The sequence below is a fragment of the Rousettus aegyptiacus genome, unplaced genomic scaffold (genome assembly GCF_014176215.1).
Source record: "Rousettus aegyptiacus isolate mRouAeg1 unplaced genomic scaffold, mRouAeg1.p scaffold_m13_p_14, whole genome shotgun sequence".
In the NCBI taxonomy this organism is placed as follows: domain Eukaryota; kingdom Metazoa; phylum Chordata; class Mammalia; order Chiroptera; family Pteropodidae; genus Rousettus; species Rousettus aegyptiacus.
The window spans coordinates 33773712-33844879 of NW_023416289.1; the positions used below are offsets into that span (position 1 = coordinate 33773712).

At 42.1% G+C, this 71168-nt stretch overlaps 4 protein-coding genes across 9 annotated transcripts; all 4 read left to right on the forward strand.

Moving 5' to 3' along the window:
- The first annotated feature begins 917 nt into the window (after window positions 1-917).
- LOC107497617 (zinc finger protein 211) lies at window positions 918-8835 on the forward strand. Of its 3 annotated transcripts, none has more exons than XM_016119632.2 (4): window positions 918-1205; window positions 1771-1809; window positions 2553-2679; window positions 6798-8835. In XM_016119632.2, the coding sequence occupies exons 1-4, from the start codon at window positions 1167-1169 to the stop codon at window positions 8273-8275; spliced, it is 1683 nt and encodes a 560-aa protein (XP_015975118.2). In that variant the 5' UTR covers window positions 918-1166; the 3' UTR covers window positions 8276-8835. The 3 variants fall into 3 exon arrangements, with proteins under 3 accessions (XP_015975118.2, XP_015975119.2, XP_015975120.2); XM_016119633.2 differs by having other exon boundaries at window positions 918-1199; XM_016119634.2 differs by having other exon boundaries at window positions 955-1006.
- An 11556-nt stretch (window positions 8836-20391) lies between these two features.
- Window positions 20392-22305, forward strand: ZSCAN4 (zinc finger and SCAN domain containing 4). The gene is made up of 3 exons (XM_016129351.2): window positions 20392-20787; window positions 21300-21465; window positions 21557-22305. The coding sequence occupies exons 1-3, from the start codon at window positions 20392-20394 to the stop codon at window positions 22303-22305; spliced, it is 1311 nt and encodes a 436-aa protein (XP_015984837.2).
- A 3416-nt stretch (window positions 22306-25721) lies between these two features.
- ZNF551 (zinc finger protein 551) lies at window positions 25722-34340 on the forward strand. Of its 4 annotated transcripts, none has more exons than XM_016129353.2 (4): window positions 25722-25944; window positions 29182-29305; window positions 30276-30369; window positions 30563-30706. In XM_016129353.2, the coding sequence occupies exons 1-4, from the start codon at window positions 25912-25914 to the stop codon at window positions 30573-30575; spliced, it is 264 nt and encodes an 87-aa protein (XP_015984839.1). In that variant the 5' UTR covers window positions 25722-25911; the 3' UTR covers window positions 30576-30706. The 4 variants fall into 4 exon arrangements, with proteins under 4 accessions (XP_015984839.1, XP_036088027.1, XP_015984838.2 ...); XM_036232134.1 differs by having other exon boundaries at window positions 30279-30369; XM_016129352.2 differs by lacking the exon at window positions 30276-30369 and having other exon boundaries at window positions 25735-25944; window positions 30563-34340.
- Window positions 34341-39248: 4908 nt separating this feature from the next.
- LOC107502297 (zinc finger protein 154-like) lies at window positions 39249-45780 on the forward strand. The gene is made up of 3 exons (XM_036232179.1): window positions 39249-41599; window positions 42040-42166; window positions 43541-45780. Exons 1-3 carry the CDS (start codon window positions 41534-41536, stop codon window positions 44929-44931), a joined length of 1584 nt encoding a protein of 527 aa, XP_036088072.1. The 5' UTR covers window positions 39249-41533; the 3' UTR covers window positions 44932-45780.
- The last annotated feature ends 25388 nt before the right edge of the window (window positions 45781-71168 follow it).

Consider the following 71168-nt stretch of genomic DNA (forward strand, 5'->3'; position numbering starts at 1 on the left):
TGAGGCCTCGACTTGGCTTCAAAGACTAAATCCCAAATTTTTGCCCAAATTAGAGATTCGCATTGGCATTGACTTGGTGCCTACAACCATCAGTTGACAAAAGATACCATCCTGCCAATATTGTTTTCTCCAGGAGATAGAATTATTAGACTTTCCACACTCTAGTTTATAAACGTACATAGAGTATACTCCTTAATAAACAATAATTAATTTGATGTTTTACGCCTTAAAAACATTCTATTTAACATTAGGTAAAAATTTGTGAATGTATAAAATAGTTTTATGTTTTATGGATGACACTGTGATTCTCACTGCACTGGGCACAATCACAGAACATACAGGTGGGAGAGACATTTTCTGTGGTGACTAGAGGTCCAGATCTCGCCTTGTCCGTCTGCTTCAGGGCTGCCTAATACTCCTCCTCTGTCATCTCCATCATGGCCCTGAATGGTGCCTTTTGCGGAGTGGGGTGGGGGGTGGCTCAGACGGAACCTACCGAAGCTTCCAAAAACAACGTTAACGATTCACACAGTAAGTATTTGAAAAGCAATAAGATAAGGTTCATTTCCTTCCAACTACCAGTGAGTGTAAACTTGAGACAGCTTCACAGAGTCTGAAATGTCAAGAACGCTGCAGTGGTCAGCAGAATTTATGATTCCTCAGATATCAGCCTGCTGACCCTTTATAAAAAAGTGAAGCCCCTCTTACACCCTACAAGTATAGTGAGGTCATTTCCCAGCGGCCTCTAGGCCTACTTGACTGTTTCTCCGGGAAAAGTCTGGTATTGTAAGGTCCAGTTCTGTGGGAACTACATTACCCAGAAAGCTCTGCGTTGAGCGGCAGCGGTATTAAACCAGTGAAAGTCCAGGAATGGATATTTCTCTGAGGGCGAACCGCATTGGGGGGGGGGACTTCCGGCCTGTTCCTGGCTCTCCATCTGTTCTACCGGTTCTCGGGCTCCGGTTTCCACTCGTCAGGTGGAGGCAGAAGTGACGAACGGACAAGGGTTAGAGAAGGCTTTGTTCCACTGCACAGAGAGGCGGGTTTAGAGCCGGGGACATCGCCGCCTAGGAGGCCGGCCTCGGGACGTCGGTGCCGGGTGCGAATGCCCCGGTGCCCTCCCCCATTATTCGGCTGTCACCACTCCATTCGGCCCAGAGGCTTCGATGGCTACAGCCGTGCTCAGGGGCCCGCCTCAAGTGAGTGTGCGTACCCCGGGCCTCACTGCCCTCAGCCCCCAGAACCCAAAAGCCCCGTGTGCGCGCGCTGCTGCCATCTTCAGCCCAGGCCCTGGCGTCCGGAACAGACGCGCGTGGGTGACATCTGGGTGACGGGATGTGGGAGAGGGTCACAGGAGGAGGGACCGGTTGTGTGACGACGTGGGAGAAGGATTCGGGAACCTGGGGTCCTCTTTCTGCAGGAAACAGTTTTGGTTGATCGCGCTGCAGTGGCAGAATGAGTACCTTCCTTCTCAGGGCCCTGGGAGCCATTGAGAATTTTGAGGAAAAGAGACATCATCTAACACAATAGGGTTTGAAAAATCCCCCAAACTCTGTTCAATAGGAGAAAAGACTATAGGGGTGATGAGGACACTGGGGCGCTGGGAATTTAGTCCTTTTAAGAGGACACACAACTGGTGAGATACAGCACAGAGATTAGACAGTTTGCCAAGGCTACCTGGTTCTGGTGCTTCACAGGGGTACAGAGAAGGCCTGAGTCCCTGGAACTCTACCACGGTGACATCTCTCTAAGATCTGACTTTTTCCACAGGTCTCTGTGGCTGCAGAAGTGCTTTTGGAACCTGAGCAGGTAAGTCAAAGTGTCCCAGTCCCTCAGCGGTCCCAGTCATTCTGGATCTTTGGTGACATAAGACTTCACCTGCCATTCTCCCAGCCCTTGGGTTTGGAGACCCTGGAGTCAAGCTCAAAGGCTTGAGTCTAGGCCAGGTGTTATATGGAGGGGTTCCCGTTTCCAGCCATCAGTGGAAAGAGATGTGGAAGCTACTCACAGGGACAGGTCACAGTATCTGAACTTGGAGGTGAGGCTAAACTGGTTCAGGGAATTGCAGGTTTCTTTCTTTCCTTTCTTTCTTCCGTTTCTTCCCTTCCTTTCCCTCCCCTCCCCTCCCCTCCCCTCTCCTCCCCTCCCCTCCCCTCCCCTCCTCTTCCCTCCCCTCCCCTTTTCCCTTCCCTTTTTCCTTTTCTTTCCTTTCCTTTTTCCTGGTGAGACAAAAGAGAGAATGGGCAAGAGTCAGACTTGTCTGTTAAGTTAGGTCTCTATTTTGGAACCAATGGGAGGGTCTGGCTTAGAGGAGGAAGGTCATCTTTCTTAGGGCTTAATAAGCTCCATTAGGTTACAGGGTAGAAAAAGGTAAGCACACAATGATTAATGGGAGTATGAGAGAGAAGATAGGAATGGCACCAGGATCTGGTAGATCCTCTGATTTGGAGATCTTGGAAGGAGGGCGGACATGGGATAGGTGTGTGAGGAGATGGATTGTGGGTCTTCAGGGGTAAGGCTGTTCATGGTTTCATCTGTCTCTCTCCTGGCAGGGATGTGTGACCTTTGAGGACGTGGCTCTGTTTTTCTCCTGGGAGGAATGGGATCTTCTTGATGAGGCTCAGAGATGCCTGTACCATGATGTGATGCTGGAGAACTTGGCACTTACATCCTCCCTAGGTAAGCCCTCACATCCACCCCTGTGCCTCGGATGAGGCTCAGCCTTTCTTTTCCCCGGAGGCAGCTTTGTCTCTGTCTCTCTCTGTCTCTCTGTCTCTCTGTCTCTCTGTCTCTCTCTCTCTCTCTCTCATATTTGAACTATGGATACTGCTTTCTTCCCCAGTTTCCTGGGTGTGTACCATGGTTATTAGGGCTAGGCCAAGCACATGCCTACTTCTCTTCCCTTACCACCTCAACACCTGCTTCTCCAAAGCCTCTCAGGGAAGGATTCAGGGATCAGTTGTCTTAAAGTCGGCTTAATGGATCTCAACTGTCTCGCCCTCTCCCTTGCTGAGTGACTGTCTAGATATCATATATCTCTTCCTTCTTGTACCTGATATTGATTCATGCCTGACTTTGCTAGAAATTGTAGTCACTTACCTGGTTACTACTTTCACAGACTGTTCTTACAAGATCCTCCTTCAAGTTTCTTTAGTTTTCATTCGTTGTAAAGTGTACATAACAAAAAATACCATTTCTAAGTGTTATTCAGTACATTCTCATTTTTTTGCAACCATCACAATCATGCATCCACAAAACATTTTTTATGTTGCAAACTGAAATTCTACCCATTAAATAGTACCCCCCACCATCCACTGGCAACCACCATTCTAATTTCCGTATCTGTGAATTTGCTCAAAGTAGCTTATATGTGTCAGATCACATAATAATTGTCCTTTTACATCTGGCTTATTTTACTTAGCTTATTTACTTAGATAAAGGTTCATCTATATTGTAGCATGTATCAGAATTTCCTTCCTTTTTAAGACTGAATAATATTCTATTGTATGTATGTACCGTATTTGGTTTACTCATTCATCCATTGTTGGACACTCGTCTCTTATGAATAATGCTGCTATGAACATGGATGCACAAATATCTTTAGTGTCCTTACTTCAGTTCTTTTGGCTATGTACTCAGAACTGGAATCATTGTGTGATAATTCTATTTTTAATTCTTCGGAATTCTTTGGAAATATCCATATTTCCATACACCATTTTATATTCCCACCAGCAGTGCACAAAGTTTTCAATTTCTCCATCCTTGCCAACACTTGTGTTCTGTTTTATTTGATGATAACCATTCTAGTGGGTAAGTTGTACCTCCTGGTTTTGATTTACATTTCCCTAACAATGAGTCATGTTGAGCACTTTTTCATGTGCTTATTGACCATTTGTATATCTTTAAAGAAATGTCTCTTTAAGTCTTTTGGCCATTTTTAAATCAAGTTGTTTGCTACTATTTTTGTTGAGTTTTAGAAATTTTCGATATTGTTCTGGATATTAATCCATTATCACATAGGCGATTTGCAAATATTTACTCCCATCCTGTGGGTTGTATTTTTACTATTTTCATAATGTCCTTTGTTGTACAAAAGTTTTTCATTTTGGTAAAGTCTTAAAAGAAAACAGTGGAAAAAATAGACAAACTAGACTTTACCAAAATGAATAACTTTTGCCAAATGCAATGTCCTGAAGCTTTTCCACTGTTTTCTTTTAAGAATTTTATGGTTGTAACTCTTAAGTTTAAATCTTTGATCCATTTTGAGTTAATTTTTGTATATTATTCTTACATATGTCCATATTCAGTTTTCCCAGCATCATGTGTTTGAAAGTCTGTCCTTTCTCCATCAATGGGCCTGTCCTCTTTGTTGAAAATCATTTGACCATATATGCAAGAATTTATTTTGGGGCTCTTTCTTCTTTTCCCCACTCTCTTTAGTTCATATGTTTAAATTAATTTTTGAACTAACTCAGCAAAGGAATGAGTAGATACCAACTGTTTCTTGCAATCCAGCTACTTGAAATCATAAGAACAACATTTTGGAACCAGAGAATTGAAATGCAGAATTTTCAAAAAATACCAATTCTAGGTGGCATTTAGTATCCTCAGTATTGTGCAACCATAACAGTCATGTATCCACAGACACAAATTTGGCAAGTTTTCAGATCTGATTTCTGCCTTTTTTCTCTTTTCATCTGGACTCCCACATTGCATATGCTGGTCCACCTGATGGTATCCCATAGGTCCTTATGCTCTGTTCACTTCTACTCAGTATTTTTTCTTTCTGTTCTCAGATTTGATATCTTCAAGTTCGTTGATTCTGCCTGCTCAAATCTGCTTTTGAATCCCTCTAGTGATTTTTTCATTTAGTCATTGTACATTTCAGCTCCAAAATTTCTTTTCTGATTCTTTTTTATGTTTATTTCTTCATCGATATTTCCATTTTGCTCATGCAACATTTTCTGGACTTTATCCACATTTTCTTTTAGTTCTTTGCCCATCTTTCAGTTATTTGTTTCGAAGTCTTTATCTAGTAAATGCACCATCTGGTCTTAAAGTATTTCTCATGAGTTTTTTTTTTTTTTTTCTGTAGACTGGGCCATAGTTTCCTGTTGCTTTGTATTTCTTTGTTGTTGTTGTTGTCATTGTTGTTGTTGTTGTTGTTGAAACCTGGACATTTATGTCTTATGTTGTGGTAACTCAGGATACTTGATCTCCCCTTTCCACAGGGTTTGCTATGGAGGGAGAGGTTGTTGTTGTTTGCTTAATGGTTATAGGGTATCTCTGTGCTAGAGATAAGTCTGAGGTGTAAACTTAAAAGGTCTTCTGAGGTTTTTTCTGGGCCTATGCCTTTCCCTTGGCATGCGTGATGATTCTAAATTCCCTCACATGTGTGATTGATTTTGAATGTCCTAGTCCTTAAATTTCTGCCTCCCAAATGGGGAATACAAGAAAAATGAAGGGTGAGGGATGGAAGGAATAGATGCCTGCTGTTTTAATCCTCTGCAAAGTCACTTCCACCAGTGAGGTGGGGGCTTTACAACAGTGTTGGTATGGTTTGCAGCAATAGCTGCCCACATCTTTGTTGTACCTCCACCATCAGAAAGATAAGGCAGAGCACAGATTCCTGATACTTAGAGAATAGGGTCCCACCCTGACCTCTGCAAGATTCTCCAGGTACATGTGCATGACTACCTGCTCCTGGGTTCAGGGTAGGAAAGGTGGGGAATGGGGAAGTAGGAAAGGTGGGAAATGGGTAACCAATACCATGCAAAGAGCTGAAATTGAACAAAATTAAGTTAATTTAGAATGTTGTAAGCCTTCAGTAGGCTCTAGAATTGCAAAATAGTTAAGTTAGGTTGATTCTGCCAGTGTAATCATTGTCTAAGTTTGGAGACAGATTCCTTATGCTTCCTACTCCACCATCTTCTCTCTAGCTGTTCCCAAAGGCACTCTTTGTAATATTTAAATACCTTTCCTGTGATTTCTTGTGTGCTGAGTTGTTCTGGGCCAGTATTGGCCACTGACCTGTCTTTCCCTTACAATTTGGGTTATCTAGGTCATGTATAGTTGTTCATCTGGATCTAGGGGATCCAGAATGGACCTATCTCCAGGCTCAACAAGAGTGCCTCAGAAAGAGTCTGACCCAGGTGAACGGCATTTGGAGGATGTGACGTCAGCACCTTGTTCACATCATACCAAGATCCTATCTTCTTAGATTTATGTTTAGGTGCTGTTACCAGTGGCCACACACACCTTACTCTACCTTCCTTTTTCCATTCTTGATACTGCCAAATTGTCATTAACCCAGAGATAATCTCTGTCCTCTGGGCTGCTTATCTCGCTCATCCCTCACATTATTTTCTCCACAGTGCTTTCCAGTACTGGTGTGTCCTAAAGTGTGCACATATCTTTTAATAATTTTTTAACACCAGTTACTTTGCTCTAATCAGTTTTTCATGGGCCTGGATATAGAATTCTATACAGTATCACATATTACTCGCAGGTATAATCCTGCTCATAGCCATGGACAGAAGAATGAGTTGTAGAATGTGCCTTTCACCCTTGAGCCACACCCTTTTTCTATGTCTTGTGCCTGATGAGGCCTGCCCAATTCTGTGACCTTAGGGACCCAGTAGTACACAGCATCTGCTTCCTTAATCTGACTCCAACTCCCTTTTCCTGGAAACAGTCCTGTGGATTGGTTCTTTAATGTGTCAGATGTATATTTGTGATGGTTTTGCCCCCTCTCAAAAAAGTCAACATGTATCTCACTGTCAGTTCTTTGTTTTCAGGTTGTTGGAGTAGAGTAGAAGATGAGGAGGCAGCTTCTGAAAAGAGCAGTTCTGTAGAAGGAGAGTCACAGATCAGGATTCTTAAGGAAGGTTCATCTCCCCAGAAGGCCCAGCTTTTTGAGATGTGTGGTCCAGTATTGAAAGACATTTCACATTTGGCTGAGCACAAAGGAGCACATTTTGGGCAGAAGACAGACACATGTGAGAAACAATTCTGTTTCTCAGCCAACCTTCAGCAGTACCAGGGGCAGCACATTGGAGAGATTTCCTTTGGAAGTTCCATGGACAGAGCTTCATGTACAAAGAGCTGCACAGTCCATGTATCAGGGAAGCCTTTTGCCTGTGGGGAGGTTGGGAAGGACTTTTTAGCCAGCCTGGGATTTCTCCATCAACAGATCTCTCATGCTGGAGAGAATCCAAACAGGAGTAATGAGTGTGAGGCCATATTTCACAGTGGAAAAAGTTATCACAACTGGGGAGAATGCAAGAAAGCCTTCAACTGCATGGACACACTGGCTCAGGACCAGAGTGTCCTCACTCGAGAAGGGCTTTATGAGTGCAACAAATGTGGAAAAGCCTGCACTCGAAGATGTAACCTCATTCAGCACCAGAAAGTTCACACTCCAGAAAGGCCTTTTGAATGCAGCGAATGTGGAAGACTTTTTACCTACTACTCCAGCTTTGTTATACACCAGAGAGTTCACACTGGAGAAAGGCCTTATGAGTGCAACGAATGTGGGAAATCCTTTAGCCAAAGCTACAGCCTCAATAGCCATAGGAAAGTTCACACTGGAGAAAAGCCTTATGAGTGTAAGGAATGTGGAAAATCTTTTAGCCAAAGGTCCAACCTCATTCAACATCAAAGAGTTCACACTGGAGAAAGGCCTTATGAGTGCAGTGAATGTGGGAAATCCTTTAGCCAAAACTTCAGCCTCATTTACCACCAGAGAGTTCACACTGGAGAAAGGCCTCATCAGTGCACTGAATGTGGAAAATCCTTTAGCCGAAGCTCCAGCCTCATTCACCACAAAAGACTACACACTGGAGAAAGGCCTTATGAGTGCAGTAAATGTGGGAAATCTTTTAAGCAGAGTTCTAGCTTCAGTTCACATCGGAAAGTCCACACAGGAGAAAGGCCTTATGAATGTGGAGAATGTGGAAAATCCTTTAGCCATAGTTCCAACCTCAAGAACCACTGGAGAGTTCACACTGGAGAAAGGCCTATTGAGTGCAGTGAATGTGGGAAGTGTTTCAGCTGCAAATCTAACCTCATCAAACACCTGAGAGTTCACACTGGAGAGCGGCCTTATGAGTGTGGGGAATGTGGGAAGTCCTTTAGCCAAAGCTCTAGCCTCATTCAACACCAGAGAGTTCACACTGGAAAAAGGCCTTATGAGTGCAGCGAATGTGGGAAGTCATTTAGTTGCAAATCTGACCGCATTCAACACCAGAGACTTCACACTGGAGAAAGACCTTAGATGTGCAGGGGATGTGCAGCTCCCTTTCATTATAATTACACCGAGAAGAGAACTTGTCAGGGAGCCAGTAACCTGAATTAAAACCCATACATCTGCAAATTCACTGTGGGGAGATTCTCTTAAGTTTCAGGAATGTGGGATTCTTTAAAGAGCTGCATGACATTTGTTACCTGCCCAGGGCCCTTACCAGTTTCCATGACATATTCATTTCATCTCTGCCACCTGGCAGGTTCACATAGTGTGCATCAATCACTACAGAGAAGGTGACCTCTGTTCCCTACCCATTTCCTGGAGGAAATCTTGAGTAGTCTTATCCCTTCTGGGGTCCTCATTCCTTTCATTTTTACAAGTTAGGGCGTGAACCTAACTCGGTTTTGACCCAGTAGATCCCATCTGAGTTCTGCTGATGACTTGACAAGATGGCTACATTTTAAGGACATGTTAGTTTTCATGTGACACTTCTTTCGGATTTTCCCGCCTCCAAGCCACCAACCTGAAAACCCTGCCACATATTGCTTTGGATTTTGCAAAAATAAAGGCAGCATTGTTTATTCCACTTTTGATCTTGTATTCACTGTGTGAGATGATTTCAAAATAGTTTGGCTATGCCAGAATTAAGGAATAAACAGCTTTTTTTGGCATTCAATGCTCTTTGTGCCTCAGAGATGACATGGCAGTATAATGGAAGAATATACCCTTCTTTCTAGTATTGGCATAATATACATTGTTGTCCAGGATCTTCTAGGAAAGACTGCAGGGCTTTGTGGTCCTCATTTGTAGACCAAGTGTCAGGATTTTTTTAATCAGCTCAAGGAATACCCTGAGGAATTAGAAAATTGTGACAAACTTGAGTGCTGCTGGGAACATGAATTGTTTTTCTTGTTCACAGTTGATATCAATGATGCTCAGTAGTGTTGAGGGGAAACCCTACCCAAGGTTTACAAAGGAGCCCTGTGTCCTGATACCCAGAATTCACTAGGTTAGTGTCACTAAGAATATAGGGCCTTGGGGAACCATAATTGGTATTTAACACTGGAGTGGAGACCAGTAAAGTAGATAGAGTGTGCCCCTGCTAAAACTACATCAAAAAGTCTCCAGTCACTGTGACTCTGAAGGATCAGTGTGCACAGAGATTCTCAAGACCTCCAGGCATGTTTATCTTTTGTAGCCAGGGTCATTTTCAAAGAAAATAAGCTATCGGTTTCATGGAATCCCATAGCCTTTCTGTGTTATTCACTGAAAGGCTATTGCTACACAGGCAGGAATTTAAGCATAGATTGAAATGAGATCCCTTAACCCAGTGTTGTGGCTCTGTGACCTAGCAGGGATTCCTGTTGACTCAGGTAGTGACAGACTTCATTGCTCATCAACGTTTGCTACCACTGAGGCAAGGCTGCTCCAGTGAGGTCATCAGGAAAGAGTCAATATAGGATTGGCAAACCTGATTTTCTGAAAAGTGGGAGATCCAGATTTTTATTTTGAAATATTTTGTACAGCTTTATTTAGGCATAATTGACATGGAAAATACTGCACTTATTTGAAGTGTACCTTTTGTTAAGTTTTGACATAAGTATCAATCTATGAAATCTCATTGCAATTATAATAGTATCCATCACCCCTTGTCTACCTCATGCCCTTTTATAATCTGTCCTTCCTCTCCCCGGGCTTCCAGGCAACCACTGATTTACATTTATAATAGATTAGTGTGTATTTTCTAGAATTTTATATGATTTGATTAATAATATGCTTATTTCTGATTTCATTCATGGTTCTTTATTTTGAGATTCTTTAATGATGCTTACATGAGTAGTTCATTTTTATTGCCGAGTACTTAATCTTTTCTATGGATAGCCCTTTGTTTATCCACTGATCTTTTTACGGGCACTTGGGTTACTTCCAGTTTTGGCTATTGCAAATAAAGGCTGCTGGAACATTTATGTGTAATACTTAGATGTACATATTTATGTTTCACTTTTCTTGTGTTAGTAACTCAAAGTATAATGCCTGAGTCATAAGATAGGTGAATGTTGAAATTGTTGTTTACTTTTGCATACCTACTAGTAATGTATGAGAGTTCCAATTCTTTCATATCCTTGCCAATAGTTGGTATGGTCAGTTGTTTGACTTTATCCTTTTAGTAATATGTCTATTTTGCTAAATTATTCCCACAGCTTCCCAGTGCAGTTAGAGTAAAATCCATTTCTCATGATAACCTACAAAACCATAGGCATCAGCCCCTACACCCTCACATCCCTCCAACTACCCCTCCAGCCCTACTAGCCTTGATTCCATTAACCAGCCAAGCTCTCACTAGCCTTGGGGTCTTGGTTTCCTCATCTTTGCACCAGGATAGGGTCTTCAGTGGACTGCATAATATCACCTCTTACTTATTGTCTGTTTCCCTTTCTGTGCTATATAGTTTAATATCCATGTTCCCACTTAACCAGACATGAATCCCAGGTATGGGAAGAAGACATGACCAAGGTAAGCCAGTTGGTAATGGGCACAGCTCAGATGAATTAGAACCCCAAGGTGTCCCCAGAGTTAAAGTTTTTAGCCCATACTGCTCCCCTTCACAGGTGACCTGAGTGGAGATGAGACAGGGCCAAGAGACCCTGTTCTAAGCTTCATCTTTTGTTTTATAATGAAGAAAATTGAGGTTATGTTTACTTTAAAAAATATATAAAATAAAACATTTGAAAATGCAGAAGACCTATAATAGTTCAAACATTTTCTTTAGAACAATTTTGGACTTTAAAAATCTGATTTCAAATTTTACTATAAAGATATAGTTATGAGAGAATGTGGCATTGGTGAAAGAATAGATAATAGAGGCCAGATATAGACCCAAATGCTTACCATGAACTTATTTTCAACAAAGTTGCCTAAGTAATTCAAAGGTGAAAAGATATTTTCAACAAATTATTCTGCAAAACATATTTTCATGCATAATAGTAACCTTAATACTTAAAACATTCACAAATTAACTCAAAATGGATCATAGACTTTAATATAAAAAATAAAAATATATACCATTTTAAATATAGTGTATACTCTTTGTCCTTGTTTTAAGCCAAGATTTCTTACATAGGAAAAAAAATGAAAGAAAAATATTAATGAGTTTAATAAAATTTAAAATTCTGTAGTTCAAAGATAGTGTTAAGAAAATGAAAACTAGTTATAGCCTACAAAAAAAATTTTGCAAAACCTGTATCTGATAAATGGTGGGTATCCAGAGTATATAATAAGATAAATAACATTATTAAAAATGGGTGAAATATTTGAACACATTTCACAAAAGAGGTATGAGTGGTAAATAAGCACATGAAAATAAGTCCAGCATTATTGATATTTAAGGACATATAAATGCAAACCACAGTGAAATACCACTACAAACTCATTTCAATGGGAAACATTTAAAGAGGGACAATACCTCACTGTCGAAGATGTGAAACAACTCATACATTGCTGGTGGGGATAAGAGAGAGTAAAAATAAATTTGGAAAATACCGGCAGGTAATAATCTATCTGCTCATCAATTGACAAGATCTTATTCCTAAGCATAACCACAAGAGAAAAGGGAACCTGTGTCTACAGGAATACTTATATTTGTACAGTCCCAGCAACTATAGTCTTCAAAGCCAAATAGTGGATAACAAAAATGAATATCCATCCATGAATGGGTAAGAAATTATATTTATAAATATAATACTCATCAATATAAAGTAATGAATTACTAATACAAGAAAAAACATAATCAGCATGAGTGTATATTTCATCTAGAAAACAACAACAGCCTTAGAGAAACCAAAGCCTCCTACTGAGTTTGGACGTTAACATCTAACAAGAAGACAATATAAAGCCTTGGTATGGCCCTCCGTGCCATACCCCAGGTTCTGATAGGCCAGCCAACATGAAGGAAACAGATTTGCTCCTCTCCTCTGAGCTGTATTAAATGACTAAAGACCGAGGGCGCTTGGGAGATAGGAGAGAGCTCTACAGTTCACACCGGGGTCTCCACCAAAGTATCAACCTTCCTTTTTTGCCTCTCCTGTCCCAGACCCTTCCCCATTCACTCACTTTAAAACCAGCTGCACCATTTCCTGTTTAGGACCCCTGCCTTCTTACCTTCTGGCCATTCTTTGTTATTCCTACCAGCCTCGATACGTCCAACCTCCAGTAAAATCTCATAGTGCCCCCAATAATAATCACCTGTCCCCTTAGCCACCCACACAGATCTTTCCACCTTGTTCCTGAACTGCTTCTGCCACCTCCTCTCACATGCTTTAGAGTCAAGAAATCCGAGAGTCTAGTACCCATACCTTTGTCTTCTGCTGAGTCATTTCATATTTGTCCTTTCTTTGGGGGATGCTCGTATCCAGATGGAAGTACCCTACTTCTATTTTCTTTATGTATTCCACAACTATTATTTAACAGCAATACATGTTAGCCACTGTTTTGAAGGAATAAAGCAGAAAAATATCCCTTCCTGTAGCTGGATCACAACATTTGTTCTTTCATAGTTTCTATTTTGTTCATTTATCCCTTGCCTTTTAGACGTCGTCTTCAATATGATTCTATGACTCACTGATTAATTCTTTGAATATCTAAAGATCCATCTTCCTATTCTATTCAGTTCTTTCTTTATAAACATTTTCCATGACCAGTACTTCCCCAATTTTTTTTTTAGCATATCTTCCTTTCCTATGGCTTTTTTATTTCCTTGTCTCCCTGATTTTATCTAGTTATCTTAATTTTTTCTTATTTCTCTTCCAACACTTTTTTCCAGATGGCGTATTTTGTTGTCTGTGAATTTTGTGAGGTTGCCGTACTTCTTCCATATCTAATTACTTTTCCTCAGGTGTATGAGATGCTCTGTCTTGTGTGTGTCAGGATGGGAGGGGTGGTGTGACAGCTGATCAACCTGAGGATTCTCCAATCCTCTTGCCCTATTACTGTTTGTTTCAGCACCACAGACTGAAGATGGTAAAGGAAAGTGATGGCTGTCCCAAGGCCATGTAGGTGCTAATTTAACCACTTGTTTTTAACTCTTCCCACTGTGGCTTTGGGCTCTCATCCGAAAAGTCTGAGATGGCCTGAACCTCCCCTGTGGCTTGGAACAAGACTCTGTTAGTTACTGTCACCTAATTCCTCTACGGTGACTTTGGGGTATGATCAACAACCCTTGCAAGACCACCATCTCTCCTGGGCCCTGCAGCTCTCTTGAGCTTTCTACTCCCTGAATTGCTCCCTGCAGCTGCCATACCCTCTTTTACCTGGAATATTTCTTTCACATTGACATAGACTGAATGGGACCTGTCAAGTGCTAAGCTCTGCACAAACTTCTGAGGAAACAATACAGAGCAAAAGAGGAAAAAGTCTGTTAGTGAGTTGGTTAAATTCCATGGTTTGTGTCAGACAGTCAACACAACAAATTAGGAAAATATATTTCTTCCGATGGAGACCAAAGTTATGGAGATAAGTAAAGCAGAGAGGTGAATAAAGACTGATTGGGGCAGGGGGTAAAGGGGTGCTGAAATTTTAGACAATGTGCCCAGGGCAGCTCTCACAGAGAACAAAGGCCTGAAGAGAATTTGTGGAGAGCTGAGCATTTCTCTCCAAGAGGCACAGGAAAGGAGGATGAAGGCCCAAGGTTAGGCGAAGCCACCAGTTCTGAGAACTGCTGGGTCCAGTGAATCTGGAGCAGGGTGACCAGAGGAGCTGAGGTGGGACAGAGTCTCCAGGCCACTGTCAGGAAGCCGGTTTCTACACTGTGTCTGTGATGTTCAGAGTGTGACCAAGGACACTGCCATTCACCAGGCCCTCTTCTGTCTATGGCAGGGTAAACAGAGAAACAAGGAGTAAGGAATAAACTCTTAGGGCAAGTTGACAGACGTGTCCATTGACTCTATTTTCTTGTTATTTTCACATTTCTGGAAATTAATTTTTATTGCATTTTGTGAAGCTGTGAGTCTATGACAGATTGGAGAGCAGGGAGGTCCTTCACCAGAGGCATTTTGAACTCTGGCTGAGTGACACTAGTTTTCAGGAGCCTCTAGCAGAGGAGGGACAAGGACAGGCTTGGTTCTAACAGATACCTTGGACCGCTGCTTTGGGAATAAACTAAAGACTGGTGGGAGAGGGGGAGGCCAGCTGACCTCAATAATCCAGGGGGGAAAGGGTGTGGACTGGGCTGGGGAGAGGGGAAACGAGTTTTATTCTGGATATAACTTGAAAGTAGAAGAAAGACTGACAATATTTGAACTGCTGCCCAAGTCCCTTCCTCAGAAAAACCAACTCCATCTGCTTTCTCAACTCTCCCTTATCTTCTTCCGGGTGGTCACACCCTCCACAGCAAGTTAGGAAACACAGTGATGAGTTTGCCCCTAGCGTGTACAGTTCCCCCCCCACCACCCCACCCCCCAGCCATAATTGCAAACCAGGAACATCACACCATTGAAACCCCTTCCTTTCCCTCAGTCCTTATATGAAGTCTATCAAACATCAAGTACTTTCTCAATGTAAAATAAGCACCAATCTTTCCGTTCCCACTATAATGATCCTAGTCTCAGTCACTGTGATTTCTTTGCTGAACAGAGAGCCCCTCTCTGAGGTCCTGAGGCCCTCTGACTCACCAGCCTGGGATTAGTACAGGAGAAGAGACACGACCCTCATTCTCTCCTATACTTGTAGTCCACAAATCTCAGAGAATTAGAATGTGTTAGAAATTTGTATGAGACTCGGTGATGACACAACTTGACCAGAATTTATGTGAAGCTAATGCTAGTATTTGCATTTGTTACATTTCACTGCAGAAATGTGAGTGTGTTTGATGATGGCCTCTTGCCCCAGGCCCGGGGTGGTGGGGGTGGGGGCATATAATAGGTATTAGAGAGCTGGAGCTGGAGCAGGATGAAGATGACATCAGAGATTACATCAACAAGCAGATTTTATCCAATCACGTCTTTAATTACATCACTGACCCCAGGCCCTATAAAAGGGAAGACACTTCAGATGAACCCAGTGCAGAGAGCCAGTCACACAGCAGCTGAGCCTGTGGTCTGGGGTTACCCAGTTTGAAGTTCAGTCTCCTCGAGGAGGTGAGTTTCCAGAATGAAAGGAAAATTTCCAATTGTGTGTATGTAAGTGTGCATGCATGTATGTAGGCTTAGCTATGGAGATAAAGTCCCTAGGTACAAAGATATGTGAGGGGGAGTAGATTGCAAGAAGGGGGGATGGTCTAGTATGACAACTGCTCCAGCTGTGCTAAATCTAGCCTGTCTCCAGGAGACATTGCTTGGGAAAGTCTGTCTTCATGGCTTTGTTGTCTGGTTGATTGCATGTTTCTAGTAACTCATTTTTACGGCATCCTGTGAAAGTGTTGGTCCATGGCTGATTGGGGCGAGGGTGGGAGTTGAAATTTAAAGCATGACTGTTCAGTTGCTTACCATGTGCCAGCAAATGCTCCACATGCTTCATTCACATATATTAACTCTTAGCTGCCACGGCAATTCTGAGAGCTGGTGTCATTGGAGATCAGACCCACCCCCCGCCCCCATCATACAGATGAGGACCTGATGGATAGTCTATCTGGGGTCACATAGTTTGTAAATGCCAGACTCCAGATTAAGGACTCTGACAGTCTGAGTTTTTTTTTAATTGAGATACAATTGACATATAACACTGTATTTCAGGTGTATAATATGACTCAATATTTGTATGTATTGCAAAATATCACCGCATTAAGTCTAGTTAACATCTGTTACCACACATAGTCACAATTTTTTTTTCTTGTGATGAGAACTTTTAATATAGCAGTCTGACTTTGAATTCCAAGGTCTTAGCCATTATAATTCTCCACAGCTGTTGGCATGTCTGCAAATGAGAGCAAGTGGTTTCTATGTGCCTAGAGTGATCTAGAAAGAAAACTTGTGGGGAAACCAGAAGAAGAAACCATGGACCTTACAGGAAAGAAAGTTAGAGAGAGGGAGACAGGGAGACAGGGAGACAGAGAGACAGGGAGACAGGGAGACAGGGAGACAGGGAGACAGAGAGACAGACAGACAGACAGACAGACAGACAGGGAGACAGACAGAGAGACAGAGACAGAGACCAACAAATGTACCTGGACATAGAGTACCAGCCACAACACTTAAGATGGGGTTGGAGGGAGGAGAGGTGGCTCAGGCAGGCCTTGTGGGACCAGGAAGGACTTAGTACTTTTCTCTGAGGACAAAAGGGAGCCTTTACCAAAGACTAGAGTGGAGTATGACCTGAGCAGATTAGCATTTGATGAAGATTGACTGGAAGCTTTGTGATAAATGGATTAAGGAAAGACAAAAATATGTTTAATTTTCTCCTATTGTTTTTTTTCCCAAGTCATCTTTGCCTCATTAACTGATGAGATCAGGGTAGCTAATCTGATCAGCCAGCCTGATGAGGTTGACACAAAACATGAAATGACATCAACTAACAAACTAATTAGGTCTTTGTGTGCCCACGTATTAATCTCACCCAATACCCACCCACATTTTCCTATTTTGTGGCATGAAGCTTGCTTTATAAAAAAGTACGAATATTTGAAATCTTAACTATTTATACAATGAGAAAAGGACACAAAAATAGAGCAGCGATATAGAAGATTATATCTTTTTTCCATTCAACACCCCAAATGCTGTGCCTACTGTTGTCCACATGACATGATTTGCTGTCAGAAGTCAGTATGGACCAACACAAACTCAATTTCATCTCTGCTGGATCCTACATGCCAGTGGAAAAGAACAGAGATTAGAAACAGCAACATAAAACCATAACTTTGATAAAAACAGTGAAGTAAGAACAAATGTTTTCCAGAAGGAAGGACAATTGTTGATGGCATTAAAGAAAAACAGTGAAGAGAGTTTCCCATGGAATGTGTTACTGGACTGCCACAGTGAAGTTAGCTGGGATAGTCGTGCAAGTATTTATATGTGTTGTAGGCATATCCAACACAGGACAAGATCATTTGTGTGGATTTCAGCCTGTCTTTTCTATTTCGTTCACTTTATTCTTCAACTTTTTCTAATACTTTGTTTTCCTATAATAACTGACAGCATATTTGTAGCAGATCATTGCCTTCATTCAAATACATCATGTCCAATTGCAACTTAAGACCCATTTACTTCTTAAAATTAAACTTTTTAAACAAACAAATGTGACAGAAACAAACTCATAGACACAGAGAACAAATTAATGGTTGCCAGGTGGGAGGGGGTTGGGGTACTGGGTGAAAAAGATTAATGGACTAAGAAGTACAAATTGTTAGTTATAAAAACAGTTATGGGGATGTAAAGCACAGCATAAGGAATATAGTCAATTACATTATAATAACTAGGTATGGTATCAGATGGGTACTAAACTTGTTGGGGAGATCACTTTGTAAGTTATATAAATGTCTAATCACTGTTGTACACCTGAAACTAATGTCAACTGCAATTGAAAAAAAAATTTAATAAAATTGAAATTTTTATTGAAGAGTAATGAACATAAAGAAAAATGAAAAAGTGAAAATATATAACTTGAAGAATTTTATGGAGAAATACTTCTGTGTAACTACCTCCAAGATAAGAGATAAAATATTGCTAGCTAAAACAGGAAGTGCACAACTCTAAGAAAATAGGGACAGAGTCCACCTAGAGCCCTCCATATATGTACCTATCCCAGCATCTACTATTGTCTCAAAAAGTAACCAACATTTTAAATAACATTGGCAATATCTGTATGCTTTTGACTTAACATAAATGTAACTAAGCAAAATGTATGGTTTGGTGTCTGGATTATTTCATTCAATGTTTTGATATGTGGTTAATCCATGATGTTGTATAAAGCAGTTCATTTTTATTGCTGTCAAATATGCTTCTATATGAATTAATTAATAGTCTATTCCACTTAATGTTAGGCATTTAGATGGTTTACAGTGTGGAAATATTGTGAGTTATGATGATATAAATAAGCATTCTTATTTATGTCTTTGATGCACATGAGTACATTTTCCTGCTAAGTATATGCCAAAGAACAAATACAGATTGAGTAGATACCAGTCAAAATATTTCCAAAGTGAGTGCCAACCAGCAGTGACTGAGACATTCAGGTGATCCAAACCGTGCTTACACTCAGTCTATATGGTTTTAGTCACTCTGGAATATATTTTGTAGCATGATATTGTAGTTTTATTTTGCATTTCTGGAATCATTAATGAGGTTGAAAACCTCTTTCTCTTTATTTATCAATCCACTTTTGACAGTTCTATTAAGCAGTCTTCTATTCAATCGATTTGAAGGAGTTCTTTATAAACACATTCCGTGTTTCGTGTATGTATTGAAAATCTCTTCTATATTGTGCTTCATCTTTTAAATGAATGAATGACTCTATTTGATGAACAGAAGTTCTCATTTTTACATAGTCCAATATTTCAATCTTCTCCTTTATGCTGTTATTTTTATGTTGTATTAAAAATATCTCTTCCTATTATAAGTTTTTAAACATTCTATTTTATGTGGTCTTCCAGAAGCTTTATTGTTTTATATTTTAGAGATTTAAAAAATTACTCATAGTTAATTTTTGTAAGTGGTGTAAGGTAGGGGTCAAGATTAATTTTCCCCTTATGAACAGTCAGTTGACCTAGCTTCACTTATTGAAAAAACTTTATCCTTTGCACTTTAGTGTCATGTTTTTCAGAAAGCAGGTCGCTATATAGATGTCGATTTGTATCAGGACAATGTTCCGTTCTGTTGCTTTTTCTGTCTTTCCTTTTGTCATGATCACAGTCTTAATAAATCTAATCTCCTAATCCATTTTGCTTTCTGATTATGTACATCCAGAAAAATTATTATTCTTCAGATTTGTCTTGGGTATTTTTAGCCCTTTGTGTCTATATAATTTTAGAATCGTCTTGTCATTTTTCATGTGCACGCAAACATACACACATCCACTTGCTAGATTTTCATTGAAATAGCATTGCATTTATAAAGCATCTTGGAGAGAATTAAGATTTTCTATATTTCTGAGTCTTCTAACTCATGAACATGACTATCCTGTATATATATAGTATCTATGAATGTGTATTTGGGCAGAAGGCTTATGCATTTTTATTGGATTCTTTTCTTAGATATTTGATGTTTAACAGAAATATAAGTGATAAAATATTTTTTGTTTTTAACTGTAAGCTGCTTGTATTATTGTACAATACAATTGATTTTGGCATTTGGCATTGCATCATGCATCTTGTGAAAATTCACCTCATAAAGTATTTGTAGAGTATTTGGGATTTCTCTGCAGACAATATCAGGACATATATAAATAATGATATTTGATGCGTCTTCACTATTGTTGTTATTTACTGGTTAGGGAGCAGTCCAATGCTGTATAGAGTTGACAGTGGGCATTGATCTCAGTCTCAAGGTGAAAATTTTAAAAGATAATTTATGCTGCATCTTGTATACTCTATCATATCAATGAAGTTCTCTTTATTCTTAGTATACTGAGTATCATTTTTAATAACAAGCACTGATTTTTATTGAACATTTTAAGCATATCTAAGGAGATGATTATAGTGTTTTTTCTATATTCTATTAATGTGGTAGGTTACATTGGTTTTTAAATTTTAAACCAACTTTTCATTTAGAAAGTAAACTGCACTTGTTTGTGATATTATTATTTTCCTTAAATGTGACTGGATTTGATTTGCAAATAATTTGCTTTTAATTTATATACCTATTTTCATGAGAGATATTGGCCTGTAGTGTTCCTTCCTTTAATGTATTTGTAAAGTTTTATTATCAGAGAGCTGCTGAACTCATTAACTAAAAGAGGAGAGTTCCCACTATTTTATGCTCTAGGAAAGTTACTGTAAAATTAGCTCTCTTTCTTAAATGTCTAGTAGAATTCATCCGTGACTTCAGTAGGTGCTGAACCTTTCTGTTTGCTTTTAAATATGTCAGTGCTTTAATTAATTATATTTCTCCTATATCTAGCTTGCAGTCTTTAAGCAGCTACCAGTTGTCAAAACAGATCCCCAGAGAAACAACTCAAAAGAGATTAAATTCCTGAATTTAGTCTCTCTGAGAATTCTGTTAAGAATGGCTTTAGATCTCAGAATCTCATGTCAAGGTGAACAATCCAGGAATGATCCTGGGTCAGAAAATCTAGAGCTTAATACCAGCCAAGGACCTGCTACCCAGGAGGAAGAGGGGATCTCTGGGTTCCCAAGCACTGAGCTCAGCTTATTGTCAAACAGCAATAACTTTTGTGCAAGGCAGGAACTGCAAAGACTCTATAAGTCATTTCACTCATGGCTGCAACCAGAAAAACACAGCAAGGATGAAATTATTTCTTGTTTGGTCCTGGAACAATTTATGATCAATAGGCACTACAGTGACAGGTCTACATTGAAGAATAAATGGAATTCAAGTGGCAGAAACCTGGAGAAATTCATGGAAGACCTGAGCGATGATTGCATAAAGCCACCTGGCTTAGTAAGTAAAGGGGAAGAGAGGTGTAAGAAATAAGTAATGTCTGTTGGAGTCACCTGGAAGTAGAGAAATAAGAGTTCCTGTAGACTCAGTTATTAGTCCTTGCCAAGGAGAATTTTCACCATTCTAAGTAGCAAGGAAAAAATGTTTTATGTACATGTATTCAGTGGAACAAATGGGAGCCAACATATTGATATAACTTGATTTAAGCTGTGGTGGTAGGAGGGCCCACTAAGAAATTTCACAGTTGAGCAGAAACCTTAAGAATGAAGAGAAATTCCTTAACAGGAGTTTGTTTTTTCCTCAGAAAGAACATCTTTTTTTTTTTTCATTAGGGAAGCCACGCTAACTATAAGTTACCATGAAATTTAAAGTCAGCAGAGATAAAGGGCAGGACAGTAGGTGTGGGAGCACTTAGTAGAAAGATCTTGGGAAAGCCCGATGAGGATAGCTTTTTCACAAAGGCTTGTCACTCAACAGATCCAGATATGACAATGATAACGGTTTGTTTACAGGTCCATGTCCACATGCAGGGACAGGAAGCCCTCTTTTCTGAGAATATGCCCTTAAGAGAAGTCATCATTCACTTCACAAAACAGTTGTCAGCAGGAACCTCAATAGCAGCAAACATGAAGACACCCTCCTGGACTCCCCAAGATACTTCCCTGGAAACAGGACAAGGTGAGTGAGGGGAGCCCAGGTAACAGAGGGATGTTCTGTGTGGAACCCTTTTGGGGTACAATTTCACTGAGTCACTCCTTTATATTCACAGGAGATGAAGATAAAGAAAATGATGGCAGTATTTCTCTGGAAACGTGTCAAGAAAATGACAGTACTACTACTAGTCAAGGCCATCAAATACCTTCCCTACTTGTCATCCAGGAAGAGAGCTGTCCCAGGCCTAAAGAGGGACATGTTTTTGTGGAGAATCTGCTCAGCTCTAGAAGAGCAGGTCTAGGCACCTCCAGGTCCCAGAAGGGGTTCCTGAAAGGACCCCCTTCTCAAGAAGTCCTGTTGGAGGCAGGACCAGTGTTTCTCTCCGGGCCAGATCAGGTCACTCCTGAGCTTATTCCTACCCACCACAGCAATGTGGGAAACTCCACATGTGGGGAACACCAAGAAAGATTCCAGAGAGCACAAAAGTCATACCAATGTGACAAGTGTCCCAAGATCTTTAGGTATTTCTCTCGGCTGAAAATCCACCAGAGAAGACACGATAACGAGAGGACATTTATTTGTGCTGAATGTAACAAAGGCTTCTTCCAGGCCTCAGATCTACGCGTTCATCAGAAGATTCACACAGGAGAAAGGCCTTTCAGGTGTGGCACATGTGAAATGTCATTCAGCCACAGAACAAACCTTGTGGCTCATGAGAGAATTCACACTGGAGAGAAGCCCTATGTGTGTTCCTTGTGCCAGAGAAGCTACCGCCAATCATCCACCTACCACCGCCACCTAAGGACACACCAGAGACTTGCTTTCAGATGTGTTTCCCCCACACCAGAAGCTTCCTCGATGTAATGTATAAAAATGTATCTGTGAGTATGTGTTATTTCCATGGTACTTCTCTTTATGATTTATACTTCTCTTTATGATTTATAATACCCTGACTATATTGTCCATTTATTGTCTCCTTCGCTGAAATGGAAGTTCAAGGAAGACAGGAGATTTCTCAGTTTTGTTCACCAAAGTATCTGAGGTGCCTAGAAAGGGGCTGCCACATTTCAAATGACCAATAAAATCTGTTGAATAAATAAGAAAAAGTGTAATGTCAGTGTTTATCTCTTAAAATCTAGGAATATGCCCCACACAAGAAGGCAATGACACCCAACCCCAAAACACAAACACCCACTCATGGTGGTCCAGTGAGGCTTTCTCTGCCAGCTATCCTGTCCTCTGTCCACGCCCTTTATTTCAGTGCAGCCACAGACAGCTAAATATGTGGGGAAGGGATGAAGAAACCTGGAAAATAGGACTTAACCCATGAAAAGGAACTGTTATAGTTAAATGATATAATCACTTTTTTAATTCACTGGACATATTACAAGTTAAACTGGATGTGAATATCACTGGCGATGGGAAGTTGCAGAAAGTTATTATAACAGATACCAGAAAAGTCAAATATTTTTCATTCATTTCTTCCAGAGATGACAGGTATAGGGAGGAAGGGGAGCTTACTAGCAGAAACAGTTTGAAAAAAGCAGTTTGGAGAAAAAGAGGATTCTGGGCAATGCTGAGGCAAAGGCATGTATGCTGCTAATTTGGAATCCATTTGTGAGCTGGTTTCCACTAGGAAATTGGGGCTCAATCCCACTGAAACTAGATTACATGTAGAGATGGCCTGAACCATGGAAGGGGCACTCTACAGGGTAATTGTGACATTTCTGTGATTCCCTCGCTGCATCCATAGAAGGGAGAACTATTGGGCTGCAGAGAAGGTTCCACTGTGTGGAGAAGCATGTTTACCGGTCTTCTTTCCTGTCTCTAGGGATTTTGCTATAGTGAATATTCTGGCAAATGCTTCTTGGTACAAGGGAAAAATCTCTTTCAAAAGACCTCTGTGAGACAATTTACAAAATAATAGATGTAAGTTATGCATATTTTCCACAGTTTCTGGCACAGATCTCCAAAAACCCTTGTAATTTTCTGAGTGATGAGAGCACTCAGTTGGTCTTTGACCCTGGTTTCTGACATGGAGTTCCTAAATCCTTTAGAATTTCCCATATGGGTGTCTTTTGTTTCAAAAGTGACACAACCCTTGGTGGGCTCCTGGATGGCTACAGGATGGGTGGTGGTCCTCAGAAAGACCAAGCAATGATTAGAAGTTTAACTTTCAGCCCCACATCCATCTTCTGGGAAGAGGAGAGGGTCTAGAAATTGAATTAACAGTTGATTATGTCTTCGTAACCACAAAGTTCAAAGAGCTTGGTGAACACATTTGTGTATCAGGAGAGTGGTACAGCCCAACTCCACAGGGTAATGTACTCAACTCGCACTGTAATTCAGAAAGCCATTTAATGTTTTGATTTTCAGCAACATGAGCCCTGCAGCTACAGAAATCAGAGCTTTTAAGGCTATCATGGAAACCTTCTGTTTCTTATATTGGGACTTGAGCTGAGAGATAGTGACCTTCAACTTACCATTTTCTCTCTGTAAGCAGTAATGTGAAGTCAAAAGAATCCTTCCCTGAATACAGTCCTTTTAGTCACACTCACTGTCTTAATACTCACTGTAGCACTTGGTCTCAAGGCATGTACTGCAGTTGCTACTTCATCATAATCAGTTCCAGGTAACAGATCAATTATGATGCCAATGCATACCATGGGTCATTAGCACCCCATTTCCCATTGGCTAGGTGTTTAGTATTTCATTCAAGCCCAAGGGCATGGTTGAACCAATATTCAAATCTCATCCTTATGGGTTTATCTATTAGGAGTACTACTGCCAGAACCAGTTCATTATCAGTTAGGGTCCAATCAGGAGACAGAAATTTCATAGTAGTGTGAATAGAGAAAGTTTAATAAAAGTTATTAACTAAAACATTGGAGTAGTAAGGAATTGCTAGTTATAAGTAAAGACAACTCTTAAACCACTGCAATGACACTATATATATATGTATATATGTGTGTATATATGTATATATGTATATGTATATATGTGTATATATGTATATATACACAAACATACACTCACATATATATACATATAATCTCAAAAATTATTTTAAATGGCAATACAAAATAGTAGAAAATTTGTGAATATTTGACTGAAGGACTTGCACATAAATCATAGAAATCAATAAGAAAAGGACAAAAAATAAAATAGGCAACATATTTGAACAGATGCTTCATTAAGGAATGTGTATTAATGGTGAGTAGAAAAGTTGTTTGACATTAGTCATTACAAGATTCTAAGTTAAAACTACAATGAGAAACCACTACAAATCCACTAGGATGAAACCGATTAAAAAGAATCACAATACCAAGATTGGGCTCAGCCTAACTCAGACTTCAATGACTCCCGATGAAAATTATCTGAGGTCTTAAGTCTTTTCACCCTCCACTGATGTTTCCTCACAGCTATTGCTACCATTATCTTTGAATAATTACATAATAATTATTAATGATTTTTTGTAATTTGCATTTCAGTACCTTTTTTTCTGAGATAGCATCAATTCCTCATGAACGACAACAGTCCCAGCAATCACTGAAGGAGATGAGATGATGGGGTTCGATGTTCCCTGTGAACATGTGCTCTGCCTGAGAACACTGGTCACTATCACATACCAAAACACTAATTAATAAGTTGCACTCCGTTTGAGATAGATGTCAGATTCCTAAAGGAATTGACTATATCTTAGGATATTGAGTAGAGAATACTGAATGGATGAACAATGTTGTTCTATAGAGTAGATAGCATAACTGAATATACAAGCAGGAGAGCGTTCTCTGTGGGAACCAGAGGTAGAGATAACTCCTTGTCCTCTTACTTCATGGCGGCCTTCCTTATCCTCCAAGTTATGTATATTTCTGCTAACACAGATGCATTTTGTATCTGAGTGAGAATAGGTCCATTTGTCTTAGGGAATAATTGAAACAATATTTTTAGCCTCAAGTAGCATTCTGAGCTTCATGGAGTCTGAAATAATGTCTCCAAATAAGTGATCAGTTGCAGACAACACTCCCCAGAAACCTACCAACTGCCCCTAAAAGATAAATTCGCCATTTTCCAGCGCCGCTCGTGGTCCCTCGACATCTTTATTGATGAGGTCAATGAACGGGACACTTACGTCACCGGTACAGCAGCAGAAACTTCATTACCTAGAGGGCAATGCGCCCAAAGGTGGTGGGGTTGAACCTATGAAAGCCCAAGGCAGAGGTATTTCCGTGAGGGTCAGGGAGGGACTTCCGGCATCGTCCTCGTGGCGGTCGTTTTGGCCAATCCCGTCAGTTCACTGAGTTAGAGGCTTCCCCGCGCGAGGCTGCGGTCTAGAAAGTACCAAAGGAGTCGTCTCCGCTGCACAGAGGCGGGTCCGAGTCTTGGAGGGGGTTTACCGCTGGGTGTCCCGCCACAGGCTGGGATCGGGGCTTGCGTGCTACGCAGACTCCGCTTCGTCCACACAGTCCGATGGCGGCGGTCGCGCCGAGGATCCTGGCTGAGGTGAGTTCGTGTTCTCCGTTCCTCACCGCCCTCAGCCCCCGAACTCTTAAAAGCCCCGTGTGCGGGCGCTGCTGCCGTCCTGCAGCCTGGGCCCCGGTGCTCGTGGCCGACATCCGATCTGACGAGATGTGGAAGAGGGTAACAGGCTGAAGAGCCGGCCGTGTGAAGACGTGGGGGGCGACTCACTGGGAGCATTGGGGAGACCCCAGGCCCTGTTTAGTGTCCACAAGGAACGGAGACTGTGAGGGTAAATTTGCCCGAGGAGTTTCACTTCCGTTCTCAGCACGCTGGGAGCCATGGAGGGTTGTGAACAAAAAAGGAGCTTGAGATGTCCAGAAGTTTTCAAAAGCTGCTCAGAGGAAGACAAGACTCGAAGAGGGACGATAATAGGGAGAGGAAGGTGATGTCCTGTAAAAGGTTACGTAACTAGCAAGAGCCTGCAATGAGGATTGAGGCCCAGAGATAATGCAGTTATCTCAGGGTCACCAGGCTTCTGGGCTGGGCAAGGGGATTTAGTGGCCTGAGCCCATTGATCCTGGCGGTGCATATAGATTCCTGTAACTGCAGAATCGCTTAGGGGTCTTAGTTTGTGGTGCTTATTTCAGGGCCTCACTGATCCTTACCCTACCCTCACAGTCTCTGCGATAGTGGTGTCCTGGGACTGTTCAACCACTCCTCCAGCCCTTGGACCTGGGGGACTTAGACACCAAGCTCAGGGTCTTAAGTCGAGGTCTAGGGTTGTATGGAGTGGTTCCTGTTTTTGGCCATCAGTAGGATGAGATGTGGAAGATCCTCTTAGGCATGGGTACCAGAATGTGCAGAAGCTTGGAGGGGAGGCTGAACTGGTTCTGGGACCTGCAGGAATCCTTTCTTCTGAGTGGGAACTAGGAGCAGTGGGACAGGAGGCAGATCTAGAACTGCTGTGTGAGAAGTGGATGTCGATTGAGGTGATGGGTGCAGTGGGAGATTTGGAGCAATGGAGACAAGTGACCCGACCCGGGTCTCATTAGAAACCTTGTGGCTGCAGCATGGGACAGTATGAGTGTGGAGGTGGTAGAAGGACCAAGGAGGAGGCTACTGAGATATTCTGAGTGAGTATGATGGTAACTGGACCTGGATTGTGGCCGAGGAGGTGGAACAAGCAGTTAAATTCTGGAACAGTGTGTTAGGTATGGCTGCCTGGATTTTCTAATTTTGAGATTGAGAGAAGTAGGCGTAAAGGATGACAAAGGTTTGCTTTAAGCAGCTGGAAGATAGACAAAGTTCATAGTAAGAGTAATTTTCATTTGGGATATCAGGAGTTTTATTTTTGGCATCTTAAACTATGAGATGTTTCAGAGAGCAGTTCATGGGTGTCTAGAACTCTGAGGATAAGTACAGAATGGAGACTTTCCAGAAGGTAGTGAAGAGTGTGTGACCAGGGAAGAGCTGTCATCATTTTAATTTAGGGAATGCTGGTCAGAATGATAATGGTAATAGTAGACTAGGAAGAAGAGGGCGGGCCCCAGAACTGAGTCTCCCGTTTGGGCCCCTTGTTGGAAAGGGGTGTCACAACATAGATTAGAGAGAAGTAGTCATGTAGAGGGTAGGGGAGAGAATATGGTTTGACAAATGGCCAAGGCCTTCAAGGATGAGTGGACATGAGCTGGATGTGGAGGTATAGGAATAATTCGCACAAGATGAAACTGGAGCTTGTTCTTACAGGATTTTGTTGTGACCCTTGGTGTGGCCTGGATTGTTCCACCAGGCTGGTGGATTAGCTTAGGGGCATAAGTGGTCATCTTGAAGACTCACTGAGCATGGGGTTGAGGGGCACTGGAGCTGGGCCTTGAACGAGGGTTAGGTGGAGAGAGTAAGGCTGTGACTGGTAAAGGGGCATCAAATGCAGTACAGTGAAGGGCTGTGGGTATCTAAAATCTGATGTTGGTCTCAGTAGGTGAGGTTGAAGCAAGGAACAGTCAGGGAGGGAGGCTTTCATAGCAGGACTCAAGGCCACCACTGTCAGTGGGGAGTATCAGAGTCTAGGGTAGTACTTGATCCTGTTTAAATTTGCCAGGCATCTTCTGGATCGCATATGCTGAGTAATGAATGGATAGACCAAAGAGATGACTATGGTGTAGGGCAGGAGCAGACTAGAGCTGTGGGACTACATTGTGAGAGGGAGAGGTTTGGGATAGTGGGTGATGTTTGGGAGACAGAGTGTAAATTCATGCCCCCGTGCTCTAAGAGTGAAGGGTGAGCCCATGTTTGGTGGTGTCTGGAAAAAATGATACCGGGAACTCCAGGGGAATTGCCTGAAAAGGGGGTGTTGTGGTCCTGCATGCCAGGTCCAGAGCTTAGATGTCATTTATCTGCCCACCTGCCTGTAATGGAGAGCTGACTTAGTGATCAATAGAACCATGATGAGACAGTGGACATCAGTGCCACCCAGGCTTAGAAATCTCCACTGGCATGGGGAAGGGAGGATGAGCAAGGGATAGATTAAAGAGGTGATGGAATTAGACTCTTAGGAAAGAGGCTGATCATGGAATGAACTGTCTCCATCATGGCAGGGCTGTGTTACCTTTGAAATTGTGCTTCTGGGAATGTAACTGTGTGAGAGAAGTGTGGTTCAAAGAATTATGCACACGTGAAGAAGGTAATGTAAACCGATGGCATCAGGGCCCTGGAGTTGGGGTCGTAAGGGTGAAGGGTGAAACTATGTTTTTTGTGTCTTGGAGGGACAGTTTGGGGGACTTAAGTGTTGTCTGGCAAGACCAGTATCAGATCAGTTAACTTTCCTTTTTGGCCAGTTGTTCTCCCCAACTGTTGCAGATAAGATGGTTAGGAAGAAGAGTCAGAGTCTGGAAATGGATTAACTAACATGGATAAGGGAGAGGGGATGAATGGCAATGCTAGCTTCCCCCAGCCCTGTCTCCATGGTTTTTTATTCTCTCTCTAACAAAGCTGGCTTTGTTATTATTATTAGTTACAATCAGATTAGTAATTACAGATTACCACCAACTTCCAAATTCAGCCTCAAGGCCACCGCTGTGTTATCAGCTACTCCCTCTTTTTATCCTTTTGGCTAGAGCAAGAGGCCCCAGAATAAGTAAGACATGTACACCCTCCCTGTAGTGTGACCTTATTGCTCTAAGCACCAGGCATCCTGCCAGGACTGCAGGCGTCTTTCACAACACCCAACCTATGTTTGATAGCCACAAACAGAAGCTGAGTGAATTGTCCCCATTATAACAGGGTATGAACTTTGAGGACGTGGCCATTGACTTCTCTCAGGAGGAGTGGGGGCTCCTTGATGAGGCTCAGAGAATCCTGTACTACGATGTGATGCTGGAGAACTTTGCACTTGTGGCATCTGTGGGTAAGACCCTCACATCTCTCCTAGTGTCCTGAGGTGATGTCCTGCCTTCACTTTTTTCTCCACAGGTAGCTGTCTTTCTCATGGGCTCAGCTAATTTCCTCTACTTTCTTGTCATATGTGCTGGGGGTACCAATGCTGAGCTCTGTGGAGTGCTCTGAGCAATGGACTCCCCAAGCGTCTCTAACACTTGTTGCCTCAAAAAGTTCAGGGAAGTGTCTAGGAGTCAGGAGTCCTGCAGACAATTTAATGGATCCCACCTTGCTTGCCCTCCCCCTGGCAGGGTGGCCATGTCCAGATCCATAACGTCCAGTTCTGTCCCCTTCTTCTAGGTCTTCATGACTGCTGTGCCAGGTCATGGTCATTACTTACTTGACCCATGGGCTGTTCTTGTAAGACCCTCCTTTAATTGTTTTCAGTTTCTTCACTGAATTCTATTGTATACTGATTTTTTCTGGGCCAGTGCTGGCTGCTCACCTACTTTGTCTTTCATTAAGATTCCCATCATTCAGGTACAATTGAGGGTGCAGGGAGAACCCTGGTTGTTCTGCAGGGTGGACATAGCAAGATGGTCTCAGAGGAGGCCTGATCCTGGTGAGTGGCAACTGGAGGAGAGCATGACATAGGGTTGTATTCAAATTGTAACAGGAACCTGCGATGTGTCCAATAATGTTTTTGTGGAAGTACCACTGATCACACCTCATTTCTACCTTTTCTTCCCCATACTTGACGCTTGGTTGACTTGCCATTTCATCTGTGACTTCCTGGCTCCTTTCACCTTTGAGATCTCCATGCATCACCTGTTCATCTGCACTGCTTCCTCTACAGTAGTCTCTAACATTGATCTGTGCATATGTTGTGAGGTGTGCACATATCTTTAAATTGTCCATGAACACCGGATGCTTCAGTTCATATTGAATTTTACTGAGAAAGGACATGACTAACCTTCTGCACAACTTGCCCATGTCACCAGCAGACAACGTTCCTCTGAAGCCTGTTGGCAGAAGAATGGATTGGAGATCCTGCCTCTCTTCCATGTGGTGCATGCCATCTTTGTCCTTTCTCTGGTGAGGTCTCCCCTAATCTGTGATCTTCCAAGGCCTCGTGCTGCACAGAGCCCCTTCCTCAACCTGCCTTAGGCCCCTTGTTTTTAGAACAGTCCCATGGACACAACATATTGTGTCTGACACACCTTTGTAATGGGACTTCTTCCTCCCACTGAAGTAATCGGCCATTTCCTCAGCATTTTTCTGCTTTCAGGTTGTTGGCATAAGACGGAAGATGAGGAGGCCCCTTCTGAGCAGAGTGAATCTGTAGGAGAGTCACAAGTCAGGGCTTCTAAGACAGCACCAACCATCCAGAAGACTCATCCCTGTGAGATGTGTGTCCCAATCTTAAAAGATATTTTGCACCAAGCTGAGCACCAAACAATATACTCTTTGCAGAAACCATACTTGGGTGGCAGATGTGCGAGATACTTCTGTTTCAGTGCAAACCGTCACCAGCACCAGAGGCATGCCAGTGTAGAGAAGCCCTGGAAAAAAGATATGGATGGGTCCTCATTTGTGACCACCTACAGTTTCTACATGTCAGGGGAGCCTTTTATCTATAGGGAGGTTGGGGAGGACTTCCCAGCTACCTCAGGCTTTGTCCAGCACCAGGCCACTCCTAACAGTGAGGAGCCACACAATGGCAGTGAGAGTGGGCAGGACTTTCACAGTGGAAAAAGTCATGAGTGGAGTGAATGTGAAAAAGCTGTCAGCCACAACCACCGTCAGAGTGTCTGCTCTGGAGAAGGACTTTATGAGTGTAGCACAGGTGGGAAAGCCTTCAGCTGCAACTGCAGATATGTTCAATACCAGAAAACACACATTAGAGAAAGGCCATATAAATGTTGTGAATGTGGGAAATTCTTTAGCCAAATTTATAGCCTTATTGAACACCAGAGAATTCATAGTGGTACCAAACCTTACAGATGCAAAGAATGTGGAAAATTATTTACCCATAACTTTAATCTTATAAAACACCGGAGAATTCACAGTGAAGAAAGGATTTACGAATGTAATGAATGTGGGAAAATCTTTATACACAAATCTAGACTCATTCACCACCGAAGACAGCACACTGGAGGAATGCATTATGAGTGTATGGACTGTGGGAAATCATTTAGCTACAGATCCAACCTCATTGAACACCAGAGAGTTCATACTAGAGAAAGGCCTTATGAGTGTGGGGAATGTAGGAAGTCCTTTAGACAAAGCTCCAGCCTCTTCCGACACCAGAGAGTTCACACTGGAGAAAAGCCTTATGCATGCAGCGAATGTGGGAAAACCTTTAGACAAATCTTTAACCTTATTCGACATGAGAGAGTTCACACTGGAGAAATGCCTCATGAGTGTAGTGATTGTGGGAAATCCTTTAGCTGCAAATCTGAACTCATTCAGCACCAGAGAATTCACAGTGGAGAAAGGCCTTATGAATGCAACGAATGTGGGAAGTCCTTTAGACAGTTCTCTAACCTCATTCGACACCGGAGTGTTCACACTGGAGAAAGGCCATATGAGTGCAGCGTTTGTGGGAAGTGCTTTAGCCGCAAATTTATCCTCATTCAACATCAGAGAGTTCACACTGGAGAAAGACCTTATGAGTGCGATGAATGTGGAAAGTCTTTTACGCGCAAATCTGACCTCATTCAACACCAGAGAATTCATACAGGCACAAGACCTTATGAGTGCAGTGAATGTGGGAAGTCCTTTAGACAACGCTCTGGACTTATTCAACACCGTCGAGTTCATTCTGGAGAAAAGCCTTATGAGTGTGGTGAATGCAGGAAATCCTTTAGCCAAAGTGCTAGCCTCATTCAACACCAGAGAGTTCATACAGGAGAAAAGCCTTATGAGTGTAGTGAATGTGGGAAGTCCTTTAGCCAAAGTTCTAGCCTCATCCAACACCAGAGAGGTCACACTGGTGAAAGGCCTTATGAGTGCAGTGAATGTAGGAAACCCTTTACCCACAAATCTGATCTCATTCAACACCAGAGAGTTCATACTGGAGAGAGACCTTATGTGTGTAGTGAATGCGGAAAACCTTTTAGCCGCAAATCTAACCTCCTTAGACACCAGAGGGTTCACACTGGAGAAAAGCCTTAAATGTGCTGGGAATGTTTTCTTTTCTTATTCTTATTCAGTATAACAACACTGGAGGAGCCTCTGTAAGAGCCATTTACCTAAATTTAAACCTCTTATGCCAATATGCACTGTGCTAGATTACTCGTAAGTTTTAGGTACATGTGAGGTTTTAAGGAACTGCACTGCACTTTCTAACCTGCCCCATGCTATTACCAGATTTATGTCACTGCCAATTTCTGTGGCTGAAGCCATTTCACCTCTCCCACCTGACTTACCTGCACAATGCATTAGTCATAATCCCAAATGCCCTGGAAAGCTGACCTTTGTTCTCCCTTTTGCTTGAGGAAATTATGAATACCCTGAGCCCTTGGCAGAATCCTCATTCCTTTCTCTCTGACTTTAGGGAATGGACCTGCCCCAGTTTTAGTCCAGAGGACCCATCCTCAGCTAAAAAGGACTACCTCTTTCAGGGACATTATTGTTCTCACATTATACTTGTGATGAATTTTTTTTCAGGTTCTAATCGACCAACCTGGAAACTTCTGGTTTATGATATTTTTGTGAAGGCCTTTGTTTTTGTACGTTTAATTTTGGCGGTTCTATTCACTGCACAGAGTGATTTGAAAGAATTGTGACCTGTCAGCACATAGAGGTGAACAGATTTTTGTGAGGATCCCAACCTTTCTGTGCTTCAAAATGGACAGTTTAGTGGGAGAAAATCACTCATTGTCCAAAATTGATTTATTTTGTGTTGCCGTCCAAGACCTCGAAAGAAAGACTGCACGACTTTGTGGTCCTAATTTTCAGGCTTGTGCCATGATTATTTTGGTAGGTCAGAGGTCACCTTAAAGAGGAGACCTTTGTTGCCCTGTGAACACTATGAATTTTATTCCTTGTTCATAGTACGTATTACATAATTCTCAGCAACATTGAGGGGACCTTCCCCCCAGGTCCTGCAAAAGAGCCTTTTTCCACAATGTACAAAATTTCGTAGGTTACTGTTATTTTTTGTAAAACTATAAGAGTCAGGCAGAACTATAATTGGGACAGAAACACTGGATTGATAGGGAGTGCAAGAGACTGCAGTAAATTAGATGGGATATGCCTCTTCTGAAAGTTTATCCACAAATATTTCTGTGACTGGCTGCTGTGATTGGTGTGTACAGAAATTCTCAGGACCTCCATAGCTACGTCTTATAGCTGAGGTCATTGGCATGGAAAATAATCTAAACGTTTCGTGGATTCCTGTAGCCTCTGAGGTGTTCACCTCAAGGCCATTGCTCTAGAGGCAAGAAAACAAAACTAGAAGGATAATTCTGTATCCAGACACTGAGGCAAGGCTACCCCTCCCAGGGCACGGAGAAAGAGAGATGATATATAGGGTTGCCACCTAATTTTCTAAGAAAAAATGGTTATCTAGGTATTTATATGGAAACACTTTTTAAAGCTTTATTCAGGTATACATATAATTGACATGCAACAGAGTGCACTTATATACAATTTGGTAAGTTTTGATGTAGGGATAAAGCTATGAAACCATCACACTCATCAAAGTGAACTTATCTTGTCATCCATATAGTTCCTTCGTGCCCTTTTATAATCTCCCTGCCTCTCCCAGCACTCCAGGCATCATTGATTTACTTTCCTTTACAAGAGCTAGGTTCCTATAATTTTAAATAGGCCTCATAAAGTGTGTACTCTTTTAAAAAATATTGGTTTCCTTCATGCTGCACAATTATTTTGAGATTCAAGAATAATGCTCACGTGAATGGTTATTATTGTTTTTTTTAATCTTGGGTAGTATTCAGTTCTGTGAATAACCAGTTTGTAATCCATTCATTTATTAATGGTTCGGTATATTTCCAGGTTTGGAGTATTGCAAATAAAGCTGCTATGAATATTTGCATTTAGTTCTTTATATGGATATGTTTTATTTCTCAGACTTATAGGGTAGGTCCATGTTTTACAGTTTAAGAAATGCTGAACTATGGGTGGTTCCTTTTTGCCTTTCCACCAACAGTACGTGATAATTCCAGTTCCTCTACAACCCTGACAACACTTGGTATGGTTAATCTTTTTCAGTATTAGACCTGGAAATAAGTGTGTAATGGTAACTCAACTTTGGTTTTAATTCTATTTCCCTAAGAATTCATGATGTTGAGTTTTTTCCCCCCATGCATTAATTTACCCTCTCTTTATCTTCTTTGGTAAAATGCTCAAACTCTTGCCTATTTTCTTTTTACGAGTTTATTATTTTAATCAGTAGGAAGATAGTACAACAATAAAGATGAATGTTGGTTTTTCACTCATTCTTCAGTGAACGACTTCGTTATCATATGAAACAGTTGTTTTTGAATGTGGGAAGGAAATTTTCTTTCCTCAAATTTTTTCTTAAGTACAATTAAAAGCCTACTTGCACCATACACTTATAAGTTTAATCTGCATTGTTAACATATTCTCTGTCACTTTCCTTAAGTCTAAATATTCACTCATACATTAAATTGAGACTAGGTTTATAATATTTGTCAATTTCCCTGTTGTAAATATTCCCATCATGCTAAATTTCAAACTGCCAAAAAAATGGTGTCACTGAACATGGATTCTAGTAGCATACCATTATATTTTATTTGCAGTAGATTGATACAGAGCCAACAAATAACCTCAAGAACATCAATTTAAAAAAAAAAAACAGTAAAATGATTGGGAAGTGTCAAATTTTAAACACTTTTGAAAAACAGTTTGATGTAAGTATAATTGATTTAAAATGTACATTGATGTTTCTCATACATGCTTGCATCCCTGAAACCAACTATCCTGCCCTTTTTAATGCATCCTTCTCAAAATATAAAATCAGTGATACAAAGACATATTCTGTTTATAATGGCTATTTTCAAATGTATCCATAAATGGAAAAGACTGTTAGGAAGCTCCTTGAATCCTATCCCAGTTTTCCATTATTTATCGTCACAGTGGTTCTTGTATCTAACCCCATGCACGTTAGTGGGTTTTGTTTGTTTGTTTTAACTTATAATCCCACCTAAGTCAATGCATAACCTTTCATAATACATTTCTAAAATGTAAGGACTCAAATTCTGGTAATTTGAATACACAAGAATATTTTTAAGATATGCTATGTCTGTGCTGAATATTATTTAAGGCAGATTGCAATTAGGGTACAAAGTAGATTTGTATGGCTTTTCTTAGGTGTGCCTTTTAAGTTTATTCACATATGTGCTGCTCACCTCTTTGATATTCACTGAAAAATTAAGGTATTAATGTTTTATATGGTCAATATTTCTTGTGTAATTTTAAATTCAGAGTTACTCCTGAAAATCCCAATATGTATAAACTATACTTCCTAATATTGAACATAATTAGACTTCTCTAACTTCTATTTTTCAGATAAATGAAACATTAACCTTTTAAAGTTACACCTTTAGCAATTCACAAAATCCAATTATTTTTTTAAAAATTGTAAACCTTAAAAAAGGAAGCCAAAATCCCAGATTAAAAACTTTAATCTGCCTTTCACGATGTCTACACATATTAAATCATCACAACATGCATATTATATATATTTTACAGGTTTGTCAATTATACCTCAAAGCTTTAAGAAAAAAAAAAAGATTTAAATTACACACACACAGTCATGATCTGAACCAACATTTAGAAATAGAACAATGGAAGTGAATCTTATTCGTCCCATGGAACAAAAATACAGAATATAGTTATTACTTTACTTGCCCCTAAAGAGAATACACTTCATAGTTGTAAAAGGTTAGTTGTTGAGAGTTGTTCTGGGGGAATGATCAGTAATGCCTTATCGGTGGTCAGATACTGATAAGGGGCCATCATCACACATTGTTATTCATAGTTGCAACTATTAACTAATTCAGCCTTTTTGGCTTCATTGTGGATAGTCTTTTTTTTTTTTTTTTTTTTTGTCCCAAGACCAAAAGGTTGTCTTTACCAAGTTGGTGATAGGGACTTAGTGTAGTATGTGTGTATCCCTTGTGATATTTTGCCATGTCTACATATAGTAGGGCAGTCTAGTATTAGGGGTGAAATCCATAGCCATAGGGGTCTTCTAGTCAAAAGGCATAATGTGTCATTGTATCAGTAATTAATAAACAGAAAAACTCACTTCCTAATCATTTCACTACATTTCATTAATTTCTACATTCTTAGGTTATTTGTGGCTAATGAATCAGTATGGTGGAAATAGAATGTATTGATGGGCTACCAGCAACTCTTTCCAACTTCACATTTAGTGACGTCATATTGACACTTAAATTGACCACAGTGAGACCATATGTGCAGGGAAATTGGCCATAACTGCAAAACATGGCTTGATTTATTGTATTGTTGCAAATCTAGACTTAAGAAAAAGGGCCCCCATTGTCACCTACCAGCCCCCAATAACTTTACTACCATAACCTGAAGATTACCCCTAAGTGTGACCACAGTTCACTCATCTGAGTCCATACAGTAGCTACCACATTTTAGATGCCTCCATCCTGAACCCTCCCCAGATTTCCAGACCTATATGTCCAACTGCCTACCTCATGCCTCCACTCAGTGATCTCAGAAACTCCTCAGACTCTTAACATGGCCAAAACAAAGCTCCTGATCCCACCCTACCCGCCAGTGAATATTACTGCTACTGTGTTCTTCCCGGTCTTAGATAATGGAGCTTCCACCACTATAGCTACTAAGACTGACCACCCTGGGGCCATCCCTGAATCTTGTTTCACTCTCTTCCTTCACATTAGGAAATCTAGTTGCGCCTTTTTAAAACATGCATCCAGGATCCAACCACTTTTCCTGAACCACCATCCTGGTCTATTCAATTTTGGTTCTCATCTGGACTTTGGCAGTAGTCTGCAGCCTGACCATCCTTGCTTCTCTTTCAATCCCACAGTCTGTTCTCCACTCTACAGCCTGATGGAGTCTGGTGAGACCTTGTTAAAATCACTTCTCTGATTCAAATATCTCCCCATTACCTCCAGAATAGACCCCCCAATTTCTCAGTCATTCCAGTCCTCACTCCTTTCTCCTTGCCCTTTGTTTCCACCTAAAAGAAAGGAGACCTATGGTTTCTTGAGTACTCCCAACTCAGTTATACTTCTGAGCATCTGCACATCGTGGTACCAGTTCCTGGAAGAACCCTCCATTCTTGTTTACATTGGTTGCCAGAAATGGGAATACCTATATATAAAGCTTGACATGGACTTAACACCCTTGGCTTGGAATTTCTCCTGGGTCTCTAGACCCAAGACTGAGGGAATGACAAGAGCCCGGGATACTACAATCCAGAGAATATTTAGGTGGGGGTCAGAGCAAGTGAGGGGCTGACTTATGTGGGTTCCAAAGTGCTTTTGCAGCTACGGAAACCTGTATGAAGAGGCTAGCATTACAGGCATGAGTCCATGTGGGGTTCAAGGGGCTCATGCCTCCATGTACCTTTCCTTGGCCACTGATTGTCTAACCCCTGTGCCTCAATGCTCGGTGTCCTTTCTTATCAGCTGTGTCTCTTAAACAAAGATTCAAGATATTAAATGGATAAAAGTGTTGCTCAATAAATTGGACAGAATAATTGACTATACAGGCAAGAGAGATATTTTCTTTGGGAACCACAGACAGACTTGTTATACCAAAATTATTCAGATCTTGCTAAAACTGTAAGGCAGGCTTTATTAGGGACCATTGCCATAGGTGTAGGGACAATGGAGTTTTCAGTAAGGAAAAGAGTGGATTCAACTTCAGAATTTTTTAAGTTGAAATTTATAGCCAAGGAGCAAAATGGGATTCCTAAACTAACTTAAAGAGTCTTTGAGAAGGCAGGCCAATGTGATCAGATATCACCTGTGTACTGGTGAGGAATGAAGAAAATTTGATCAGACGTCATTCGTGGTCAGGTAGATATTGAGGATGAGAAATTCTTGCCAAACTAACTTAGCGGGATTATTTCTCTTGAAGACAAAGGCCCCAAGGACCAGGCTTAGGGGGGAAAGAGGGTAGTATAGAGGAACCAGACTGAAATTCAGCCAAGGAGAAACTGCCACATCCATCTTTGTACTCCAACAGCATTCCTCTCTCTTTCTTGGCATGACACAGTCTATTTTCTCTCAAGCCCCTGACCAAACATACACAGACTGACACACTAATGTTATGATGTGGAGTATTAAAATAATTTGTATTAAAATAAGATTTTTATTAGCTTCTACTAACGGGACATGCTTTGAGTCTTAATGACTCCATGGAATGAAATGTTGATTTGGATTTCTAGCCTTTGGGAGCATCAAATATATGTTTACCCCTTGGAAGCACGCTGAGCTTCATCGTGTCTGAAATAAGTCTCCAAAACTTGGGTTATCAGTTGCAGAGAGTGCTTCGCAGAAATATGAGTACGATGCCTTTTAAGAGGGGCATATGCCATTTACCAGTGCCCCTCTGCCTGAACCGCGCCTTTTTAAGCCAGAAGGCTTTCCTTGATGGCAGTCTGTGGCGCTGAGGGGACTACATTGCCCAGAATGCACAGTTGAGCGGCAGCACCGCTTTCCAATGAGAGCCGGGACTTCTGGCTTCCTCTTCATGGCGGCCATGTTGGCTACTCTGGGTTTTGTTCATTCGGTTCCACCTCAGGGGCACTGGATAGAGACTGAAGTAAAGAGACCAGAGAAGACCCGAGTGGAGTCGTGGTCCCCGCCTCACAGGCGCGGGTGTGAGGCTCTGCGACACAGCCCAGGTAACCTCCTCCAGTCTGCTCCGAGGGTCCGATGGCGGTGGCCTCGCCGAAAGGCCCGGCCGAGGTGAGTGCGTGTCCCCGGGGCCTCACTGCCCTCAGTCTCCGAACCCTAAACCCCGCGTACGCCCGCCGCTCACGTCCTGCAGCCGGGGTCCCGGCGTCCGGGCCAGTAAGGCGTGGCGGGTGACATCCAGGGTGACGAGATGTGGGAGAGGGTTACAGGCGGAGGGGCGCCTGGTCAGAAGTGAATCAGTGTAAAAAGGCCCAGAGGTTAAACAGCCAGCGCCAGTCCGGACAGGGGTGCAGGGAGGCCTGAGCCTCTTGAACCCCGCAGTGGTGTCGTTCTTCCAATGCTTGACTCTGCACATTCATATGGCTGCAGGAGTGCTACTGGAACCACCGGGAAGGGTAGCGTGTCCCAGCCCCTCACTGGCCCTGACCCTCACCCACACGTTTTCTGGAATGTGGTATATTTGGGTCCTTAAGCGCCATTTCCCCCGGGTTGGGGTCTGGAGACCGTGGAGAAACCCCAAACCCAGGGTCTGAAGTCCATGGCAAGGGTTAGATGAAGGTTTAACCATTTTTGTCAGCCGACGTAAACAGGTGTGGAAGGAACGGGTAGCAGGGTGTGCACATGCATGAGGTAAAACTGAGCCGAGAGTGTTCAGGAAGCTACAGGTCTCGTCTCTTCTTGTAACGAAGGGCAGGGGGCCAAGAGGAAAGAGTCAGGGCTGGAATGATGGCCTGGGAAACTGTATGTCTGTTCTGGCGCTATTGACCAGTTTTGGGTCAGAAGAGGGACGTGATACTACCGAGGTTCTAACTGGCGCCATCTGGCTGTAGTATGATTATAGATGGTGGGATTGAGGGATGAGGGAGGAAGATGAGGGTGGAGGCTACCGCCATAATTCGGTGGAGAGTTAATTGATCAGAATGGTGGCCTAGGAAATGTGATTGGATTCTGGATGTGTTGTTTAAATGGCAGCTCATATTTTCCAGTGTGGTCAGTGAGGGAGTGAAGCAGAAGACTCAGGGATATTCCTGAGTTTTTCTTCTTGGCAGCTGAGAGAATGGAAGCTCCATTAACTGAGATGAGGCAGGTGGTAGTAGGAGTAATATTTATGGGAGGTGTCTGGACCTTCTGGAATTCTTTGCAGAGCTCTAAGTGGAAGCATTAAGCAAGCGGCTAACTGCACAGGTCTGGAAATCTGGAAAAGGGTTAAGGATGGAGACGTGGAAAATGTCACCGCTACTATGTGGGCTAGGATGAATGAGTTGTCAGTCACGTTTAGGAGGAGCATCTTTCTGGTTATGGTGGTAAAGCTGTTAGGGTGCCATGAAGGGGCGGGGAGTGGGCTTAGGGGCTCAGGACTGGCTTTCTTGCTTGGATACCTGGGTGATGGTTTTGAACTTCCAACAGAGGTGAGGGAAGTAAATGGCCATGGAGGACAAGTGTCTCAGGTGCAAAATAGTGTGGTGGGTGCCCCAGGTTTCCAGTAGTAGAGTAGACATGAGATGGGTGCAGAAGCTTAGGAGTAATTGAGGTAACATGATACTCATAATATTCACCACTCTGAGAACTCTACCAGGATTTTATGAGGACATTGTTGGGAACTAGGGTCTGTCATTCAGGTTATCTGTGACCTGCAGCTGTGGTCAACTGTGTGAGTCACTTGGCCTAGGGTGGGCCACCAGTGAACCATATCTTTAAAGGAGGATTAGGTAGACTGAGAAAAGTTATGACTGCTGAGGGGACACCAAGTGCAGCACAAGCTAAAGAGGGCCATGGGTATCTGAGATTCACATATGGTTCTGTGTTGTTAAATATGAGGCCAGGAATGGAACTAGGCATGGAGCCCTTTGTAGAAGGATTTGGGGCTGCCACTGGAAACACTGGTAGGTCTCGGGTAAAATTGGATGCTGTTGCCCAATTGTATTAAGGCCCAACATTAAGGTCCAGGATTATGTACTGCATTTACATGTGAGGAAAAGCTGGAGGGGCTCAAATGGCCAGAGTGCAAGTTCTCCTCCCCACTCTTCTGCCACTGATAAGGTCTCCTGGTCAAACAACCCTCTCATCAATGGGACCAGGTGCAGTTTCTGCTTCCCTGTATATGGATTTGTTGTTTCCCACCAACCCAGAGTTATTCAGAGAAGCCAGTCGTATTATTTTGCAGGAACCAGAAGGTACCCTACCCTCTTGATCCTATAAAGCTTACATCTTACAGTTACTGGTTGTTGACTCTTTTTCAGAGTGCAGCCTCCACATTGCCTTTGTGGGTGTCCTCCTCCCAGGTTGTGAATCTGTGTGATTGATAAACTGCTGTTCATCGCCTCTGGAAAGGATCAGGTGTCATGTGTTTGGCCATTCCTATAACACTAAGATGGGAATCCCACCCTCACCGGTGGGGTAAAGAGGAGGTGATTAAAATACAAGTAACATGTGGGAAGGCCAAGGAGATTCCTTTAGTAGTGACCCTAGGCACATGGCTGTGTGATCTACAGAATTATGTGTTCTTAGAGAGAGGGAGTATGCCTCATGACTCCAGGGCCCTGGTATTGAGACTTACATGACCTTGAACACACCACACCAGTGGACAAGCCTGGCACAAGCAGGTGGAGCCCTCACAGGTCCACAACTCAAGATATCTGCTTGTCCACCTTCTCTTCTTGCTGATGACTGAACCCTGTGATAATTGAACTTTCTGAGGCAATAATGGTGCCAATGGCACCAGGGCCTGGTTTATCCTTTGAGTTGGGGAGATTGGGAGGAGGACGGGCATAGGGTAGATGTGGCGGGAGAGATTATGGGTTCTTGGGAGAGGAGCTTTTTGTGGTTTCATCTGTCCCCATAATGCCAGGGCAGGGTGACCTTTGACGACGTGACTGTTTACTTCTCCTCGGAGGAATGGGATCTCCTTGATGAGGCTCAGAGACGTCTGTACCAGGATGTGATGCTGGAGAACTTGGCACTTATAACCTCTTTGGGTAAGGTCTTCCAACTCACCCCTGTGCTGTGAACTAGTCTCGGCCCTTCCCTTGTTTCCCAGGAGCAGGTCTGTCCTCATAGCAAGACCCTGGGCTCTGCTTCCTTCCCCAGTTCCCTGGGTAGGTCTCATGGTTGGTTGGGCTGAGGTGTGTGCACTGTCCTCTCCTTCCTTGAGCAGCCCCAACCTATGCCGTCATGAAGATTTATAGAGAAAGAATCAGGGTCTGGAGCCTTCTAATGAACCTGAAGGACACCACCTTACTTGCCTTCTCCTTGACCAGGTGACTTTGTCCAGATCCAAGGCACCTGTGTGCCCAGGTTCTGCTTCCTTCTAGTTCACATTTACTCATGCCTGTCTGGGCCAGAAATTGCTATCACTTATATGGTTACTTCTTAAATGGACCGTAGGCTGTTCTTATAAGACCCTTTTCCAAAGTTCTCTGTGTAATATTCCTTTTTCTTTCCTGTGAGCTCTCATGTGCTGAGTTGTTCTGGGATAGTGCTGGCTGCTCATCTGTCCTGCCTTTCCCTTAGTACTTGTGTCATCAAGGTGCCATGCATCTGCTCATTGAGGGAGTCATGTTGAGTTGGAAAGCAATGGTTTACAGGATATATATGAATCTGGTCACAACAAGACGGGCTCCAAGGGAGCCTGGCCCTGAAGAGCGACACCTGAACGAGGGCATGATGGCAGTGCTGCATTCAAATCATACCAGAAACCTATTCTGTTTGACTAATATTTGATGTCAGTGGCCACACTTCATTTCTGTCTTTCCCTTTCTTGACAGTTTGCCAAATTGTTAACTCTACCACTTGTCACTTGTACTCTGACTTCCAGCCTGGGGTTAACCTAACATCTGAACTGCATGTCTCACCTGTTTTGCTCCGTGCTCCATCTGCAGTGCTTTCCACATCTCACTTGTTTTGCTCATCACTACATCTGCAGTGCTTTCCGCATCAGCCCCAGTGTATTGTGTTTGAGGTGTGCACATAGTCTGCAATAGTCCTTGAACACCAGCTGTCTGTCACAGTTATATCTTCTTGAGTCTTGACACACCCTTCTATACTGCACTTGTGTCACCAACAGACAAGTTCCTTCAGAAAGTTGTTAGTGGAGAAATGAATCATGGACCTTGTCTTTCCTCTCTGTGTCACACCACACAGTGGTGTCTTTCACCTCATGAGGCCTTTCCCATTTTGTGCTCTTGATATCCCAGTACTGCTGTGCAGCCCCATCCTCCACCTGAAACAACTCCTTGGTCCTGCACACAGTCACACGAACTGATCCCTGGATTCATTAGACACACACTTGCATAGTAGCTGCCTCCTCCCATCAAAGGCAGCATGATTTCACCAGCATTTCTTGCTTTCAGGTAGTTGGCATGGGGCCCAGGATGAGGAGGCACTTTCTGAGCAGAGCATTTCTGTACAAGGAGTGTCACAGGTCAGGACTTCCAAGGCTGGCGTGTCTCCCCAGAAGGCCTATCCCTATGAGATGTATAGTGTGGACTTGAGAAACATTTTGCATTTGACTGAGCACCAGGGAACACATCATGGGCAGAAACAGTACAAGATTGGAACATATGAAAAACAGTTGTATTTCAGTGCAGAACATCAGCATCAGAAGCAGCACATTGGAGAGAAACTCTTCAGAAGCAACATGGGCAAAGCCTCATTCATGAAGGACTGCAAATTCTATGTGTCAAGGATGCCCTTATCCTGTGGGGAGGGCGTGAGGGACTTCCCGGCCAGCTCAGGAGTTCTCCAGCATCATGCCACACACACCAGGGAGAAGTCAATCAGGAAAACTGAGTGTGGGGCAGCCTTTTGCAGTGGGGAAACTCATCACAGCTCTGGAGAAGGCACAAAAGACTTCAGTTATGAACGCATACTTGTTCAGCACCAGAGAGTCCTCACTAGAGAAAAATGCTACATGTGCAGTGAATGTGGAAAATCTTATAGCAAAAGCTACAGCCTTAATGACCATTGGAGAGTTCACACTGGGGAAAAGCCCTATGAGTGTGGAGAATGTGGGAAGTCCTTTAGGCAAAGCTCTAGCCTCATTCAACACCGGAGAGTTCACACTGGAGCAAGGCCTCACGAATGTGACGAATGTGGAAAATTATTTAGCAACAAGTCCAACCTTATTAAGCATCGGAGAATTCACACTGGAGAAAGACCATATGAGTGTAGTGAATGTGGGAAATCCTTTAGTGAAAGCTCTGCTCTCCTTCAACACCGGAGTGTTCACACTGGAGAAAGGCCTTATGAGTGCAGTGAATGTGGGAAGTTCTTTACCTACCACTCCAGTCTCATAAAACACCAGAGAGTTCACTCTGGGTCAAGGCCCTATGTATGCACTGAATGTGGAAAGTCCTTTACTCAAAACTCGAGCCTTATTGAACACCGTAGAGTTCATAGTGGAGAAAGGCCTTATAAGTGCAGTGAATGTGCAAAATCTTTTAGCCAAAGCTCTGCACTTCTTCAACATCGGAGAGTTCACACTGGAGAAAGGCCTTATGAATGCAGCGAATGTGGGAAATTCTTTACTTACAGCTCTAGTCTCTTAAAACACCAGAGAGTTCACACTGGATCAAGGCCCTATGAGTGTAGTGAATGTGGGAAATCTTTTACTCAAAACTCCAGCCTCATCAAACACCAGCGAGTTCATACTGGAGAAAGGCCTTATGAATGCAGCGAATGTGGGAAATCTTTTAGCCACAGCTCTAGCCTCATTAAACACCGGAGAGTTCACACTGGATGAAGGCCTTATGAGTCCAGTGTGGATGATTGTTTATCCATAGCTCCAACATCGGTGACCACTAGGGTATTCAGAGTGGAGAAAGGCTTTATGAGTATTGCAGTGTGGGAAATTATTTACCTTCAACTCCAGGCTCTTAAAACATCATAATGTCACTTTGGATGAAGGCCTTATGACTGGCTAACGTGGGAAATAGTTTACCAAGGTCTAGCCTCATTAAACTCTAGAGAATTCCAATAAAGAAAGGCCTTATTAGCGCAGTGAATGTGAGAAGGCCTTCAGCTGAAAAAATTAACTTCACTGGATAGCACAGAGAGAACTGCCTTATCTGCGCAGCTGTGTTTCTTTGTTCAGTGCAACGATACTGGTGGAGATCCCTTATGAAGATGCCATTTGCCTTTATTGCATCTCATACATCTGAACATCCACATAAATTTCAGGTACGTGGGAACTGCATCATACTTTTTAACCTGCCCAGGGCCATTGCCAGAGTTATGTCACTGTCAGTTCTATAGCAGAAGCCATTTCAACTCAACCTCCTGAATAGTGACCTCAGTGGGCAACATTTACTCATCCTATAATGTTCAGGGAAGTAAACTTCAGTGTTCTCCCATTTATGTGATGATCCATGAGTAGCCTCTTTGATGAGTTAGGGCATGGACCTTACCCATTTTGGTCTAGAAGATTCTGTTAGACATTTGAAAAGATGGAATATATTTTTAAGGAATATTGTTGGTCTCACATGAGTACTGTGATAGCATTTTTCAGTTTCCAAGTTACTAGCCCAGGGATTGTGCCTACTATTACTCCTGTTTGTGTACCACAATAAAGGTTTTATCATTTAAGCCACCATTAATCTTGGGGGTTCTATTCACTGTATGGGGTGACTTCAAATTAACTGGGTTTGCTAGCATGAAAGAGTGAACAGGTTTGATTGGGATCCCAAACTTTATGCATTTCAGAGGGGACAGTGATGGCACAATATACCTCTTCAGTTTCAGCCTAGTTTGCATTGCTTCTCAAAGCTTTTAAGGAAAGATTGCAGAGCACCTTTGTAGTCCTAATTTGTAGCTTGGATGCCATGGTATTTTGTAGATTCAGAGTTCAACCTGAGGAGGGGGTCGTTGTGACAACCTTCGGTGCTTCTAAGAGCAACATGAACTTGTTGAGAAATTGCATCATGCTCAGCACTGATGAGGGACTGCCTGCCCCCACCCCTCCCGGGTCCTGCAGTGGAGCTATGGGCCCTGATCTCCTGAAGTTTATAGGGTAACATTGATAGTTTTAAGATTATAGGGACCAAAGGAATGATCATTGTTACAGAAACACTGGGTTAATAGGGAGTAGTGAAGACTGACACAAACTGGTTGGCTTGTACCTCTTTTAAAGGGGCATCCACAGTGTTCCAGTCACAATGGCTGTGAAGGATGAGCAGGTTCAGAAATTCTCAGGCCCTCCACAGCTGTATGCCTGTTTGGCTGAGGGCCCTGTTAGAAAATAAACTAAAGGTTTTGTGGATTCCTGTGGCCCCTCCAAGCTGGCCATTGCTGTGCAGGAAAATGACAGAAAGGGGAGCTCAGCCCAGTGATGTGGTCTTTGTGACCCAGCTTATATTCTTGTTGAAGAAATTGGAAATTGTTTTCATTCTCAACTGTTTTTTTCTGCCACTTGAGGCAATTGCCCCTGCTCTCGTGAGGATAGAGAATATGGTCATTATGGTTGCCAAACCGGATTATCTAAAAAGTAGGAAATCCAAACTTTAATGTGAACCATATTTTTAAAGTTTAAATGAGGTATAAATGACATGCAGTAACCTGTCCATATTTAAACCATACAATTTGGTAAGTTTTGACATCCATATAAATCCATGAAACCATCAATCATAATAATAAATCCATCACCCCCATATTTACTTTGTGTCCTTTGATAATCTCTGACCTCTAGGCAGCCATTGATTTGCTTTTCATTATAATAGATTGATTTGAATTTTCTACCATTTTATATGATTGAAATGATAAAGTATTTAGTCTGTTCCTTAGATTCCCTTATATTACATTTTGAAATTCATCAAAGGTGCTTACACGAGTAGTTCATTCTTTTTATGTTGTTTGGAAGTATATTACATCAATGTACCACTATTCATCTGCTTATGGGTATTGTTTCCAATTTCAGCCATTGCAAATACAACTGCTACAGAAGAAATTGTACATAGTTCTCCATATTGATGTTTCCTTTCTCTTTTCTTAAGACCTTGAAGTGCAATACCTGAATCAGAATGTAGGTAAATATGTAACTTTAAGAAATACCAAATTGTCATCTAAAAGGATTATTCCTTTTGTGTTCCTACCAGCAGCGTATGTGAGTTAAAAGTGAATATGGCTTGCTAAAAGTGAATATGGCTTTTAAAATTTTGACCCTCTTAGTAAATATGTAGCAGTATCTCAGTCTGGTTTTAGTTGCATTTCCTTGACATTTTGTGATGTTGAGCCTAGCTAATGTACAAGAAATATGGGGGAAGGGTAAGCATGTTAAACAGTACAAAGAATCAACAATCCAAATCTAGATTGTGGCAAATTCTAATGGATAGCAGTGTTAGCAACTTCATCAAGGGAATAAGAATTAAAAAATGATAATGGTACATATAGGTTAAAAGACTTTACATCCAAATTTGCAATCAGTCTGCATTAAATAATGAATACAACTAACAAAATTTAGCACTTACAGCAATTTATCATAATTTTAAATATTTTAATGTTCTAAAGTTACTGTAGTTATAGAAGAACCTTTACATTTTAGAAACACATTCTGAAGGGGTTATGTGCGAAATGACGTATCTGGGATTATAAAGAAACCACTAAATGCATGGGATACATGAAACAAGAATGGTATAAAATGACATAATGACTTCCTGATGACAGAATAATGACTTCCTAATAGTCTTTTCTATTTTTAGATATATTTGAAAATAGCCTTTACAAAAGGTAGAATATGTTCTGTTATGAGTAATTTTATAATGGTGAGAAGGACAAATTTAAAAGGGCAGGAATAAACTTTTTAATAGTATGTACACGTATTTTAAATATGACCAATTTAAGTCCATTATGCCTGAATTAAACTGTTTAAAAACAAATATTCAAAATTTGTCAGTTCCTAATTTTCCCCCCATTTTAATAGATATAATTTGTGTGTGTGTTGAGTGGGGGAGCATTTTCCATTTTATTTGAACTGATATACAAAAATCTTACAAAAGATTTGAGGGCCCTTTGTAGCCTTAAAATAAAAACAACGAATAACCATAGAAAGTTGGAATTGAAAAAAGCCTTTCATGTCACAAGGCCCATTTTCCTTCTTTTGCAGGGAAGTAAATTAGGGCCTAGAAAGGGGAAGTGACTTGCACAACTAGTTAGCAAAATCGGAAGTAAAATCCAGGCTTACTAACCCTCAGTCAAAAATTAAGAGGAAGGTAGAGATTTCCTATATTCAACCTGCTCTCACAAAGGCTCACCTTCCGTTATCAACATTCCCCTCACTCCACCCCCGGAGTAGTACATCTGTTAAAATTGATGAACCTCCATTGACACATCATGATAACTCGGAGTCCATTGTTCATATTAGGGTTCACTATTGGTGATGTACATTCCGAGTTTGAACAAATGTGTAATGATATGTATCTACCTTTAGAGTATCACATAGAATTTCTTCACTGCTTTGAAATTCCTCTGTATGCTGTCCATCCCTCTTTTGTCCTTGCCTTACCGGGAGAACCACTGATATTTTTATTCTCTCCATAGTTTTCCCTTTTCCAGAATGCTGTATAGTTGGAATCATACAGTATGTAGCATCTCAGACTGTCTGTTTTCACTTACTAACATGCACTTAAGGTTTCTCCCTGTCTATTTTTTTTTTTTTTAGGTGAGTCAACTGTTAGTTGACCTCACAGATTGCAAGGACCTTGTCGGCTTACAACCCCTCGTTTATTTTTTATTTTTTAGGTGGTCTCTCATCCAAGTACTAACCAGGCCCGACCTGCTTAGCTTCCAAGATCAGATGGGATCGGGCTTGTTCAGGTTAGCATGGCCGTAGACTCTCCCTGTCTTTTCATGGCTTGATAGTGCCTTTCTTTTTAAAACAATAATATTCCATTGTCTGGATGTGTACCACTGTTAATCCATTCACCTACTGAAGAAGACATCTTGGTTGGTTCCAGGTTTTGGCATTTATGGATAAAGCTACTATAAACAACCATGTGCAGGTTTTTGTGTGAATGTAATTTTTCATCTTCCTTGGGTAAGTACCAAGGAGCACAGCTGCTGGGTTGTATGATAAAGTATGTTTGTTTTGTCAGAAGCTGCCAGTGTCTTCCAAAGTGCCTGACCTGTTCTCACCAGCAATGAATGAGCTCCACATCCTCACCAGCATTTGGTGTTTCCAGTGTTCCAGATTTGGGGGCATCCTAATAGGTGTGTCATGGTATCTCTTTAAGGATTTTTGCATGAGAGATGCTGGTTTGAAGTTTTCTTGTAACATCTTTTGGTTTAGGTATCAGGGTAATGCTGTTTTCTTAGAACGAGTTAGGAATTATTCCCTCTGCTTCTGTCTCTTGAAAGAGATTGTAGAGAATTGGTATAATTTCCTTAAACATTTAGTAGAATATACCAGTGAGCCCATTTGAGTAGGGCGCATTCTCGTGTCTGAAGGTTATTAATTATTAATTCAATTTCTCTTTTTTTAAATTCTTGTTATTCCTAATTTACAGTTTTTATAATTGTCTAATAGTTCTTGGGCATTCTGTTTTGTTCTGCAGTCTTTTCTGTTTGATTGTTTTTAGTTTGGGAGGTTTCTGTTGAGTTGAGCTCAAGTCAGATTCTTATCCTAGCTGTGTCCAGTCTACTAATAAGCTTGTGAAAAGGATTCTTCATTTCTATTACAAAGTATTTGATCTCTAGCATTTCTTTTTGGATCTGTTTTAGAATTTCTACCTTGGTTTACATTGCCCCCTCTGTTCTTGCATGCTATCTACTTATCCAGTAGAGCCCTTAGCATATTAATCATAATTACTTTAACTCCCTGTTCTCATAATCCCACATCTTGCCTTTATCTGAGTCTGGTTTTGATGCTTGCTTTCTCTTCTGACTTTTAACACATTTTATTATGCTTCATAATGTTTTATTGGTAGTTAGGCATGATGTACTCAGTAAAAGGAACTGCTGTAAATAGTACTTTTGTTCTGTGATATTAAGGTGCGGGAAGAAGGGAAGTGTTTTGTGGTCCTGTGATTAGGTCTCATAACTTTTTTTGCATTGTAATTTCCTATTTAACTCATGAGTTCTTTAGAAATGTATTTTTAAAGCTTCTAAGCTTAGAAAGTTTTGTTAGTAGTTCAAAGTTTTATTTGCTTTTATCAAAAAGCTATTGACATATAACATAAGTCTTAGTCTATTAGTGAGTTAGTACTTTTGGACTGGACTTCACACATGCCTTTTCAGTTACTCTCTGCCTCATGTGAGACAGGATGGCTAGAGTGGGCTGGAGTAGGGTATTTCCTTTCCCCGGGTCATTTAGGCTCTGCTTAGTTTCTCCTGGGGGCAGACTGTAATGAACAAATCCTTGGGCATATTTCAAAATAGTTCCTTTTCCTCTCTCCCTGCTAAAAGCACACTGGGGTTTTTGCCCCGTAATCACCGTGAGAACCAGGAGGGAGTCCAGGATGGAAAACTCCACAAGAGTGAGGGGCTCTCCCCATGACCGAATTCCCCTGGAATTTTTATCTCAGATTTTTCCCCGCTGAGCCTCCAGCAATTGTCCATTACAGTTCAGGTTTCCCAGCCCCGGTGCTGCTTCCTGTGGTGCTTTCATTTTGGACGTTCGTACTTGGGTAAGTGGTGATTCTCTTTATTTGCCTCGAGATCTTCAGTTTGGGGACAGTAGTTTGCCCTATGACTCGACTTTTAGGCATCCAACAAGTTTATTCTGTCAGTTCGTTCAGCTTTTTAGTTGTTAGGTTGGAGTGGTAACTTCCGTCTCCTTATCCGCTGGGCTGGAAACCAGAAGTATCCTCCTGCCCTTTTTATTTCATCTTCTAACAAATGAAAGTACTGCTGCAGTGACACTGTTAAGGTCTAAGTGTGTAACCTCAAAATTCACTTGTTGAAATCCTAACCCACAAAGGTGATGGTATTAGGAAAAGCCTTATGGAGGTGCTTTTGTCATGATAATAGAGCCCTCATGAATGGGACCAGTGTCTTACTAAAGAGGCTCCAGTGAGACCACTAATACCTTCCACTTGAGGATATAAGAAGTCTGCGACTCTAAAAAGGACCCTTACCTGACTCCATAAAACATGTCAGCACACCGTTGTAATTTATGTAAGACTAAAGTTTCATTTGTATTGATTAAAATTTAAAGGTTACATTGGGGTTATCAGCTAAGTTATTATTTCCATGAATTATTCTGTCTCTTTATTCGGTGTCTGGACATGAAGCATACTTCATTTTGTCTCAGCCCTTTCTTTCCTGAGCGCTGTCTTTCACAGCATCTTTTCTTTCTCTTTGGAATACATCATTGTGTCTGAAAATGTGTTTCCGAGTGCCTGAAAAAAATTACACAGTGTAAATCCTGTGAATGGTGGACTTTTAAATGCTAAAATTCTCCCCACCTTTCCTTTAGAATTACAGCACCTATACCTACTGTCATTAAGATTTTTATTTGCCTTGGGAGGAAGAAAATATTCCAAATTGCTGAACTCTGATTTTTCACAATGCCAATGACCACCTCCAACAGATCCAGGACCTCCCTTACTCTAACTGAAAAAGAGGGTGTTAAGTTTTTAAAATTTGTAAAACTACATATCTTGAGCAATTTATTATTTTAGCCATTTATAAGCATACAGTTTGGTGGTATTAAGTACATTCACATTACCCTCGTTATGTTAACACTTACTTTGATTTTTAAAAAGACCCTGGATTTACAAGTTAGAGTTATAATTTGCCCATTGAGAGCCCCCCTCATTCAGATGTGCCATCTATGGGGTTCAATCATGTTTGTCAATCTTCTTCTCTAGTGATAAGGAGTTGGCACATGAAATCCTGAAGTGGCCAGATGAAAGTGCTGTAAATTCAAAATGACTTGCATACCAAGTTGGCCATATGTGTCCAGAAATCATTTAAGTTCATGTGCCTCTGATGAAATTGTGGCTCCAGAAACCCTGGCATCTGTCACCAACTTCCTCCATGTTCTACCCTTTACTCTCCTCTTTTGGCCTGATATCTTGCCTAATTGTTCACGGAGAAATTAGATCCTATCCAGCAAAAGCCAAATCATCTCATCTACTGAGAAGAGAAATGCACAGGCCCACACCCATATTATCCTTTACTCCCCACATCGTGTCTGAAAATGTGTCCCTCAGAAAAACGTGTCCTTCCTGTCAAAAGCCAAACCCGAGGTAAAAGATTTAAATGTAAGGAAAACCAGAATATCATTTTGAGCTAAAGACTCTTTAAAACAATACCTTCCAACAAACAGCAGGTACAAGGGCAAGCTGACTCAATCCTTTTTTTTGAAAAGGAGATTACCCCTCTCCACCCCCATGGAAAGTGTCCTCCCTATGCCAAAGGGAGAGTGATATCAAGGAGGGGAATTTGAGGATGAGAGAACTCTCCACAAACACACCTTGTTAAAAGTAATTTGGTTCTTCCTTTAGCATCTCCACATAATTTAGTTACTTTTCCATAATCACCTCTCTTTGTTCAATCTAGTATCAAATCATTTAGGTTTTGCCACCCTTTTGGGTCTTGTTTTCTTAGCAGGGCTCCCATGTCACATAAAACTTAAGGAAAGACATTTGTATGCTTTGCTCATGTTACTCTGTCTCATATCTATTTGTCAGGCCCATCCTGAGAAGGTGGAGGTAAGGTTTTGCCTCAGTGACATCTTCCTTTCTGGTGCCTCTGAATTCTACCTCTTTCACTGGCTAGATTCTTCAGTATGCTGATATTCTCTCAGCTACCATCTTAAGAAACTATGAATACAGGTGGATCTTTAAAAACTAAACATATCATACAACCTAGTAATCATGCTCTTTGGTATTGATCCAGATGAGTTGAAAATGGACATTTACATAGAAACCTGCACGCAGATGTTTATCGCGACTTTACTCTTAACTGCCAGAACATGAAGATAACCAAGATGTCCTTCAGGAGGTGAACAGACACATGTACTGGCATGCATCCAGGCATTGCATGTTATTTGGTGCTTAAAAGAAATGAGGAGACTGGTAAAGACCCTTAAATGTGTATTACTAATTGAAAGAAGCCCATCTGAATAGGTTACATATGTTACGATTCCAACTAATATGTCATTCTGGAAAAGGCAGCAGTCTGGGAAGGGAAAAAGCCCAGTGGGACGAGTGGTAAATAGGTAGAGCACAGAATGTTTAAGGCAGAAACCATTCCGTGTGAGGCTGTAATTGTGAGATTCATGTATCCAAACCCATTGGAATGTGCAAAGCCAAGGGTAAACCCTGATGTAAACTTGACTCTGAGTGATGATATGTCAGTGTAGATTGATTAATTCTAACCAACACACCACTCAGTATAAGATGTTGACAGGATAGTGGGGAAGGTGAGGCTCTGAGTGTGTGTGTGTGTGTGTGTGTGTGTGTGTGTGTGTGTGTGTTGGCAGGGGAAGTGGGAGAACAGCAAAGGCAGAGCAGGGGGTATATGGAAAATCTACTCTGCTCAATTTTGCTCTGAACCCAAAATTGTTCTAAAGAAACCAATGTTTTAAAATTCCAGTACTGTCACATGGCTGGCCCCCTTTTGAGAACTCAATTTGTCCAGGTCACGTTAGAGTCAAACTTCTGTGAATACTTGTACTTTCCCCACACATCCTTTCAGTGTCTTCACCTGACATCCACCTCTTCCCCACCCCGCATATTTCAATACATTCTTGGCACCCGCCAGACTGCTCAAAAAACTGCCCTCACCCCCATCACCGATGATTTCCATGATGAAAAGCTAATTCCCACTTTCCATTTTCCATCTTATTGGATATTCTATCAGCTGTAGGAGAGGAACATTTTCCTCTACTCTTAGGGTATCTGATGGGGCCTAATACTGACAGTGACCTAAGGCAGATTAACAGGAAAAAAGCAAACATTTTGCTAAATATTTATACCTACACGGGAGCCTTCACAAGAGAATGAAGACCCGAAGAAGTGACCAGAGCAGGAAGCTTTACCTTTTAGACAAAGAATCAATAAGATTTGTCAATTTGTGAAAGATTGACAAGACAGAGGGTTTAGGGTTGCGCTGTGGGTAGTTCACGGTGAAGAAGCAAGTAGGAAGATGGCTGCGAGTTTAACAGTTTTCTTGGTACAGATTACTCAGACCCCAGTTCTGAAAACCTCTTCCATCTCTGGAGATTAAGAATGTCTCCCTTCCTCCTGGTGCAGGGAGGGTCTCTTTCACATGGGAGTTTAATCTAGGAAGATAAAAGAGGTTCAGAGTATCCCCTTCCTGGCAGCTGCTAGAAATAAAAAATTTCCACGTCTCCCTTATGTTGCCTGAGTCGTGCAGTGCTGGGGAGCTCCGAGGTGGATGCCTGCGGCCACGGGGGACGCCCTCCACCCGCTCCCAGCCAGGGAGAGACGCGCTCCGAGGTGGGCCAGGCCGAGGTCAGACGTCCTGGTGGCCCGCGGTGCCACGCTCGCCGGCTGGCGATCAGAATCCATTCTGCCGTTCGCGCAGGTTGTTGGGCGCCTTCTGGTGCCACTTTTATATCATGTCCTTTCTCCGGAGCTCTGGGGAAATGGGAAATGGGTGGGATTTGGATGGGGTGCCTGATGCAGGGTTCCACGAAGCCGGCAGCGCTGTCAGGTTGGCCCCAGTCACTCCCGGGCATTGGCGCCTCATCCGTTCCCTGGAGATGGCACCTACAGGGTTCTAGGAGTCTGACCATTGGGTCAACTCCCGGCTGGGAGAATTCTGCAGCCAGGTGGGGTCAACCAGCACCCACTCGTGATCCTCCACCCACAGAAGCCTACAGGGGTCTGTGGTAGAACAGGAGAGGGTGTCCCGCGCCCGGATGCCGGCAGGCTCTGGAGGTAGAGGCTGGCCTCGGTCGTGTATGGAGGCTCATGGAGGGCGTGACGGGAATGTGTACATCCCGATTGTCAAATTGGGTTTTTCTCAAAATTTCCGGTCTCGCTGCCAGGGTGAGAAATGGGTATGTGGTGCACAGAGCCGGGAGTAGAAGGCCATGGGCCAGCCAGGACCTTTCGTGCATCTTGTCCGCTGAATTTTTTCTAAGTCCGCATCTAGACACATGGATGGTCCGGCGCCTGCCCATGTGGGTGAACCAGGGAGGGCGAACCCGCCAACCAGCTCGCACTTCCTCTGCCACCACACCCTGTGGAGATCAGATGATGGTCCCTGGGAGCTCTGTAAGGGCCGTGGTTCCAGGAGGCCTGCGGACCAGCCGCGATGCCCAAAATTGGTATTTTCTGCTGCCATGTAGGCCAAGACCTGCTCTGCGGTAATTGAGGCCGAAGAGGTTGGTGCTTTAGGCGTGCACAGCTCGGGGCATGACCATGACCCCCGCCAGGCTCTGTCTCTACTGCTGAGACCACCCGTCAGGATCTCAAAGCCGTCTCTCATGCACACGGGGCCCTGGCGGCAGTATAGTCTCCGGTCTCCAGTGCCCAAGGGTTGTGGAGGCTCTCACATCACTTGCACACCACCACTGGAGCCCAGTGTGGACACGGCAACCCCAGCCTTCCTGTCACGGACTCCTTTCGGCATCTTCGCCTGCCATCTCCTGTGAAAGGTGGTGAGGCTGACGCAGCCCCTCTGGTTGCTGTTCTCCGGACTCCTATTGGGTTTCACATAGTGATGCACATAACCCTCGTGCTCTACCCTCTAGACTAACATGCGCAGACGAAGGAGGATGCTCTGCTTGCTGTGGCTATGGCCTCTCCTCCCCTATCCAGGCCAGGCAGGAAAAGCTCTCTGAGGTGGACCGAGATAAGACTGGGTGTCCTGGTGGCCGTCAGTCGCCTTCCTGCATCCATATCTATGCTGCTGACGTTTGTGCTGGCCGTTGGGCGCCATTTTTGGTGGTGGCTTTTATAGTTTCCTCCCTCAGAGGTTCTGGGGTAATTGGAAAGGATGAGATTCAGCTGCCACGAATGAGGTGCGTTCCAGGAGGCCAGCAGCACTGGCTGGTTTGTCCCGGCCACAACCTGGCATCATTGCTGCATTTGTTCGCCAGAGACCGTACCACACAGAAATAGAGTGACTTTTGCCGCAATACTCGCCACTAGTGGGGCACCGCGTGGAATGTGAGAGGGTGTCCCACGCCTATATAGCGGTCCTCTATGAAGGTGGTGACCGCTCCAGGCTGTACAGGAAGCACCAGGCATGGTGGTCACAGGCGGTCTACGATCCCTCGTGAGACCTCCTCATCGGAGGCGCCTCTGTGGAATATTTTCTAAGTCTCCATCGGGGATGAAAGGACCAGGCCAACCCTACCCAGCTCCTGTCTACTCTGCTACCATGCCCAGAGGGTCAACCAGATGGCCCTGGGAACTCTAGGTGATGGCCATAGGGTGATGTTCATGAACTGTGGCTCAGCCATGGGTCGGCATGCCACCATGACCTGTGCTTTGGCTTCGTCAACAAGCACGGTAATTTTTTCATGCAAAATTGGTATTTTCTGCTGCCGGGTAACTGGTTACTCTTTGCTTTAGTAGTTGTGGATGAGGTTGGTTTTCTCAGCTTGACCACAACCTGATGTCCAGCTCTGCTTGTGCGACTGAAGCCTTTGCTTGGCTGGGTCTGTGCACTGACTCCTTGGCCTGACCATGGTGCCATCTACAGCTCTAGTGCCACCACACACGTGTGCTCTGTGCCCCAAACCTGGTGTGGTTATGGGGATCTCACCCTGTAGTGCTGTGCCATGTGTCAGGCATCCTCCATCTGGGGTTGTCTGCTGCCCTCGCTTGAGGCAGTATGTCCGTGTGCTGTCTCACCAGGCTCTCCTGAGAGCTTTCAGTACTGATCAATGTGGTGCTTGCTCTTCCTTGGCCCAAATCAGTGGGTGTTTTTGGGGTGCCAAGCGCTATGTCCGTGGCCCCTTACCCCTCCTCCTTGCCCTTGGAAAGCAAGGATGCAGACCCCAGACCACCTTGGCCTCCCAGTGTCAGCACCCAGAGTCCCGTGACATACTGGCGCCTCCTTGCAGTAGGGAGACTGCCCGCAGCAGCATCTGAGGAGTGGGGCCCAGTTGGTGAGAGAGGCATTTCCAGTGTTCTTTGCTTTCCGTGAGCAGAGATGAGTGTGCCAATTAGGCTGCAGGGGGCGCAGGGCACCAGCACCTTGGGAAACTGTCATGTTGCCAGTTCATACAGGTGTGTTAACTTCACTAGTTTTATGATGAAAACAGTAATCAGAGCAACACAGAGGTTCTGTAGTGCAACAAGCCAAAGGTAGCATGGGCTCTTGCCCCCAACATGGGCTCTCAGGCCTCCCTGTGCTCCCTGCAATGACATCACTGTGCCTAGTAGCCCAGTGTCTGGGGTGACACCCCAGTGAGGCCTCTGATTGGAGATGGTAGCCTTGAGAGGCACACCTAGATGCCCCTGCTCTGGTAGTAGCCCCTGGTACTGTTCCTGTTGCGGATGCACAGAGCCTTCACAGTGGGTGACCTCCGGTCAGGAGTGGGGCTGCCAGGTCTTTGTCTTCCACAGCCACGCTTCCCCTCCACCAGGTTGGTGCTCAGGGCTAAGTGTGTGATTCTGTGAGGTGTCTGGGGTCATCCCTCCCGAATCCTGTCCTTAGCAGTGTCCAAGACTGGATGGGGCCTCATGTGGCCAATCAGTGGCATGGAGTGTCATTGTGTGTGTGACAGTCTAGGAGTTGAATAGAGCTGGGCCAAGCCCCTGAGATGTGCCTTCCCAGTGACCAGTTGCTGTTCTGGTGCCATGGGGCTGCTTTGTACTGAGGCATCTGAAGGTGAGGTCCAAGTTTCCTGGCATCAAGGTTCTCCATCCAGCTGTGGGCCTGGGGCTGAGCCTTTGACCTGTCAGGGTCTGATCAACCATGTGACTGGTAGCACCTGGGCCTCAGCCGGGCCTTCCTACCTGAGCATTCTGGCCTTGGTGGCAGATGCTTGTGCACCCTTATTAGACTGGCATCTCAGCCTCACCACAGGAGCAGGGAGAGCTGTCCAATGCATTTCCCACTTTGTGTGGGGGAACTACCGCTGTGTGTGACCCCCCTCACTATGCCCGGGCCACCAGGTCATCACCAACCAATGCTGCTCTGTTGCTCCTATCTCACTGATCCTACCAGCAGCACCTGCTTCTCTGTAGACCCTGAGAACAACCGTACCAACTAATGAGGGCTCCTGGTGGCTAATTTGGCTCAAACTTAAAAAGCAGCACCTAGCAGCCATGGCTGAACAAGAGATTCTCATGCAAACTGTGCTTCTGGGAGAAATCTGAACTAAGGTTAGGTGCCTGCCTGCCCAACCAGCCAATTATAAAGGAGTTCCTGGAATCTTATTTCAACCAATAGTACTGACTGTCCAATCACAGCTGTGCAACTATATTCCAATCAGCAATTTCATTGAGCAATCAGGACTTCTATGTGAGGCAGATTGGAGAGTGCACTTTCACTCTTCCACTGAAGACTGTATCCCCATTGGTGCTGAAACACTGCAGTTTTGCCAGGGGCAGCCTGCACAGGGTGGAGAGGAGTGGATGGACCTCAGTAGGTGAAGCAGCTGGAGCAGAGCTGTCTAGCTGGAGAAGGGGCTGTGTGGCCCAGGTGCACCTCACAGCCATGTTCTTCTAATGTAACACTGTTGAGCTATTTTCACAGCTGCACTGCATCACAACTGAGCTAAGTACTGAATCAAATTCTCTTCCCTGACTCAAACTGGAGAGACATGTTGGTGATGAATTGGCACTCCATGACCATTGGCTGGCATCTCAAAGAGGAAGCCGTGTGTATGTATATATGGCTGGGACAGTGAGACTGTAGGTAGCTCATTAAGTCAGTTATGGGTCCTCTGGTCACTTGGCTTTAACTTGGATAATGTAGTTCTAGTGCTAATACACACCTAAAAGTGATGACCCGCTCTTGTGGGAGATGCTTGCCTTTTTCAGATCAAAATGCCACCCCATCGGCTTTACCCCACTGGGAGCTTTGGAGACACTGTAGAACCTTGCTAGTTGTAGCCCCTCCTGGTGGCCACAAGCCAGCCATTGGAATGTCTGCTCTACCCCCTTTCATTGGAGGTACCAACCATCGTGACCACGGGTGACAAGGCATTAAGGTTCAATTCCAGAGGAGGGACTGCCTTAAGGAATGACTGCCATATCCAAGGAAGGCAGTGGGCATGCAACTTGCCCCTCTGAACCAGAGGGAGGGAGTGGTGAAAGTAATACAGGACTTCTGTTGTCCTGTCAAAGGAATGAGTCCACCTTTATGTCCCTTAAGACAGATCCACCAGAGGGCAAGTTCATAGCAACTGTGGAAGTTCCACTGTCACTCACTGGGAGGAAGTGGCTCTCGAATGTTGGTGAACAAGAGTGTGCAGGCATTATTTCTACACTCTGGAAAGTGCCCTGTTTGTCATCTACAAATCCCAGGGGACTAGTGGGAAGTATTAACTGGGCAATTCACAGTTCCAGCAATCCCTCTGCTACCAAGGGCTTCTGTTGTCTACTCTAATGCTGACATTAAATAAGACAGTCTTAGTTCTGCCAGCTTGGAACATTTTGGAAGCCTGTAGAGAAAGGGCTTCTAAAATGACGCGCCTGAAAGTCTATGATCTGAGGCCATTTTTGCTGGCTATTAGTAGGTCCTGCAACCCAGAGGGAGCACACAGCTCTTCTTAAAGTTGGAGTTGTTTATGCTTAAGGTGAAACTGAACTCTGGGCAAGAGATGTTCTTGTACAAAGCAAAAGAATGACAATGTGCTTCCTGCTGACAAAACCAGAGTAATCTGGGGATAGGTAAATCATGCTCATGGAAACAATGGCAAGTTGTGCCAAATTCCAAAATAACCTTCCTGCTAAGGCCATTGGACACAGAAGCTGTGAAATGCTATAACCTCGAGACTATAAATTTATTGAAAGTAAATAAAAGTGATTTATCCTCATCAAAAAAGTAAATCATTTTTTTTAACCTGCAAAAGTGTGTTGCAATGTGAGAATCATGAAGTCCAACCAAGGAAACAAATGTTATGGAGGAAATAGGACACTGGGAGGGGTTGTTTTGGAGAAAAGTGAGAATTTAGGCTGGCAATTGTTTCTCATTGGTCAGTGTCTGGAATAATCAAGAACTTCTTGGAGATGCCAACATAGCCAAAAAATGAACAGCCTCGTTCATTATCAGGTTTCCATGTAAACAAACTGTGGTGTGTACATCCATAAAGCAGCATAGTTCTCAGCAATAAAAAGAATGAAGTGTTTCACATGACTGACATCTCTGGATCTGAAAGCAATTATCAGCATGAAGGAACTAACTTAAAAGTAAATCCTAGTTGCCATAAAGGGCAGAGAGGTCTTAAAAAGAGCATAGCTGAGTTAAGAGTTTTTAGGTGTGTTCATGATGGTTTTGATCATTTTAATTGGGTGCATACCTTATGCCAAAACTGACTTAAAGCTGCAGTTCCCTAGCACAGAAGTGTGGATTCCCCACTTACCACACTTATTTTCCTAAGAGGTTTAGAAATATTGAATGATGATTTGGGAAGTGCAACCTTGCAAATATGTTCTTCATTTGCCAGTGTTTGGCCTGGGCCCTGGCATCATACAACCAATATCAGACACTAAGGCAGCACATGATTCCTTTGTAGTAGCTGGCAAACAGATACCCCCAACAGAGCATGGCATGATATGACCTCCTTAGGGAAAGGGGACCACTATATACTTCTTGCAAAAGCACTGGAGGTTGTCACAAGTCTACGTAGTCCTCTGGGCTGACATCCAGGGTGCAAATGAGGACCATGAAGCCCTGTGGTCTTTCCTAGGAGGCTGTGGTCACAATGTGAGTTAGACTGGCTCTGGGAAGCAGGTCAACCTTTTCAAGCTGTTAGCATTACCTAGAGTGTCTTGGCTGAAATCATGCCCTAATTATTAGAGAGGAGGGAAGTACCAGATTAGAAAGGATAGGTTGACACGAGGTGTGGGCACTGACATTATCACAGCCCTCCTGTCCTGCCCGCCTCAGGGCCTGGCAGCCTTTGAGTCCACGCTGTTTGGGCTGGTGTCATGGCATCCTGTGGAAGCCCCAAAAACTGCACATGATGCTACCAGTCCTAAGGAAATAAGACAAGTGAGGGACAAGGTGAAGGACTAGTGCTGGTTCACATAACAGACAACAAGAGGAGCATCTTATGAGAATGTGGTCCCCAAAGGTAGTGAAGGAAGAAGAAAACTGGGGCTAAGGTGTGTTGTGTCTGAACCCTTACCTACCCAGCTGAGGGGAGGCAGGCATGTGAGGTAAGTGTGGCCCATGAGGCTAACTGGGGCTGCACATTTTGGGGCTGCAGGTTCAAGAAGAGGGTAGTGCTCAGCCACCCACATCAGCCCCAGTTTCTAGCCAGGAACAGGGAAACCAAACAGTAGCTCGAGTCCAAAGGGGAGAAGAATAGTGCAGCATCCCTGGAAGGGACAGCAAAGAGAATCTAGCCTGGGGCCTTGGTGGGGTGAGGGTTCTTACCCAGCAAGGCCACAAGTACAAAGCTCTCCAGCTCATAGTGTGGGAGAGGCATCCCTGAGCTTTGTCGGGGCCCCCACTTCTCTGTCCATGACCATCTTTGAAGGTGAGATGACCTAGTAGGAGGGGAGAGATGAAAACACAAACATCTGTCCCACACATGTGCCACATGATCATCTAACTCAGAGAGGATCAGGCTCTGATGCTGCTATCACTCTCTCCTCAGGAGGAGGCCCAGATACATGGCAATCTAAGTTCAGGGATTGAGGCTGAACCTACTGCTCATGTTACATTAAAAAGTTATTGGGGAATGTCAGAAATATGGCGGAGTGAGTGATGTCCACAGATCTCTCTCCCCTTGAAATAACAATAAGCTGAACATCTAAAACTCAACAAAAAATACCCAATCTGCACACCAGCACATCTGAGCATGGGACCTGAGAATAAGAGCTACCACAGGAAGGAACCATGGGAGTCATGCAGTAGACTGGGAGAAATAAAAAACCTGACTCTCCTTGCTGCCGGAGTACCTGCTGGAGGAGGGGGACGGGAGAAGTTTCGGTGGGTTCCCTGAACACCCCTACCTGAGAGAGCTCTGAGCTCCATGTAGCAGCAATGCCCAGGGATCAGGGCAGAAAGCAGATAAATGGGGATAGCAGAGAAGCAACAGTTGATTATTACCAGCTGCGGATGCAAAATATGAGACTAAGCCACAGCCCTACCCCCACAACACAGAGGCCCGCCCCCTACCCAATATCCTCTAAGACCAAAGAGTGCAGAGCCCCAAAGTAATCTAAACAAATGCTACCAAAACTGTCGCTAACACTGACAGGACTGAGATTGAGGGTAGTGAGCATGATTCAATATTTATCAGAAAAAGGAAGGACATTATTGACTTTATATAAAGCAGGGATCCAAGAGGCTTAGATGCCACCTACCGGAAACCAAATGAAAAACACCTTCTTAGCAACAGGTTAAAAAGAAACCAATATATAAGAAATCTTTCTGGGGGAAAAAAAAAAAAAGAATATATTTCCATTAATGCCCAGGTGGAGAAATAGTCCATTAAACACCAAGAACAACCAAGGTGACACAGCGTCTCAGAAAAAAAAGAGAAAAATCTTCAAAAAATAACCTTGCAGACATAGGAATATGCAATTTAAATGATAGAGAATTCAGGATGGTACTTCTGAAAAAACTCAGTGAGTTCCAAAACAAATCATATCAACGATTTCAGGAATTGAAAAAACAACTAGATGAGCAGAATGAGTGTTTTAGCAAGGAGATTGAAACCCTCAAAAAGAACCAAATGGAACATCTGGAGATGAAAAACACTGCAAGAGATGAAAAATGAAATAGCAAGCTTGGGAAATAGAGTCGCCCAAATGGAGGAAAGGATCAGTGATATCGAAGACAAAAACCTAGAATAAATTAGAAGGAAGAAAGAAATACAAGAACTAGCTGACACTATCGGGAAATTAAACATAAGAATAATGGGAATTCTTGAAGGGGAGGAAAAGGAGCAGAGATTAGAAAGCATTTTCAGACAAATAGTTGACAAGAATTTCCCAAATCTAAGGAATGAGCTGGGCTTGGAATTCAAGAAGTCAACAGAACACCCAATTACCTCAACCCAAAAAGGCCTTCACCAAGACACATTGTGTTACAGTTATCGAAAATCAATGACAAAGACAGAATTCTCAGGGCAGCCGGGAAAAAGAAGATGGTAACCTAGAAAGGAAAACCCATTAGATTATCTTTGGATTTCTCAGCACAAACCTTACAAGCCAGAAAGGAGTGGAATCACATAGTCAAACTATTAAATGAAAGGAACTACCAGCCAAGACTAATGTATCCAGCAAAGCTCTCTTTCAGATATGATGGAGAAATAAAGGCCTTTCCAGATATACAAAAATTGAGGGAATTCTCCACTACAAGGCCTGCATTACAGGAAATACTGAAAGGGGTCAGCTCACCTAAAATAAAACAACAAAAAAATACATAACTATGAGTAAGGCGACTAGCAGGCAGGTAGAAGCAGAGGAATGCAAATCTTACTAAGAACAGGACATTATAAACTTAAACAATAAAAAGAGACTTGCTTTTACAAGGGGTGCATACATAGGGACAAACTGAAAAAAAACAATAACAAAAAGGGGAAGATTTCAAAGATCCAAATTCGCAAATGGGAATGGCACATGCAGAAGAAAATGTACTACTATGTATATATAACTATCTTTTACAAATTTGTAATGGTAATAACCACATGCCAGATTCAGAACTGAAGTATATAACATAAAATAAGAAGGACCAGAGGTAAAATCCACAAAACTCAATACCTCCCCCCAAAGAAAAAACCAGATACACAAGGACAAGTAAGCAATGAAAACAATGAGCTAACAAAAAACAAAAGATAAAATAGCTATAGGAAAACCTCATATTTCAATAATCGCCCTAAATGTAAATGGACTGAACTCACCAATAAAAAGGCACAGAGTTGCAGGTTGGATCAAAAAACAGAATTCAACCATATGCTGCCTCCAGGTAACATATCTCAGCTCCAAAGACAAATATAGACTCAAAGTGAAAGGGTGGAAAATGATATTTCCAGCAAATGGCATTCAGAGAAAAGTGGGAGTAGCAGTACTAACATCAGATGAAATAGACTTCAATATAAAAAAGGTAAAGAAAGATAGATATTGAGGGATACTTCATAATGATAAAGGGACTCATACACCAAAAAGACATAACACTTATATATCTATGCTCCCCATCAGGGAGCCCCGGAATATATAAAGCAATCAGTAAAAGAACTAAAGGGAGAGGAGAAATAGACCAAAACATTATTGTAGTAGGGGACCTAAATACCCCACTGTCGAATATGGGCAGATTATCCAAACAGAAAATCGATAAGGAAATAACACTCTTAAAGGATACATTAGACCAACTGAACATAATTGACATTTGCAGAGCCTTCCATACCAAAACAGCTGCTTATACATTCTTCTCTAGTGTACATGGAACATTCTCAAGGACTGACCATATACTGGGACACAGAGATAGCCTCAATAAATATAAGAGGGTTGAAATCATACCAACCATATTCTCTTATCATAATGCTTTGAAACTAGAGATTAACTGCAAAAAGAAAGCAGGAAGAACAACAAATATATGGGGATTAAACAAAATGCTACTGAAGAATAACTGGGTCAGAGAAGAAATAAAAAGAGATCAAGAGATACATAGAAACGAATGATAATGATAGAACAACATATCAAAACTTTGGGACATGGCAAAAGCAATCATAGGAGGAAAGTTCGTATCATTACAGGCTTATGTATGAAAACAAGAACAAGCCCAGATAAACAACCTAACGCTTCATCTTCAAAAATTAGAAAAGGAAGAACAAATGAAGCCTAAAGTCAGCAAAAAGAAAGAAATAATCAAAATTAGAGCAGAAACAAATAAAATTGAAAACAAACAAACAAAAACAATAGAAAAATTAATGCAACAAAGAGCTGGTTCTTTGAGAAGGTTAATAAAATTGACAAACCCCTGGCTTGACTAAAGAAAAAGAAAAAGGACATAGATAAACAAAATTGGGGATGAAAGAGAGGAAATTATACTTCAGAAATACAAAGGATCATACAAGAATACTATGAAAAAGAATATAACACCAAATTTAATAACCTTTCCTAGACTGAATCAAGAAGAACTGGAAAATCTACATACACCAATCAGCAGTATGGAAATTGAAGCAATCATCAAAAACCTACCAAAAAACAAAAGTCCAGGACCAGATGGCTTCATCAGTGAATTCTACTAAACATTCCAAGAAGATTTAAAACTATTCTCCTCAAACTCTTTCAAAAAAAATCAAAGAGAAGGCAATACTTCCCAACTCATTTTATGAGGCCAATATTACTCTGATACCAAAACCTGGTATAGATAACACAAAAAAAGAAAACTACAGATTAATATCTCTCATGAACACAGATGCAAAAATCCTAAATAAGATACTAGCAAACTGAAAATAGCAAAATATTAAAAAGATTATACACTATAATCAAGTGGGCTTCATCCCAGAGGCACAGGCATGGTTTACCATACACAAATTCATTGTGATGCACCACATAAATTAAAAAATAAGAAACATACGATCATATCAATAGATGCAGAAAGCCTTTGACAAAATACAGCACCCATTTAATCAAAACACTTAACAAAATTAGTATAGAAGAAAAGTACCATAACATGATAAAGGCCACATATGACAAACCCTCAGCCAACATTATACTGAATAACGACAAACTAAAAACCTTTCCTCTAAAATCAGGAACAAGGCAAGGCTGTCCACTATCGCCACAGTTTTTCAATATAATATTAGAGGTCCAAGCAAGTGCAATCAAGCAAGAGAAAGAAGTAAAAGGCATCCAAATAGGAAATGAAGAAGTCAAACTGTCACTATTTGAGGATGACATGATTCTCTATATAGAGAACCCTAAAGACTCCACAAGAACACTACTAGAAATAGTAAGCAAATACAGTAAAGTTTCTGGATACAAAAATCAATGTTCAAAAATCCATAACATTCCTATACTCTAATAATGAAGTGTCAGAAAAAGAAGTAGAAAAATGATTCCTTTTGCAATCACAACAAAAAGAAGAAAATACCTAGGAATAAATAGAATGAAACATGTAAAGGACCTATATGATGAAAACTATAAGACCCTATTAGAAGAAATCGAAGAAGATACAAAGAAATGGAAAGATATTCTGTGTTCTTGGATTGGAAAAATCAACATAGTTAATGCGACCTTATTACCTAAAGCATTATACAGATTTAATGCAATCCCCATCAAAATCCTATCAGCATTTCTTAAAGAAATAGAACACAAAATCATAAGATTTGTATGGAAGTACAGAAGATCCCGAATTGCCACAGCCATCCTGATAAAAAAGAACGAGTCTGGAGGCATCACTCTGCCCAACTTCAAATTGTACTACAAAGCAACAATAAGCAAAACGGCATGGTATTGGCAGCAAAACATACACAGAGGTCAGTGAAACAGAATTGAGAGTCCAGAAGCAAACCAATATTTATATGGGAAAATAATTTTTGACAAAAAGCCAAAAACATACAGTGGACAAAGGAAAGCCTCTTCAATGAATGGTGCTGGGAAAATTGGAAAGCCACATGCAAAAAAATGGAGCTAGACTGTTGTCTATCACCACACACCAAAATTAACTCAAAATGGTTTGAGGACCTGAATATAAGACCTGAAACAATAAAGTGCATAGAACAAAGCATAGGAACTAAATGCAAGGACCTTGGACTTGAAGAGGATTTTATGAATTTGACCTCCAAGGCAAGGGAAGTAAAAGCAAAAATAAATGAATGCGACTACATCAAACTAAAAATTATACAGGTAAAGAAACTGTTGGCAAGGTAAAGAGACAACCATCCGAATGAGAAAATATATTTGCAAGCAAAGCCTCTGGTAAGGGCCTAATATCCAAAATATACAAAGAACTTGTACAACTCAATAACAACAAAAATCAAATGATCCAATCAAAAAATGGGCCGAGGACCTGAACAGACACTTCTCCCTAGAGGGTATACAAATGGCCAACAAATATATGAAAAGATGGTCAACATTGCTAGCTATTAGGGAAATGCAAATTAAAACCACAACGAGAGACCATCTCACACCTGTTAGAATAGCTGTTATCAACAGGACAAATAATAACAAATGTTGGAGAGGGTGCGGAGAAAAAAGAACCCTCACACACTGCTGGTGGGATGCAGATTGGTACAGCCACTATGGAAAACAGTATGGAGGGTCCTCAAAAAACTAAGAATTGATATGCCATATGATCCAGCAATCCCTCTACTGAACATTCATAGCAGCACTATTCACAGTTGCAAGGACATGGAAGCAACCAAAGTATCCTACAACAGATGAAGGGATAAAGAAGATGTGGTACATATATACAATAGAATATTACTCAGCCATAAGATGAGATGACATAGTGACATTTGCAACAACATGGATGTATCTTGAAATAATCATGCTAAGCAAAATTAGCCAGACAGAAAAAGTTGAATACCACATGGTATCACTTGTATGTGGGACATAAACCTAAAAGCAACAAATAAATAGGACAAACAAACAGAGACCCAGGGACATGGGCAATAGACTAGCAGTTACCAGAGGGAAGGGGGAGAGGGGGGAGGAGGGAGATAGAGGGGGTAAAAGGGGTCAAATATGTGGTGACAGAAAGAAATCTAACTATGGGCAGTGAACATACAATGCAATGTGCTTTACTGTTGAATTATATGCCTGAAACTTACTGGATTTCATTAACTAATGTCATCATAATAAAAAATAAAATAAAATATAATTAAACTCTCAACATATTATATAGTGATGCATATACCTTATTGATTTTACCATTTATTTGAACTGTATAAAAAATAAGACTCTAAATAAAAATCATTCCATTGCAAAAATAAAAGTTATTGGACTATCATATGGAGTAGGCTCTATTTCCCCCCTACCAAGTCAAGAAAGTCAATTTAGTTATGTAATATAAAATATATTTAAAAATCTATAAGATGGTACTATTAAGAGAGAAAACAGGATGAAAGAAAGTTTACAATTGAGATTCTGTTTTGGTTTAGTATAAACATTTTTAAAAGTCAGTAGGAAAACACGGGGGCCGGCACTCATCTCTGAAACATGAAGATAAAAGCTGTATTTTCACATTATCAGTTCACATAGCACTTTCTTCATTAGAGCACAATGCTGGGAAACCCCCGTGTTTTTCTTTCCATCCAGAGGTAAAATCCATCCAGAAGAATGAATGCTGTTACATCCACACACTGGAACAGTTAGTACTCGGCAATAAAAAGGAATGAAGTGACTGGGTGTGCAAATAATCTGCATGAAGTTCAGATACTATATGTTTAGAAGAATATATCAAAAAGTGCCATGTGCCATGCATGAAGAGAAGACTGGTTTAACACCCCTGAACCACCAAGGTGTAAGAGGAACACAGAAAGAAAAGGAAGTCTCCAGAAACCAGTTATAGAAGAATGCAAATTAGGTGACAGAATTTAATTGCAGTTATAGAGAGAAACTAAACAAGGAGTTCCAGAAAGCTCAGGGAGACACTGAATCAACAAAAGGGGGTACTGACTGAAACTCTAAAAAAGAACCTAACAACTGAATAGAGATATGTATATTAGAAAGCATGGAAAGAGAGCAAGGAGAGAGAATTACTGAGCTTGCCTTGACACAGGTGGAAGAGAACCACATTTTAAAAAACATCTGGGCTGGCTCTACTACAAAGAGCATAGATATAGGACTACTGGATCCATCCCTGGAGGGAAAATGGAACAGAGGAAAAGGGTTAAATGTATGTAGGCTGAATAAGATGACAGGTGAGCAGGAAGAAAGAGGATGATGTGGAAGCAAATACCAACTCACAGTAACTATGCAGCAAGAATCCAGAGATTGAGACAAGAAACAAAAGATACAAGGGGAGAAGAATCCCTGAAAACCCCCAAACCTATAAAAGAGCAGACAAATTTCACAAGGGAGAAAAAAACAAGGAAGTAATTAACATTTGTTTTCTGGTGCTGTAAGTCCTCAGAGATCAGTAATGGACCCAACTCACCAGTCAAAAGCCGTAAGTAGTGAGATGGATTAAAACAAGACCCATACGGTGATGCCAAGAGACCCCTCTCAGCTCAAAGTGAATGTGATAAACTAGTCCAGCAGATAGCATCCAGGGAAAAGCAAGTGTAGCTTATCTGTCAGAAAAGATAGGTTTCAAGACCAAAGGCACAACTATAGACAAAAATGGAAATTTTATGATGATGAAGGGGACACATACTAAGATGTAAATAACATTTATCACTAGATATGTCTTGATCTGGGAGCCCCAAAAGATAAAGCAAGAAAATATTAGTACTGAATGATGAAAGTACAAATATGGCAGGGGACAGGTCACCACACAGAAAGACTGCCCTTCATGGCATTCTTTGCAAGTACATCAGGGACAGTGTAAACGACATACTTCTCATGCCCAACAATATTTTCTAACTACAATGGTATGAAACTGGAAATCAATGAGAAAGAAAGTAAAAACCCACAAAGATAGGGAGATTAAACAACAAAGGGTCAAAGATCCAGAGACAACAGGACGACATCCCCATATTGGGCAGTTGTAGAAAAAGCAATAATAAGGGAGCAGCCCAGCATTATGGGCCGACCAAAGAAACAAGAAAATCTCTTACATGACACCTTAAAGAAAGGAGAAAAAGCAGAAAGAAGAAAGGAAGCTAGTTCAAAGTCAGAGAAGGAAGATGGAGAACAGGAAAATAATAGCGATAACCATCAACAGAACTGTAACAGACATAAAGAGCCTGATTTGTTGAAAAGAAACGACACTGACAAACCTATGGTTGGCTAGACTCACTAAAAAGAGAGAAGACTCAAAGGATACAAAGATACAAAAGATACAAAGGATATATAATATGCCAGTAACAAAAAATTATGAAAACACCATTTACACTTGCATTAAAAATACCCAGGAACAAATTTAACCAAGGAGGTAAAAAAGATATGTGTACTCAGAAAATTATATAAGCCACTGAAGAAAGAAATGGAAGAAGGTACAAATAAACAGAAGTATATTAATTAATACCTTATTCAAAGATAGGGAAACTTAACATTGTTAAAGTGTCCACTACCCAAAGCAATGTATAGGTTCAATGAAATCTTATCAAAAAGACACCCATGGTACTTTTCACAGAACTAGAACAAAAGCAGAGCATGGTACCAGTATGAAAAGCAGATGCAGAGGTCAATGGAACAGAATAGAGACCCCTCCCCCCAAATAAATCCATTATATATGTATGGTCAATTTACGAAAAGGGAGGCAAGAATATACAATGGGGATAAAGACAGTCTCTTCAGATACTAATATCTTATACCAATATATAAGAAAGAATACACTCAAAATGGATTAAGAGACTTAAGAAGACCCAAAACTACAAACTCCCTAAACATAGGCAAGTACTCTTCGACATTCCCCTTAACAATTTTTTTTTGGATATGTCCCCAGGGAAGAGAACAAAAGATAAACAAATGGGACTACAACTAAAATGTTTTTGCACAGCAAAGGAAAAACCATCAACAAATTAAAAGGCAACTACTGAATAGAAGATAATTGCCAATTCATCTGATAATTGGTTAATATCCAAAGTATATAGAGCTCATAACACCCATTAAAAAATGGGCAGGCCCCGAACACGCATTTCTTCAAAGAAGACAGATGATGCTCAACATCATCGATCAGCATTGAAAAAAGTGTAAAACCACAATGAGATATAGATATGTAACCTCCCACCTGTCAGAATGGCTATCATCAACATATCAACAACATGTTGGAGAGGATGTGGAGAAAAGGAAACCTCTGTGTACTCTTGGTGGCACTACGAGT

Coding starts and splice junctions, on each gene's coding strand:
- LOC107497617 (XM_016119632.2), top strand. CDS start 1,167: ATGGCTACAGCCGTGCTCAGGGGCCCGCCTCAAGTGAGT. Junction 1,810..2,552: donor TGCTTTTGGAACCTGAGCAG/GTAAGTCAAAGT, acceptor CTCTCCTGGCAG/GGATGTGTGACCTTTGAGGA. Junction 2,680..6,797: donor GGCACTTACATCCTCCCTAG/GTAAGCCCTCAC, acceptor CTTTGTTTTCAG/GTTGTTGGAGTAGAGTAGAA.
- ZNF551 (XM_016129352.2), top strand. CDS start 25,912: ATGGCGGCGGTCGCGCCGAGGATCCTGGCTGAG. Junction 25,945..29,181: donor CGCCGAGGATCCTGGCTGAG/GTGAGTTCGTGT, acceptor CCATTATAACAG/GGTATGAACTTTGAGGACGT. Junction 29,306..30,562: donor TGCACTTGTGGCATCTGTGG/GTAAGACCCTCA, acceptor TTCTGCTTTCAG/GTTGTTGGCATAAGACGGAA.
- ZSCAN4 (XM_016129351.2), top strand. CDS start 20,392: ATGGCTTTAGATCTCAGAATCTCATGTCAAGGTGAACAATCCAGGAAT. Junction 20,788..21,299: donor GCATAAAGCCACCTGGCTTA/GTAAGTAAAGGG, acceptor GTTTGTTTACAG/GTCCATGTCCACATGCAGGG. Junction 21,466..21,556: donor TTCCCTGGAAACAGGACAAG/GTGAGTGAGGGG, acceptor TTATATTCACAG/GAGATGAAGATAAAGAAAAT.
- LOC107502297 (XM_036232179.1), top strand. CDS start 41,534: ATGTGTTTGGCCATTCCTATAACACTAAGATGGGAATCCCACCCTCAC. Junction 41,600..42,039: donor ACCGGTGGGGTAAAGAGGAG/GTGATTAAAATA, acceptor CCATAATGCCAG/GGCAGGGTGACCTTTGACGA. Junction 42,167..43,540: donor GGCACTTATAACCTCTTTGG/GTAAGGTCTTCC, acceptor TCTTGCTTTCAG/GTAGTTGGCATGGGGCCCAG.